General features: G+C 38.5%; 4 protein-coding genes across 12 annotated transcripts; 1 reads left to right on the forward strand and 3 right to left on the reverse strand.

The window, feature by feature from the left end:
- Positions 1 to 5219: 5219 nt before the first annotated feature.
- Positions 5220 to 30768, reverse strand: LOC149844048 (protein FAR1-RELATED SEQUENCE 5-like). Of its 5 annotated transcripts, XM_090002028.1 has the most exons (6): positions 30637 to 30768; positions 27842 to 29880; positions 27364 to 27709; positions 23533 to 23650; positions 7043 to 7085; positions 5226 to 5599 (listed from the first exon to the last, which is right to left on the reverse strand). In XM_090002028.1, coding segments are annotated over exons 2-4 (2376 nt in total). In that variant the 5' UTR covers positions 29871 to 29880; positions 30637 to 30768; the 3' UTR covers positions 5226 to 5599; positions 7043 to 7085; positions 23533 to 23649. The 5 variants fall into 5 exon arrangements, with proteins under 5 accessions (XP_089858152.1, XP_089858154.1, XP_089858153.1 ...); XM_090002027.1 differs by having other exon boundaries at positions 27364 to 29880; XM_090002024.1 differs by lacking the exon at positions 7043 to 7085 and having other exon boundaries at positions 23511 to 23650; positions 27364 to 29880.
- Positions 30769 to 37021: 6253 nt separating this feature from the next.
- On the forward strand, positions 37022 to 37755 carry LOC149844049 (uncharacterized). Its single transcript, XM_090001021.1, has 2 exons — positions 37022 to 37621; positions 37729 to 37755. Exons 1-2 carry the CDS (start codon positions 37022 to 37024, stop codon positions 37753 to 37755), a joined length of 627 nt encoding a protein of 208 aa, XP_089857147.1.
- A 1898-nt stretch (positions 37756 to 39653) lies between these two features.
- LOC149844050 (dormancy-associated protein homolog 3-like) lies at positions 39654 to 41914 on the reverse strand. Of its 4 annotated transcripts, none has more exons than XM_090000287.1 (4): positions 41763 to 41914; positions 41450 to 41647; positions 39984 to 40101; positions 39654 to 39872 (listed from the first exon to the last, which is right to left on the reverse strand). In XM_090000287.1, coding segments are annotated over exons 1-4 (423 nt in total). In that variant the 5' UTR covers positions 41869 to 41914; the 3' UTR covers positions 39654 to 39871. The 4 variants fall into 4 exon arrangements, with proteins under 4 accessions (XP_089856413.1, XP_089856411.1, XP_089856412.1 ...); XM_090000285.1 differs by having other exon boundaries at positions 39984 to 40104; XM_090000286.1 differs by having other exon boundaries at positions 41450 to 41650; positions 41763 to 41910.
- Positions 41915 to 51322: 9408 nt separating this feature from the next.
- LOC149844051 (uncharacterized) lies at positions 51323 to 58861 on the reverse strand. 2 transcript variants are annotated; one of them, XM_090000289.1, is made up of 2 exons: positions 58793 to 58861; positions 51323 to 51861 (listed from the first exon to the last, which is right to left on the reverse strand). In XM_090000289.1, the coding sequence occupies exon 2, from the start codon at positions 51850 to 51852 to the stop codon at positions 51508 to 51510; it is 345 nt and encodes a 114-aa protein (XP_089856415.1). In that variant the 5' UTR covers positions 51853 to 51861; positions 58793 to 58861; the 3' UTR covers positions 51323 to 51507. The 2 variants fall into 2 exon arrangements, with proteins under 2 accessions (XP_089856415.1, XP_089856416.1); XM_090000290.1 differs by lacking the exon at positions 58793 to 58861 and adding an exon at positions 55705 to 55817.
- Positions 58862 to 72089: the final 13228 nt, after the last annotated feature.

Here is a 72089-nt window from a genome sequence, read left to right on the forward strand (position 1 = left end):
GTATTTTGTTTTTTTTGTTTCATTTAATTCAGTTTTCATTCACTTATTAAATACTTATTACTTGTTAGTAATCATTACTATATGATTTTTTTAGAAGTTATTTGAAAAACTTATGATAAAGATAAATTGGTGAAAAATATAAAATTTAGTAAATATGTTTTGTGTTCCTCTTCATTTTAATTTGGCATGTACTTGTTACAATTATTTATAAAACATTTATGATGTCCTTTGTAGATTTTTTGTAGGATTAACTAATTAGTTGACTATTTATTTATAGGATGTTTGTGTTCCTTTGTCAAGTTTTGTTGAATGCATTTCAAGATCGAAGCTTGAGCTTAGTCATATTGCATTATTTATGGAAGATACTTTCTTCGATCTTTATATCAAACAAAATTAAATTTTACTGTGCAGTTATAAATAAAAAATTTTATTACTGAAAATAAATTATTTAGTTTCAACCAAGGTTCTTAATTATGAATATGACATTACCTGGTTCCTCAAATTTTTTTGTACTTGCTAGTATAGTTTATTGTCATAATTTTTTTTAACTATGCATTTGTGCCCACCCTAACTTGAATTTTTGGCTCGCCAACTGAGTGTGACATAGGGTGGAGTTTAGCTCAGAATCCTTATTTGACACTTTTTGTGAAAGATTAGTTCTGGATTAGGAATTAAAAAAGGTCGGTACTTGACTTGGAATATCAGGTAAAAGGTAGATCTGACTCAAAATTTCCTTGTAGTGTGTGTGTGTGTGTGTCACTTATAAGAATTTAGAAAACATTATCGTGAAAATGAGAGATGTGTGGTTTCTCGTAAAAATAAAAATCATTGTTAATCTTCTTTATCAGCTGGATAGCCTACGAATTCCAAGTTAATTCCATTTTTATAGTAAAGTTGCTGGACTTTCATGATGCATTAGTTTATTATAAATTTTCCACAACTAACTCCATTTTTTATGCAGCGGCGCTGCATGCTTAGCATGCAGTTCCACCGCTCATGACCATCCATCTCAACATTTCTCGAGATGGACACCACACCCGTCTTCACGAAATGCCAAGATTGGTGGCTGTCAAGCAGGGACGCTGCATAAAATGTGTTCACTACGTAAACTTATTTCACACAATGCAATGCAAAGAGGCCATTTTTTTATGCAGCAGCGGTGCCTGCTTAGCATGCAGCTCTACTACTGCTGACCATCTATCTCAACATTTCTGGGGATGGAAATGCACCCATCTTGAGAAATGCCAAGATGGATGGTTGTCAGGCACTGCATATAATGTGAAACACCTCATAAATTTTGTCCCCTCTGCTTTTATTCATCTAGAAATCTTTTGTCATTATTTTATAGTTTCAAACAAATGTAAAAATTATTTTTTACTTCTTTCTCCCGAGCTTTGCTTTACCATATAAAATCTGGATGGGTCCGGTTATGGATCCATAATCAGACCTAAATATATGTCCAATTTTACTCAAATTCAAGTCCATATGTAGGTCTTGGTTCAGCACTGAATTGCTAAGAATTGAAGCATGTATTTAGGTTTGGAAGATGGAGCAACATCCATGTCCATATTTTAGTTATATTTTGCTTCTTACTTTGGATCCAAGTTTAGGTCTAACCTTGAATCTTAGTTTTATTGCAACCCTGGCTTTATATTTGTGCTATTTTAAATCTAAATTGAATAGAGCAGAGAGAATGCATCTGTAGGTTGGTATATGTGAATCACTCAATAGATTGTTAGAAAATCAACTGAGGTTTATTAGACAGTACGATACTGCCATGAATACAGCACGCACACACACGTACCCACGGACACGGGGACATCATGATACTTAGAAGGTAAAGAAAAAAGAACACAACTAAAGAAAAAAACTTTGGTTGGACTCCTTTGTTGTCATTTTGATGGTAACTTGCTCTTTGTATTGTAACATGTATTGGCAATACGTTTAAAAAATGCAATATTCTACAATTATATGAAAAAAAATTGTTAAAAATCATGACATGTTAGTATATCTTGATTTTAGAATGACATTTCAAACTGCTGCTGAATCCATGGGCAGGCAAGAGACAACCTGGCGAACTGAAACATCTTAGTAGCTAGAGAAAAAAAAGCAATAGTGATTCCCGTAGTAGCGGCGAATAAATTGGGAGCAGCCTAAACCATGAAAACGGGGTTGTGGGAGAGCAATACATGCGTCGTGCTGCTAGGCGAAGTAGTGGAGTACTGCACCCTACATGGCGAGAGTCCAATAGCTGAAAGCATCACTGGATTACGCTCTGACCCGAGTAACATGGGGCACGTGGAATCCTATGTGAGTCAGCAAAGATAGGGATGGCAGTGGGGCGGGGCGGGGGACAAGGTCTCCACCCCTGCCCTGCCTCAAGATTTTATCCTCCACCCCGCCTCCATCCTCGGCGGGGATGGATTTTATCCTCCACCCCCGCCTTCATCCCCGTTTCATGTCCTCCATCCCCGGTTCAAACGGGGATGAGGCAGGGCGGGGCGGGGATATTGCGGGGAAAAGTGGTCGGGGCGGGCTTGGGGCAGGGATGAGGCGGGGATCGTGGTGGGGACGGGGTGGGCGGGGAAAAGTGGATGTCCATCCCCGCCTCCACCCCCGGACGGGGATGGATTTTAACCTTCGTCCCCGCCTCCATCCCCGTTTCATACCCTTCATCCCCGGTCCAAACGGGGCGAGGCGGGGCCCCGCTTTCCCCCGGTCCATTGCCATCCCTAAGCAAGGACCACCTTGCAAGGCTAAATACAATTGTGTGACTGATAGCGAAGTAGTACCGTGAGGTAAAGGTGAAAAGAACCTCCATTGAAGAGTGAAATAGAACATGAAACCGTGAGCTCCTAAGCAGTGGGAGGATAATTTGATCTCTGACTGTGCCTGTTGAAGAATGAACCAGCGACTCATAGGCAGTGGCTTGGTTAAGGAAACCCATCAGAGCCATAGCGAAAGCGAGTCTTCATAGGGCAATTGTCAATGCTTATGGACCCGAACCTGGGTGATCTATCTATGACCAGGATGAAGCTTGGGTGAAACTAAGTAGAGGTCTGAACCGACTGATGTTGAAGAATAAGCAGATGAGTTGTGGTTAGGGGTGAAATGCCACTCGAACCCAGAGCTAGCTGGTTCTCCCCGAAATGCGTTGAGGTGCAGTAGTTGACTGGACATCTAGGGGTAAAGCACTATTTCAGTGCAGGCTGTAAGAGCAGTACCAAATCGAGGCAAACTCTGAATACTAGATATGACCCCAAAACAAAATAACAGGGGTTAAGGTCAGCTAGTGAGACGATGGGGGATAAGCTTTATCGTTGAGAGGAAAACAACCCGGATCACCAGCTAAGGCCCCTAAATGACCGCTCAATGATAAATGAAATAGGGGTGCAGAGACAACCAAAAGGTTTGTCTCGAAGCAGCCACCCTTGAAAGAGTGTGTAATAGCTCACTGATCGCGCGCTCTTGCACCAAAGATGAACAAGGCTAAGCGATCTGTCGAAGCTGTGGGATATAAAAATGCATCGGTAGGAGAGTGTTCCGCCTTAGAGTGAAGCACCCACGCGAGCAGGTGTGGACAAAGCGAAAGCAAGAATGTCGACTTGAGTAACACAAACATTGGTGAGAATCCAATGCCCCAAAAAACCTAAGGGTTCCTCCGCAAAGTTCGTTCAGAGAGGGTGAGTCAGGGCCTAAGATCAGACCGAAAGGCGTCGATGGACAATAGGTGAATATTCCTGTACTACCCCTTGTTAGTCCCGAGGGATGGAGGAGGCTAGGTTAGCCGAAAGATGGTTATCAGATCAAGGACGCAAGGTGACCTTGCTTTTTTTAAGGTAAGAAGGGGTAGAGAAAATACCTCAGGCCAATGCTCGAGTACAAGGTGCTACGACGCTGAAGTAACCCATGCCATACTCTCAGGAAAAGCTTGAACGACCTTCAACAAAAGGATATCTGTACCCAAAACCGACAAAGATGGGTAGGTAGAGAATACCTAGGGGTGAAAGACAACTCTCTCTAAGGAACTCAACAAAATAGCCCCGTAACTTCAGGAGAAGGGGTGCCTCCTCACAAAGGGGGTTGCTGTGATCAGGCCCGAACGATTGTTTACCAAAAACACAGGTCTCCACAAAGTGATAAGACCATGTATGGGGGCTGACGCCTGCCCAATGCCGGAAGGTTAAGGAAGTTGGTGATCTGGTGACAGGAGAGCCGACGACCGAAACCCCGATGAACGGCGAGAGTAACTATAACGTCCTAAGGTAGCGAAATTCCTTATCTTCCTAATGTTTACATTAAAATTTCTTTATGCTTATATTTATTATTTAAACTTTTAAATCTTAAGTATGCTGACCATTTCATGTTTTTTCTGAAAAAAAAATTAACTTATTACCTCTCCATCGCCGAGAATATCTTCATACCAACATTTGTAACATTGTCATCTAGTAATCCTCTACATGTGATAAACAATACATATTACAAGTATTGTCTATCCTCTAAACATTGTCATATTACAAGTATTGTCTATCCAAAAAAATACAAATTACAAGTATTGTCTATCCAAAAGAATACATATTACAAGTCAACCTTCAGGTGACCCAACAAATCATTTTGGTAGCTTCCTTTTTTTTTGTCAATACTTCACCAATTCAATCATTGAACAGGTAGTTGTACGGTTCATGCAGCTTATTGACTTGGTTGGGAAACAAGTTCACAGTTGAAACGGTTGAACGCAATTTTCTATTTTCTAAACCATCGTTAAGATTGAAGATCATGCACAACGAAAATGATCTCTTACAGCAAAACTCTTGGCAGGTAAATCTATGCAACTTGATTACTAGGGAGGAGAACAATAAAAAGTCTAAAATTTCTTTTCTTTTGGATCTATACTTTTAAGTTGCAATTCTTCTTTAACTTGTTTTTTTTCAGCTGCCAAAAGAGTCTAGAGATAAGGAAGAGTAACCTATAATATTGAATGACTGGCTCTACATTCCTGCCAAGGAGCCATGGCATACTATATGCATGGAACAGATTACATTTTGAGAGTTTTTTCATATCAAGTGAGAAAAAAAGGAAACCTTTGATAGAAGATGGATAAACATTAATGTTATGTTTTGACCACAGTTTAAAAACATACACATATATACATGTGATTGAAGTTTGGTTTTGAAGCCAACAGAAGTGAATGCTTCCAGTGGCCAGTGTCCAAGAAAATCCCTCAAGGCAGAGAGAGAGAGAGAGAGCTGTTCAAGTGAACATATGGATTTGCTTGCTCGCAGTAGGACAATGATAGCTGCATCTAGAAGACGAGTATTAGAAACATGCAGGTGTAACTCAGTTCCATGAGTTGGAAGACTTTGCAAAACAGAATATGGTTGCAACTGCAGTAACTCAGTTCCATGAGTTGAAGGTTTAGAAAAACAGAATAAGGTGGCAACTGCAGTAAACCCAGGATGATTAGAGCACCTTATCATGCACAATACATTGCAGCATTGTAATACAGGTCCCACAAAACTGATCTAGACCTCCAAACATTCTGCTTTAATTTATAAAGACGATATTCTCCAAGTTGAACCCTTATTGGGCCTACGTCCATCTGCAAATTTGAGAGAACAAACAAATGCTGAAGATTAGCATGTGCAAATGCATTAGCAGATAATCAACATATAACTGAGCCTCAAGCCGAACATTTGGAACACAGCAGCATTACAGAAGTCAAGAATAGTGCTAAATTTTAACCTGTAAGTTGTAAGTTGCCATTTACATGAAAAACAGGGATAATTTTTAGTTAGCAGAAAGGTGAAAGAGTTTTTAAGAGAAGCAGACAAGAACTCCCGCATCTAGCAACAAAGCAAACGATGGGAACCAATAAAAACAAGAAACACAAGTTGGACCAGACTGAAAATAAAGGTTCAGAGATAGAATTCTGCTAAGCCAAAACACTGTAAGGAAAGCTGATTAGAAAACCTCCTTTATTTGTTTTTTCAAGCACTAGGAAGCACATAATTGGAAATTTAAGACCAAAGGCTGGATGCAGTTCTTGGAAGATTTTTTTTCAAGAAACAGCTAGCCAAAACTGTCCTTATAAATCGGTTGTAGATTAAAATCTTTAGTCTTTGAGGGGGCAAGCGATGGACATTATGAATTGTGTAAGGTTACTCTTGTGTTGAACTCCTTGAGGTTTGTCGAACTAGGATAGAAGCTTGGGTGACTAGCTCTGGCTTAAATTTTATGAGTTTAGGCCTAGGCTTCACATTACTTTTCCTCGTGACACAACAAACTTCATAAGAACCTACTCGAAAGTTACAGATATGGGGTTTGACGCCACTACTGCTTGTGTCCACAGCAAGATTTATTACATAAAAACCTATGAAAAAGTTATAGATAATGTACACATCAAAACTTGAGCTCGAGTCAATTGCCAATAGGGTCAAACTTAGGTCCAAATAGACACAAACTAAACATTTAGGCCAACACAGTCTTAGGTTGAATACGCAAACTAAATCAAGGATATTTTGGAACCAATGTTGGACCATGGTTAAATTTAAGGATTCCTTCCATATCGACCTTTTAGCTAAAACTTTAAAAACCTACCAACCTTTTTGAAAAGGATATGTTGCTTCCCAAGATTTTGCAAAAATTGACAAAACCAAGTTGTTATCATTGTCAACCATACTGAAATTACTTTTCAATCCTTTTATTTGATAAGATCTACAAATTTCTTTCAAATTGCATGATGCACATAATTCTTAAAGATAATTAACAATTGATGTGATGATAATCAAAATAGGCTGGTTTTTGTCAATTCCCAGAATCTTTGCAGTAAAGTGTCTTTTTCAACAAGATTGACAACTTTTTGGAATTTCAGTAAAAAGTACCTAAATGGAAATTCCCCTTAAAGTTACAAAGTGATGATTACCCATCAAACTTGTACAAATATGAAGCTAATGTCAAATTCAAGTAAAATTGCAAATTAAATATGTATGCAGATATGAATAATTGAAAATCTTAGAGAGATCTAAATCCAAAAACACCTTACATGTGCATTTTTTGCCAAAAGTGATGGCTGGATATGGACTGATCTGAAAAGAGAAAGGATTATACTGTCATACAGATGTTTATAGATAACCATATTCATCTCATCTTTGATGTAAACAAATGTGGATCAGTTCCAACCATATCCATGACGAACAATATCCAACCTGTTTCCAGCCTCACTCTTGTTTCACACACACAGTGATGCAAACATGCTAAATGGGTATTTCGGGCTTTTTTGTTTTATTTTTTAGATTCTGACTGTACAGATTTGATCTACGTACTTGACTTTATAGGGATCAGCTCTTGGAGCATTCAATTCTGACATGTGTGGGTTTTTATAAGGTTCGAAAAATCAATGGTCCAAAATCTTTGTAAATTTTCGAGTATCCAAATATCATTTTTTTCATTGGAAATACATGATTCGGGTGTTGATTTCCAATAAATCGACCATGCCAGACACATCAATGGGTCACAATTGCAAAAAAGCACCGGAAAAGCCGAAAAACACATTTAGCATGTTTGCATCACTCTATCTATATATATAGGGTGCTTCTATAGTGGTATTGTACCACTATAACTAACGGCGGTACACACTTGATTTACATAGATCTAAGCTCCAAACTTGAAATCTAACCTTTGAATGATGTTTAACATGTTCTATTTACTATTTTCAGGTGTTAAAGTTGACTCAAATAGGATGTTTTATACCATTTCTAAACCACCCTTATTTACATGAATTATGAGCTGTTGATTTTTCACAATCTAAAAAATGAATATGATGGTGTATTATGTTAGAAACCTAAATCTGCAAGAAGTTAGGGTTAGAGGAAGCTAAACACCAAACAAGAGGGAACACAAGTTCACGTGTATTGCTTATCGTGAATGAAGTTCATTTACAACTAAAAGGGTCGAGTCGACCCCCTTAAGACATCAAAAAGAAAAACAAATAAAAGACTAGTATACCCCCTCCTTTATAGGGTACGTACATAGTAGCCTAAAAGTTACTTTTCAATACTCCCCTTTAAACTTGGAAGGAGATAAAAGAATCATTCCAAGTTTGGAAAGGAAAGAACTGAAATGCAAAGGAGAAAGACTTTGTAAACACATCTGCAACCTGATTCTTTGAAGTGACATGTTCCAAAGCTATAATCCCATCCTTATAAGCCCTTCTTATATAATGGCAATCAATTTCAATGTGCTTAGTGTGCTCATGAAACTCTGGATTCTTTTCAATATGAAATTGTCACAATATAACTGAGTTTTCTTTTCACATGGAATTCCCAATTCCTTTAACAACCATCAAATCCAAATAATCTCAGCCACAACTTGAGTCATCGCTTTGTATTCTGCTTTTGTAGTAGACAATGCAACTCTTTGCTGCTTTTTGCTCTTCCATGAGATCAGGGAGCTTCGAAGAAAAACACAAAACCTCGTAGTGGAAAGTCGATCTTTAGTGGAGCCTCCAAAATTAGCATCACAGAAGGCTCTCAACTCTTTGTCAAACGAAGATGAGAAAAACATATCATAGTGCATAGAATCTCTGACATGATCCTAAGTACAACGGACAAGTGCACTGATCTAGGAGCACTCATAAATTGAATATAAAGCTCCCAACCAATTGTCTCTATACTACATGATCCTCTAGCTCAACACCACCAGTTGCCCTCATCTTCAAATTTGCCTCCATGAGAAAATTTACTTGTTTAGAGTCATCTGTCAATCTTGCTTTTATAACCAAATCTATAGCATACTTATGTTGAGACAAGTACACTCCTTTGGGAGAGTAGGCTATCCCAAGCCCAAGGAAATACTTCAAACACCCAAAGTTTTTCATCTCAAACATATTGGCCAGCTTCCTTTTGGTCTCTTTTGTTTTCTTTATGTCATCCCCAGTGATAACCATATCATCTACATAATATACATCTTCCAATTGCAGATGAAGACACGAACAAAGCAGGATCATAATAACTCGGCATAAAACCAAGTGACCTCACTGCTGAACTAAACTTCTCAAACCAAGCTTGAGGGCTTGTTTGAGACCATATAGAGCCCTGTGAAGCCTGCAAACTCTACCTTCTGGATCTGAGTATCTTAGAAGTAGTATCATATATACCTCCTCTTGTGAATCCTCATTAAAGAATGCATTCTTGACATCCAACTGCCAAAGATCTCACTACTGCACGACAGCTACTGCTAGCAGTGTATGAATTGTAGTAATATGAGCCATAGGAGAAAAAGTTTTTGCAAAATTAATTCCAAAACGCTGATTGCATCCCTTAGCTACCAATATGGCTTTATACCTCTCTACTGACCCATCTGCCTTTGTCTTTACATTATACACTCATTTGTTGCTAATGATATTTTTCTTTGGAGGAGATTTTACTAGCTCCCATGCCTCCTGTAGAAGATGAACCGAACCCTAGAGAGAGAGAGAGAGAGAGAGAGACGGCTGAACATGAAAACAGAAAACTTAATTGCATCATTAGGGTTTCTCTCTATATTAAATAGAGAGAGGCAAAACAGAGAAATTACATCTAAGTCCTTATGAAAATAATATTTCAGATAAAGAACAACTTAACCTAAAAACCACCTATTCTCAACACTCCCCCTCAAGCTGGAGCATAGATATCTATCATGCTCAGCTTGTCACAGCATCTGGAGAAATTTGGCCTAGCAAGAGGCTTTGTAAACATAGCTGCAACTTGGTCTTCAGACTTTAGGTATTTTGTAGTGATATAACCAGCTTGAATCATATCTCTTACATAGTGGCAATCAACCTCAATGTGCTTTGTTCTCTCATGAAAGACAGGATTGTTTGCTATATATGTTGCCGCTTTGTTATCACACATCATGGTCATTGGAGAGGAAACCTTCACCTGGAGATCATTAAGAACAGTGCGAACCCATATCAATTCAGCAGCTGTTTGGGCCATAGCCCGATATTCTGATTCTGCACTCGACCTGGAAACCACATTTTGTTTCTTACTTCTCCATGAAATCAAGTTGTCTCCCAGAAACACACAGAATCCTGTGGTAGACTTTCTATCTACTACAGATCCAGCATAGTCAGCATCAGAATAGGCTACTATCTCCAGAGTTCCACCTTTCTTGAACAGTAATCCCTTTCCAGGAGATGATTTTAGATATCTGAGAATCATTATGGCTGCATTCCAGTGTACCTCAGTTGGTTTGTCCATGAACTGGCTAACTTTGCTTACTGCTAAAGCAATATCTGGTCTGGTCACAGTTACATATAGTAACTTCCCTACTAGGGAGCGATAGCGTTTGCTATCAACAGGTTTTGACCCTTCTTCAACCAACTGAACTTTATGGTCCATGGGAATATTTGCTGGTTTAGCTTCCAACATGCCTGTTTCCTTTAATAAGTCAAGAACATACTTCCGTTGAGACAAAACCATCCCTTCACGGCTTCTAGCAACTTCTATACCCAGAAAATACCTGAGTGAACCAAGGTCTTTTGTAACAAAGTGTTTGTGAAGATGAGCCTTTGTGGCTTCAATAGCTTTCACATCATCTCCTGTAAGAATGATGTCATCCACATATACTACCATAACAACTATGCCAGAGCTAGTTTTCTTTATAAAAAGTGTATGATCTGTTGCTGATCTGTTAAAACCAAAGCTTGACATCACTTCAAACAACTTTTGAAACCATGCACGAAGACTTTGTTTCAAGCCATAAATCGCCTTTCTCAATTTGCACACCTTATGACACTCCCCCTCAACCTCAAAACCTGGAGGTTGTTGCATGTAAACGGTCTCAGAGAGATCCCCATAAAGAAATGCATTTTTCACATCTAATTGACACAAGTTCCAGCTATGCTGAACAGCTACTGAGAGAACAAGACGGATGGTACCCATCCGTGCAACAGGAGAAAAAGTTTCAAAGAAGTCAATTCCATATGTTTGGGTATACCCTTTCGCGACTAATCTGGCCTTGTACCTTTCAATAGAACCATCAGATTTGTACTTTATTGTATATACCCATTTACAACCAACAATGTCAGCATCTGCTGGGGAATCAACTAGATCCCAGGTATGCTGAGATACCAAAGCTGTCATTTCTTCTTGCATAGCCATCTTCCAGCGATTATCAAGTGCTGCCTGCTGATAGTTCAGAGGAATGGTTTCAGCAGACAAGGCTGAAATAAAAGACTTCATCTGATGTCCAATTCTGGCATGGGAGACAAAATGAGATATGGGATATAAGGTGCATTGTCTTGTCCCTTTTCGTAGAGCAATAGGCATGTTATCATCATCCTGAAGATCACTATTGTCAGTAGAACTTACCTCAGGAGAAGAAGAAGATGAAGGCTCTTGTGGAAGTGGAGCTCTACGCACATATACCAATGGAGGATTATTAAATCTGGAAGAGGATGAAGTTTGGTTCGGTAAGGAGGGCACATATTCCAAAGGAAAAGGAGGTATAGGTAATGGAAAAGACTCAGCTGGATCAACCTGCAGCGGAGAACCGGAACTAGAGTAATATGGAGAGGATTCCAGGAAAGATACGTCCGCACTGACATACTCTCGGCGAGAAATAGGATCATAACATCGATAGCCCTTTTGATTTTTTGGATAACCAATAAATATGCATTTTGTAGCTTGAGCGGCTAATTTATCACGGCCAGGGCCAAGTTTGTGGACAAAACAAACACATCCAAATATTTTTGGTGAGAAAGAAAAAAGTGGGGCATTAGGTTTTAGGATATGTAATGGAATTTGATCACCCACAGAAGACGAAGGCATGCGGTTGATCAGATAGCAAGCAGTGGTAATCGCATCACCCCAGTATAACGCAGGAACATTGGATTGAATCATAATGGTCCTAGCAACATCAAGGAGGTGCCGATGTTTTCGCTCAGCCACCCCATTTTGTTGAGATGAATAGGCACAGGAAGTTTGGGGTTGGATGCCATGATCTTGGTAAAATTGTAACAGACCTTTTGATTTAAACTCGAGAGCATTATCAGTGCGAACAATCTTGACAATAGATTTAAACTGAGTTTTTATTTCAAGAATTAGGGATTTGATAAGACTTAGAACTTCAGATCGTTCTTTTATTAAAAATACCCATGATAACTTAGAGAAATCATCAACAATAACAAGATAATACCGACACTGAGTCCTAGTAGGAATCTTACTAGGACCCCATACATCTGCATGAAGGAGTTCAAAAACTTTATTACTAGACTGACTCTGACTCAAAGGGAACGAACTTCGATGATGCTTGCCCAACTGACATGCTTCACACTGAAATGATGTGGTGGAAGGAATCTGAGAAAAGACCGACCGAAGCTTTGACAATGAAGGATGACCAAGACGACGATGCCACTGAACAAGACTGAATGAATGTTCCACTGCAGCATGAACAGAACCCATTGGATGATGTAGGTAGTAAATTCCATTTTCTTCATAGCCTCCACCAATCTTCTTCCCCGTCAGCAAATCCTGAAAATGACAACCCATTGGATCAAATATTACTCTACAATTTTGTTCTTTTATAAGGCAACTAACAGAAAGTAAACTTTGAGGAAAGTTTGGAGCATGAAGAGCATTTTTCAACTGTAATGAGGAGGATATAGAAATATTTCCTTGACCAACAACCGGGGAGGAGCTCCCATCGGCTAATGAGACTCCAAGTTGAGCCTTAATGACCTTTAGATCTGAAAAAACACGTGAATTTCCACACAAATGTCTGGATGCACCAGAGTCAATAACCCACTTACTATCATTCGGATGGAGATGATTCCCGGTTGAATAGGCAATACCAGCTACAGGAGAAGTGAAACTCAAAGGTCGAAGAGCAATCAACTCATCATATTCCGCACGACTAAGGGTGATACTACTTTCATTTGCAGTGATATTCTCTTGTGCATTTGTTGCCTCAATAGTAGTAACATGAGCTTTAGGGTTATATGACTTTGATGCAGAAGAGATTGGCCGACCATGCTTATCCCAACAACGATCTTCTAAATATCCAGATTTTCCACAGAATGTACATTGAAGCTTTCCTCTGCCTCCCATACCACGTCCACGTCCTCTGATATTCTGAATATTTCCACGGCCATAACTATATGGGACAACAAGAGCAGATGTCTGAGTCACAGGCTGAGATTGTGGCAGAGATATCGCAAGTCTACTCAGACGATTGTAAGCGTCAGCAAGAGTGGGAACATCTGAACCAGTCAACATTTGAACTTTTGCAACAGAAAAATCTGAAGAGAGACCTGTAAGAAAACGAGCAACCATGGTTTGTTCTTGATGATCATTTTGCTTCGAGTAACACAGAGGCCGGTGAGCATTAAGTCTTTCAAACACAGCTTTGATAGAGGCATAGTACTGGGCCAAGGTCTGATCTCCCTGTTGCAAGTTATATATTTCCTGTTCGACTTGTAGGATACGACTCACATTCGTTTCTTGTGAGTATGTATCACGAAGATTGTCCCACATTAGTTTGGCTGTATTATAGTAGATCAATCCATCTGCAATATGGGGTTCGACACTGTTCATGATCCATGACATAACTATGTCATTATCTTCATCCCAAGTAACATATTTTCCCAATTTCTCAATGGGTTCGCCTTCCAACAAAATATGTTTTCGACAATGTCCAGATACCGACATCATAAAAGTTCTGGACCACATGACATAGTTGGTTTCATTCAACCTAACAGAAGAGCCATACGAGAAGGGGTTGGCAAACGCCTTATACTCCCCAATATGTTCCATTTTGGAATCACCTTTCGACGTTTCAGCCATACCAAAAAAAACTCACTTGAACAGCAAGTGTTCAAGAAGAAATTTTTTTTTTCTTCAACTCAGCAGGAAACCACACCTGCTGTTCCACAAAATAAAGTTCAATTCAGCAGGAAATCACATCTGCTATTTTCCATGACAGAAGAGTAACTTCAGCTTCCGTGCTTCCTTAAAAACAACACTCGACACAACAGGGAGTCACTGAAAAACATATTCTGAAATAAACCATATTCTGAAATAAACCAACCCACACAAAAAAACTAAATTTCAGTTGCTGTAGATACCACAGAAATCCCGAACATTGCTACACCCAAACACATCACCACACATGATAGAATGCAGTCGCAAAACACAGTGTTCACTAAACCTGCTGTTCTCCAACATATAATGCATGACATCCAGTAAATATCACACACAATCAGCTTCTGCAAGAACTCAACACTTACGGCCACACAGAAAAAAAATTTCTGTTGCTCCCAAACAGCAGGAACACACCTCGACAAGAATTCAGCACTCACGACAACAAAAAAAAATTATGTTACTTCCAACCATGAGGAATACCCTTCGACAACTTATGAACCAAAAACAAAACTCGTCATAGCAGCAACAAGACTCGGCACCACCAGGTCGCAACAGGAAATCCAGATGAGGAGAACTGATTTAGATTTTCTCCTAAGATCTGAACCGCAATCCAACTCCCAACAGCGTAGGTAGTCACGAGGAGAGAAAACAAAAAGAAGGACGAGGAGATACGACACCCACAGCAGGCATCCACGACCAGCAGATGATACGACACCCACAACAGGCATCCACGACCAGCAGATGATACGACACCCATAGCAGGCATCCACGACCAGCACAATGCCCAGAAAAAATTTTAAATTGCTGACCTGATTAGAAACATTACTCAGCGTGATCGAAGTTTGATCACGATCATGAAAGCCTCCACGATCGACTATGTTCTGGTAAAACACGATCACGCTCCCACGTCACAGTCGATATCTCGATCACGCTCCCACGTCACAGTCGATCACGTTCCCACGATCGGCTGAGCTTTGATACCATGTAGAAGATGAACCGAACCCTAGAGAGAGAGAGAGAGAGAGAGAGAGAGAGAGAGAGACGGCTGAACATGAAAACAGAAAACTTAATTGCATCATTAGGGCTTCTCTCTATATTAAATAGAGAGAGGCAAAACAGAGAAATTACATCTAAGTCCTTATGAAAATAATATTTCAAAAAACCTCTAATAAAGAACAACTTAACCTAAAAACCACCTATTCTCAACACCTCCATTCTTTCAAGCACATTCATTTTATCAACCAAGGCTCTTTGTCACTCCTCCTTTCATGTTGCCTTTGCATAGGACTCAGGCTCAACATATGAATGAATTAAGGTTAAGGACAACTCAGTCTCATTCTCCAACTTTTTTTCATGACAAAAGTATACCACATTCTCCTAGAACACAACATGCCTTGATACCCACCTAAGTCACAGGGACTTGACAAAGTAGGTGCCGCACCCGCATCGACGCGACATGACGCGGGTGCGCGTGCTGCATCGGGTGCGGTCAACGCACCCAAGGTCATTTTTGTCCACGTTTTGAACTTAAAAAAAAACGATGCAAAGGAGGATTAGGGCAAAAAAAAAATTTGCCCTAATCTCTCCTCTTCTCTCCCGCGCAGCTCAGCTCGAGCTCTCTCCTCCCGACGCCCCGACGCCACCTCCTCCTCTCCCTCGTCGCAGGTACGTACCCTCTTCTTGTGTCGGCAATGGAGGGGCCGAGCCCCCCTGCTCCCTCTCGCTCTCTTGTTGGGTCGGCAGGGGAGGGGCTGAGCTCCCTCTGTTTTCGGTAGGGAAGGGGCCGAGCCCCCCACCCTACTCCCTTTGATTTCAGGGGAGGGGCCGAGCCCCTCTCTCGCTCTCTTGTTGGGTCGGCAGGAGAGGGGCCGAGCCCCTCCCCCCTCTCACTCTCTTGTTGGGTTGGCAGGGGAGGGGCTATGCCCCCCTCCCCCCCCCCCCTCTGTTTTCGGCAGGGGAGGGGGTCGAGCCCCCGTCTGTTAGAAAATGACTTGGAATACATTAGGTTCAACAATGAACCCGTACACATGCACATGAAGTGCGAATATACCTATTAAAGGGAACAACACAAGCACATAATGTGCTAACACATAAACCCACAAAAGGGGAAAATGACTTAAAGTCATAAGTTGAATATTATTGAAGAAAGAAAGAAAAGGAGTGAAAACCCCATTACAATGGAGCAAGAGCTCCCTCAAGAAGTAAAGAATACAAAGGGGGAGACCCCTATTTATAGCACAAGAGAGGAGACACATAGGGGGCTCCCAAAGGAGTCGTTGGGAGCCCCCAACGGTCACATTTGTGACCGTTGGGGGCTCCCCAACGACTCTTTGGGGAGCCTCCCTAGGTGGCGCAAACCACAAAAAATAAAAAAAAGAAACTAAAAAATAAAAGAAAAATTACATGCATATTCCAATTAGAATATGCGTAAAATGACAAATTACAAGAATACCCTTGAGGGTATTTTAGGAAGAGAAAATATATATATTTATATATATATAAATAGAGATACGTATATATATATATGTATACGTATCTTTATATAAATATATACATGTACATTTAAGGATTATATTTCAACATACATATATGTGTACGAGTACACATATTTTAACACTGTCCCTGCTCCCTCTTATTTCAGGGAAGGGGCTGAGTCCGTCCCTGTTTTTGGCAGGGGAGGGGCAGATCCCCTTCCTTGCTCCTGGTTTTATTATATATATATAATATATATTATATATATTTTTATATCAAGATAATGTCTGTATAATTGATTTGAAATTTTGAATGTATTTTTTTTTGTGTTTTCAGGATAAAAATGACAAATAAAGGGAAAGGACTTGCGTCATCCTCATCCCAACATGTGAGTTCTGCTGCTAGTTGTAGTGGGATTGATGAGTGGGGCCACTATGGGTACATGTAGATAAACTTGCAAAAACTGGAGAAGGAGGTGGTGGAAACAAGATATTTCGATGCAAGCTCTGCGAAAGAGATTTTGTTGGGTCTTACACAAGAGTGAAGGCTCATTTGTTGAAGATACCAGGACATGAGCCAATACGAAGACAATACAAGAAAATACAAGAAGAAAATGAGAAGAGAAAGACAATGACTGATTCTTGTGCAGTTAGTGTGCCATTTGCAAGCCACCAAGAAGATGCTGAAAAAAAAAAGAAAAGTCAATGTAGGAGGTAGAGGAACGATACAAGCAACATTCAATACATATGGAAGAAAAGAATTGGATAAAAAAGTTGAGAGGTATTTTTATTCTAGTTCACTCCCATTTAGTGTGGCTAGAAATCCTTATTGAAAGGATTTAGTAACATCCTTGTCAAATTGTAATTTGAGTGACTATGTGCCTCTAAGTTCAGAAAAAATACGAACCACACTTTTTACAGAAGAGAGGGCAAATGTGGAGAGGTTGCTGAAGATTAAAAAATATTCATGGAAGCAAAATGGAGTTTCTATTGTGTCTAATGGATGGACAGATATTCAAAGGCGTCCACTGATCAATTCTATTACTTGTTCGCTTAGTGGCCCAATATTCTTGAAAGCAGTTTATGCATATGGAGAATATAAAAATGCAGAGTATTTGAGAGAGTTGTTTATAGAAGTCATAAAAGAAGTGGGTGATCAGAAAATAGTACAAATCATTACAGACAACGCTTCAGTTTGTAAAAGTGCAGCGTTGAGTTTGGAGAGTGAGTACCCCCATATTTTTTGGACTCCCTGTGTAGCACACAGCTTAAATCTGGCCCTAAAGAGCATCTGCAACCCCAAAGAAGAAGAAAATTCACAAGCATATGCTTTATGTTCATGGATTGAAGATTTAAAAAGAAACGTCAAAAGCATTAGGAATTTTGTTATTAACCACCATCGTGCTAATGCTATATTTAATAGGCATTCTGACCTGAAATTGTTGAAGGATGTTGAAACACGTTTTGCGTCTATTATTGTGATGGTGAAGAGGATTAAAAAAGTGAAGAATGCTTTGATTAACATAGTGACTGATGAAAATTGGACATTCTATCGTGTTGATGATGATATCAAGGCTCAAGAAATTAAAAAATTCATTCTTGATGATGAGTTTTTGGACAGAGTGATATACTTCCTTCAATTTATGCAACCTATTTGGGAAATGTTAAGAGAAGTTGATAAGGATGAGCCCATTATTCACAGAGTTTATGAAATGTGGGATAATATAATTGAAAAAATACAAGCTATAGTTTTCAAGTATGAAGAAAAAAAATCCTGCAACGGATGATTCAGAATTTTTTAATCATATTCATTCAATTTTAGTCAAAAGATAAGATAAGAGCAACATTCCTTTGCATTGCATGACACATTCTCTTCATCCAAAATATTATGTAAATAAGTGGCGGGCTGGTGGTATTGGTCGTGTCCCTCCAAATTTAGACCCAGAGCTATCAAGACATAGAAATATGTGTATGACAAGACTTTTTACAGAAGCATATCTTCTACATCAAGTCACACAAGAGTTTGGAAAATTTTCATCTTCGAGATTATATGGATCGCATTATTCGCGCGAGAAGAGAATAATATAGATCCTATCACATGGTAGTCAACATTTGGATCAGAAACACATTTTCTCCAACGTCTTGCATTAAGATTGCTATCGCAGCCTGCTAGTTTATCTTGTTGTGAAAGAAATTTGAGCACATATTCTCAAATTTACAACATGAAGAGAAATAAACTCATCAGCAAGTGTGCATAGGATTTAGTATATGTTCATTCAAATCTTCGATTACTTTCGCGAACCAATGATGAATACAGATACTAATTTGCTCTCTTAGTTATTTGATTATTTCTTAGTTTTTCATTTAAATATACTTGTATTGTATTTAACATTTTCAAATTGGGTTTGTAACGCAGGCAAGGAACATCCAAATTTTGGGATGTAAACCTAGAAGAGTGTGACTTTGAGGGAGAACATGATTTCAACATAACAAACATGGATTTAGCTGAGCCCAGTATTCCTTCTAATGATGCATTTGATGATGAAGAAGAAAATTATTAAGATCCATTACTTCATCAGGATATACTTTGGTATGTAATTTAGTTCTTTTCTGCTTTACTTATTTGATTGATATTTAGGTTGATTTATGTAATTGCTTTACTTATTTAATTGTTATTTAGGTTGATAAATTGCATGTATGATGAATGATATTATGACAATGTTAAATGTTAAAACTTCAATATATATATATATATATATATATATATATATATATATATATATATATATATATATATATATATATATATACATTTTTTCCCTGCCGCACCCCCGCACCCAAGGTTTTTGAAAGTGCCGCACCCACATCCGCACCCATGTGACATAGATACCCACACTCTTTCCAACCAAATCATAGCACTTGTACCCTTTTTGATCCTCAGCAAAACCAAGAAAGCAACATTTGGCAGTTTTAGGAGATAAGTTATCCTTGTATTTGTCAGTTAGCAAAACAAAACATACACAACCAAACACCTTTAACATATCATAGTTTGAAACTTTTTCGTACAATTTTTGAAAAGGGGATATGCTGTTAAATACTCTAGAGGACAAACGATTTATTTGATAGATGCTCAGTTGGACTGCATCTGCCCAAAGCACTTTGGGTACCTCTCCCCCAAACAAAAGATCTCTTGTTGTTTCCAAGATATGTCTGTTTTTCTTCTCAGCTACATCATTTTGCTCAGGAGTGTAAGGACAAGACCTTTGATGAACGACCTCTCTCTTGTAGGATTTTTTCAAATACATAGCTAATGTATTCACTACCAAAGTCAATACGTAAAGTTTTGATCTTAGCTGCAAATTGATTCTCAACCATGGCACAAAAGCTTTTAAAATTTTCAAAAAGATCACTTCTATTTTTTACAAAATATATCTATGTAAACCTTGACAATCATCTATAAAAGTCACAAAATAGGATGATCCTCCTTTTGACACGATAAGAGGACCCCATACATCTAAGTGTACCAAATAAAAAAGAATTTCTAATTCTCTATCACTGGACTTGAATGGTAAAACATGACTCTTGGCCAATCTACAAGTCACATAACCTTTAACATGATTTGGCCAATCTACAAGTCACATAACCTTTAACATGATTTGACACAACCAGTGTTGTTAAAAACGCGCCTCAAGGCGAAAAAAGCACGCCTCACCTCAAGGCAAAAAAAGCGCGCCTCGCCTCAAGGCGAGAGCCTTTCTGCCTTGAGGCGCAGGTACAAGGCGTAAAGAGCCTAAGGCGTGCACCTCATACGCCTTGAGGCATACGCCTCGTGCGCCTCATACGCCTTGAGGCATACGCCTCAACTCAAGAAGAAGAAGTTTCTCATCTTGTTAATGCTAATGTTAATTTTTATTTAATGAATGCTCATGTTTTATTTCTCAAATACTTACATAATTTTAGAAGAAGAAGAAATTCCTCATCTTGTTAATGCTAATGTTAATTTTTTATTTAACGAATGCTCATGTTTTATTTCTTAGATACTTACATAGATCAAGTTGTTGCATTAATGTTATTTTTACATGTTAATCTCGTATTTTTTCAGTATTTGTTTGAGATTTTTTATTTCTTGTTAGTTGTTGCTTCATCAATAAAGAATTTTTTATTTATTTATAATTTTAGAAGAAGAAGAAGAAATTCTTCATCTTGTTAATGCTAATGTTAATTTTTTATTTAATGAATGCTCATGTTTTATTTCTTAGATACTTACATAGATCAAGTTGTTGCATTAATGTTATTTTTACATGTTATTCTCATATTTTTTCAGTATTTGTTTGAGATTTTTTATTTCTTGTTAGTTGTTGCTTCATCAATAAAGAATTTTTTATTTATTTATTCTTGTTAGTTGTTGCTTCATCAATAATTTTTTTTATTTATTTATAATTTTAGAAGAAGAAGAAGAAATTCCTCATCTTGTTAATGCTAATATTAATTTTTTATTTAATAAATGCTCATGTTTTATTTCTTAGATACTTACATAAATCAAGTTGTTAATGCTAATGTTAATTATGTTGACATGTCATCTCCGTTAACAGATAATGCCTTCACATAAGAAATTATACATTTGATATTGTTAATGCTAATATGCATTTCATTGTTAATGTTAATTTTTTATTTAACGAATGCTCATGTTTTAACATACTTACATAGATCCAGTTGTTGCATTAATGTTATTTTTTTTACATGTTAATCTCATGTTTTTTCAGTATTTATTTGAGATTTTCTATTTCTTGTTAGTTGTTGTTTCATCAATAAAGAATTTTTTATTTATTTATAATTTTAGATATTTTTTATAGTTTTTTTTAGGCTTACGCTTTACGCCTCGCCTCAGATTTTGGTCGAGCGCCTCGCTACGCCTCAACGCTTTTCACAACACTGGACACAACTATTTTGGATTTTCCAAAGCTTCCCGAGAACACTAAACTTTGCAACCTAGAGACAAAAACATGCCCAAGTCTCTAGTGTAGTGCCACAAAATAGACTCATCCAAAACTGAAGCGCCATATCCGGTTCGAGCTCCCTTTTGCTCCCTCATATTGATCCAATCCAGATAGTACACATCTTTTTTATGGCCAATCTCAATATCCTTCCCTAACAATTGATCATGCACAACAACCAACAGAAGAGATGACATTCCAGTCAAGTTTGGTAATTTGACCCACACAAATAAGGTTCATAGCAAGAGATGAAAACATGAGAAACTTGAGAGAGATTGAATTTACTACCACAATAAGTCACAAGTAATATAACCTACTTTGGAGACAAACATAGAAAAACCATCTTCAGTAAAAAAAAATGTCATTGCAAGGACAACAGTTGGCTAAGACAGACTCATGAGGTGTCATATGGCATGAAACTCCACACTCTATTAGCCAACCAGAAGATGAACCTAAGATACCTGAGAAAGTAGTCAGAGGAGGAGGCAAGAGTGGCAAAGGAAGAAGGGCCAACGACTGACTGAGCAAGAAGCTGCAATTGCTAAATCTGATGTTGAATTTTCTGTTAAACCTACTCTAATTTCTGAAGCTACTCACAACTCATCACTTCACCACCAACTGATGAAGAACCACCTAACTGCTCCTCCTTGGGCATGGCACCCTCACTCTCAATAGAGGCTGCATATGCACTACCCTTCTTTTTCCTGATAATAGGACAATAATTCTTCATACGATAAAAGCCCTTGCAATAGTGACACTGAACAGAACTAAGGTCACATCTTCCACCAAATTCCATCTCCCCTTATCCTCCAGTCCTACCACCACCTCTTCCACCCATTCTACCACCTATTTGCCTAGATACAGACATGACATTATCCCCAGACGACAATGATCCAAAGACTTTATCTTAGTCTCTTTTACAATTAACTGAGCAATGACTTGGGTTACATATGGTAAGTGAGAACGGTGCAAGATGGCACTCATTGTCCTATCAAATCTTGTTCTAAGAGATATGAGAAACTCAATAACTCTGTCTGTCTCCTTGTGTTGATCAAAAATCCCCAAACAAGTTTGACATGAAGTGCAAGACACACATATCGTAAACTTCTCACATTTCTTTTACACCTCCATTAGTGCAAGAACATCCCAGATTCTCTGCATATCAGAGTAGAATTCTTTAATTGACTTGCTTCCCTGATGCATACTTCTCAACTCCTGAGTGAGTTGATAATGTCTTGCCCAGTTCTCTTATTTATAGACTTGCCTGAGATATGTCCAAGCTTATTTTGCCTTGTAGAATTTTGAAATGTTCATAGCAATTCTTGGTTCCACGGACCCAAGAATCCAAGCCTTGATTCTCACATTGTTCATGACCCATTCCTCTATAGACTTATCAAATCCGTCATCAGAGGCTTTCTAGGTTTTGCCTTTGAACCATCCAAATAACCTCCCAATCCTTTTCCAACAACCACGACTTTCAAAAAATCAGCCCAATATGCATTGTTAGTCCAATTTAACTTGACCGGGATAATTTGAATCCCTTCCTTCTCCATAACTCACAATCCCCAACTATAATGCCAAAAAGCTGCACAAACACACAATGCACAACAAACAAACTATCTAGGTGCAATCTGTACTACTATTGCAATAATAAGGTACCCAAGATAAAGCAACATTACAAACAAGCCTCACGATACCCAAAAGCTTAACGAATGGTATAGAGGTTTACCAAAGAAACACGAAAACCAACCAAGGTAACACGATCCACAACCAGAACCCCAACTATCATGATATTCTGTTGTATCATATAACCATAGTCAGATAATATAAAGAAGAACTGAAGAAAACAGTTACTTACTGCCTGTTTTAGATGCCCAAAAAATCAAAAGAACTCAGCCAAATCAACCAAATAAGACCCAAGACCAGTATCAATAAGTTCTATACTAAAAAATGACCTGAGTACAACCTATTTGGGGCATTGAACCTACTGATAGCCTGATATCCAGGGATTTTTCAAGGTTTGGTTACTGTTCACCTTGATACACAAAAATCAAAGAAAAATTCTCCAAAATTTTAAGTCTTAAGCAAATAACATGATTTTAGGTTCATTCCTCTCCTAAAATCACGTTCTAATGAAACCCCACCTCAATTGATAGAAAAACTCACAGTCTCTGCTAACATCAACAATGAAGCATGCAAGTCAAGGTATGTCTGGTCCCAGAAGATGGACGCCTTCCAAGCTCCCTCTTCAATCATCAATCTTGTGTCTTCAATAAGCCCAAATCTACAAGAAGTTAGGATTAGAGGAAGCTAAACACCAAACAAGAGGGAACACAAGTTCACGTGTATTGCTTATCATGAATGAAGTTCATTTACAACTAAAGGATCGACCCCCTCAAGACATAAAAAAAAGAAAAACAGATAAAAAACTAGTATACCCCTCCTTTATAGGGTACGTACATAGTAGCCTAAAAGTTACTTTACACATCTCTATGATACATTATATTATACAGACTTTCAATATATTAGACATGATAGAACCTTCTAACAATCTAAGTAAGAGTCGTGATAATGAGAATTTGGAGAAGTATATGATAGCAAAGAAGGAAGCTAAAAAAGTTGTTCGAAACGCGAGGGCTAAGGTATATAAGGAGGTTTATGACAAGTTGGATACCAAAGAAGGCGAGAAGGATATTTATAGGCTTGCAAAGATGAGAGATAGGAAATCAAAGGATTTGGGTATGGTTAGATGTATCAAAGATGAAACGCAAAGGGTTTTAGTCAAAGATGAGGAGATTAAGGAGAGATGGAAAGATTATTTTGATAAGTTATTTAATGATAGTCATGCTCAAGATCTTGGAGACTTCTCCATTCCTTTTCATGAGATAAATCGTGACTTCATGCGCAAGATTCAAAAGAAAGAAATTGCAGAGGCTTTGAAGAAAATGAAATCAAGAAGGGCAGTTGGCCCAGATGGTATACCTATCGAGGCTTGGAAATGCTTGGGAGATAAAGGTTTAGAATGGTTGACAAATCTTTTTAACTTGATTTGGCGAACAAATAAGATGCCTAATGAGTGGAGGAAGAGTACTTTGGTGCCTTTATATAAGAATAAGGGTGATATACAAGATTGCACAAACTATCGTGGTATAAAACTCATGAGTCATACTATGAAACTTTGGGAGAGGGTGATTGAGTCTAGGTTGAGGAAGGTTGTCATGATATCGGAGAATCAATTTGGTTTTATGCCTGGAAGATCAACTATGGAAGCTATACATCTTCTTAGACAACTTATTGAAAGATATAGAGAGAGGAACAAAGATTTGCATATGGTTTTTATTGATTTAGAGAAGGCATACGATAGAGTACCTAGGGACGTTCTCTGGTGGACAATGATGAAGAAAGGTGTTTCTCTCAAGTACATTAGTATAATTAAAGATATGTATGAAGGAGTAGTAACCAATGTCCGCACTTGTGGAGGGGTGACAACCAATTTCCCGATAACGGTTGGGTTACATCAAGGATCTGCTTTAAGCCCTTTCCTATTTGCAATAGTGATGGATGAGCTTACGAGATCAATTCAAGAAAATGTACCGTGGTGTATGTTGTTTGCTGATGATATTGTTTTGATTGATGAGTCTAGAGCTGGGGTTAATGCTAAGTTAGAATTATGGAGACAGACATTGGAAGCTAGAGGTTTTAAGTTGAGTAAGAGTAAGACTGAATATATGGAATGTCGGTTTAGTAAGCAACGAAGTAGTGATGGGAGTGTAGTGAAGCTTGGTGAGCAAGATATACCGGTGAATGATTATTTCAAATATTTGGGATCCATCATTCAAAAGTATGGAGAAATTGATGGAGATGTAAAACATAGGATAAAGGTTGGGTGGATGAAATGGAAAAGTGCTACTGGAGTGCTGTGCGATCGTAGAATGCCATTGCGGTTGAAGGGAAATGTTTATAGGACGACTATTAGACCCGCTTTACTATATGGTACGGAATGTTGGGCTGCCAAGAGACATCATATTCAAAAAATGAGTGTAGCTGAGATGCGGATGCTTAGATGGATGTGTGGAAATACAATAAAAGATAAGATTCGGAACGAAGAGATACGTAAGAAGGTAGGTGTTGCACCCATTGAAAATAAGATGCGAGAGAATCGTTTACGGTGGTTTGGACATATTCGGCGAAGGCCTAATGATGCTCCAGTTAGAAGGTTGGAGAAATGGGAAAATATATTAGTTAAAAGAGGTCGGGGTAGGCCTAGGAAGACTTGGATGGAGATGATAGGAAAGGATATGAATGCTTTGAACCTCACCGAGGACATGGCGTTGGATAGAAATGATTGGAGGAAAAGGATTCATGTGGAAGACCCAAAATGAATTTCTTTTTTGGTTCATATCGCTGACCCCAATTGTTTTGGGATGAAGGCGTAGTTGTTGTTGTTGTTGTTGTTGAACCTTCTAACATATTAAATATACCATACTAAACACATTTGTACAGTTAGATTTACCATTTGGTGGCTAGATCCATACAAACAAGAGTATCTACCACCATAAGGTATCATGGTACAAAACCACCACATATATATCCATATTTGCTAGTCATTTGCAGGTACAAATGCCTTAACTTTTTTATTTTTTTAGTTGTTTTTCATGAAACTAACCTTAAGATGCAATCTACATATTTTTCTTAGTGGGAATCGACTCTTAGATCGTCCGATTATGACATGTAGGTAGGTTTTCATAAGGCTTAAAAAATCAACAGCCTACAATGTGTGATACTTTCCTTGATCATAAAATCATGTTTTTTTGTTAATCCATCTAAGGTCTTATTGGATAAAAAAATCTGCACCATGAAGGTCTAGAGTGTTTGCACCTACAAATGTTTGTAATAATACATTACCCATATATATATATGTGTGTGTGTGTGTGTGTGTGTGTGTGTGAGAAAGAGAGAGATAGAGAGAGAGATGCTTGTACTCACACTAAACGGTTGTGATTCAGCACTAAAAGTAAAAATAGAAAAAGGAAATTGACCAATCTTTTTGAGATATGAAAAAATAATATAAACTGGCATGAAAACACTGAAAGACAAAGGATCACAGAAATTAGTACAAATCATTTAAAAAATCTATAAGAAGCTTTGCCAATGTGTCCCTACATGTAACCGCACAAGGATGCATATGCCTAGCAGATCTCAGCCAATGTGCAAGGTTCAAAGAATCCTTAATTTAAATCAAGCACACCCGCATGCATATTCTACAACAAGAAACAGAAAGGCACTTGGTGACACACAAGATTCAGAAAGAACTTGAAGACCAAATAGCTTCATCATAAGAGAACTTGAAGACCAAATAGCTTCATCATGTATGTATCTTTGCAAGAGGTGCATAAGTATTAGAAAATCAGTGTTCTAATCCTAAATTACTGTAAAAGCAACATGATATAGAACTATAAGCATTTAAACCTTTGGATAGCAAACTTGAAAAAATTGGATCCATTGCAAGAAGCTAATCTTGTAATCTTGAATGTATTATACAGGTATGATGGTCACTTAATGAACAAATTTCTTCATAATTTTCTACTCTCTCTGTATATATATGTACACACACATACATTCATACATATATGTATGTTCTTTCTGTCTAAATATAAACTGGATATGGACCTAAATAAAAAAGTAAGATACTTAGACAATCTTGACCATATAGCAGCCAGTTAACTCATTTGCCATTGGTCTTATATGACTCACGTTCTTTACTGCAGCAGTTAAAGTGTGAATGAAATATGATAGTTTCTTACAAGCCTTTAAGGACTTGACAGGAGACAAATAATTACTCAATTCCACAAAAAATTAGATATTGGAAAAGAGTGGTGGGAGGTACCATAAGAAGTGATGACTAAAATTAACTCTTAAAATTAACAGATGGAGTAAAAACAATAGATAAAGGAAGCAACTAAGCTTTTGATAATGTTGAGCACAGGAGTCACTCACCATTTTATTGAACACGTACTGTCTTCTGTACTGTATGGTTGATTCCCTTCACATATACTAGCTTCTTGGATGCTTCCAACAGCTGGAGAAATACGGTGTGCAACTATTCCAACCATTTCTTTTGCGGCATGGATCTCTTCGAAAGCCTTCCATAGAGCAGTCCTTGCAGCCTTGTAAATATCCAAACTCCAAGCCCCTTCAGCTGCAAAGTTGATAGCCTCATGGCAAAGGTCATCATAACGTGAGGTCCGAGATTCCAGAGAACCAACTTGAATCGATCTGCCATGCTCATAAAATGTATCACCATCCATGGCATTTCTGGTCCACCGCTTAATTATGTAATGTGCTGGAAGTAGCATGACATTTTTAACAATGAAGACTCGTAATATATGTCTACAAAGTATCCCTGCATACTCAAACATCTGACAGCTACAAATTGCACATATTTCCAGAGCATTAAATGTTACAGTCTGTTCACCTTTTGTTGCCCCAAATTCTATGACCCTAAATGTGCTGATTGGCCCATCCTCTTTTGCCATTTCTGCTATATAACGAAGACTTTGAACAAGTTGCTCTTGAAATTCTAAGAAGATCGCCCTGGTATAAATTTCAGCCACTTGGACTTCCATTGGGAATCCCATCTTAAGAATTGGCTTCATGTAACTTGTTCTATGGTTCTCTTCGAGTTCCTTCTCATACCAACTATTTATCGCTTTCTCGCATTGATTAACAAATGCCATCAATGTTGTATGATCATCAACATCAAAGAACATGCTAATGCTCTCACTTATTTGGGTTTTAGGCATATTGTCCAATAGCACATCCTGAAAGTATACTTGAATCCATTTTTCACGGTTTCGGTGCAAGGATTGAAGCCACTGATTCTCTTGAAGCTCATACTCATCAATGAATGACCGCCAATGTGATTCAAACTCATCATTTGATGCGGTCATGTTTATACACTTAAAGAAATCCTCTTTCAAACCCATATTTGCATGTTCCACATCACATACTTTCTCAGAAAACTTTCTTAGGATATGCCTCTTACAGAGGCGGTGGCGAGTCCTTGGAAATACAAATGCCATGGCTGCCGCTATTGCTGGACATTCATCGGTTATTAACGAGTCTGGGTACCGTCCAGACATAGCTTTAAGCCATGAATTAAACAACCAAATAAATGAAGCTTCACTTTCATCAAGTAGAAGTCCACAGCCAAATAAAACAGCATGTTTATGATGGTCTACACCTGTAAATAGTGCAAATGGCATACCATACAAATTCATCTTGTATGTAGTATCAAAAGTTACCACATCACCAAAACAACTACTGGCCATCCTGGATCTTGTGTCAGCCCAAAAAACATTAGTGATATGGTCCCTGTCATCTGCCTGAATTGCATAAAAAAATGCAGGGTTCTCCACTTGCATATGTTTGAAATATTCTAGTACATTCTGAGCATCCCTTTCAAGGGTTCTCCTCTTACGAACACCTTGAATAAAGCTTGTTGAATCTACTGAATTGAATCCAGATTTAATTGATGCAGCAGATTTTTCTCCTAGTGCAGGTATACGTTGACCAGGTCCTGCATGATCAGAAGTATTGATGAAGTTCTCGGGAACAGCACACATATGCCTGTGTGATCGCAGAAGACAAACTTTACCAGATGGTACTAGCTCATGATTATGATCCTTCTCAAATCTTGTGACAGCCCATTTACCAGAATCTTCCTTTTTTAATCTGATCATAGCTTTGCAACCTTCCCTTGTAATAGGACGCTTATTTGCACAATTCCTTAAACGAAACCCCTCTCTGGAACATACAAATTGTCGACCAATAAGTTGTGCATCATGCTTTGAACGACGAGCGGTATCCACGCGGATGCTAAATCCCACACATTTAGCATATTTGTTGTAAAATACTCTTGCAACATCCTCACTTTCAAACTCCATACCAACATATGGTTCAAAAGGTGGACCAACTCTTGCTTCATCAAAGTTATTAATTAAGTTGTTCATAGGATTATGAATATATTCATATGTTTGAAGGAGATGAGAATTTCCTGATGACATCAGCTCATGGTTGTGATCTTTCTCAAACTTTGTGACAACCCATCTCCCAGAATCTGTCTTCTTAAACCTGATCATTGCTTTACAGCCCTCCTTTGCATTCAATTGATCAGTAGCAGATTCCTTAGAGGAATAGCCCTCTCTAGAACAAACCAAATTCCGCTCGATAACTGTTGCATCACACTTAGAACGACGAGTGGTAAGCACGTGTATGCTAAAACCTGTGATCTTAGCATATTCGATATAGAATATCTCTGCAGCCTCCTCGCTTTCAAACTCCATACCAACACATGGTTCCATGCAAGTAGCACCTTCATTCCCCAGTAAACCACTTCCAGCAGTAACACCCACCTTTGCTGCCATGTAACGATCCGCAGCATCATTTCTTGAATTCATACAAAACCCTTCTGATGCATTAACGTTGTCCCTGGTGCTACTCATGACACATGCACTGAAATCACCCCAAAGCCCTTGATGTTAGTTCTAGTTATTTTTTTTAGAAATGTTAGTTATAGTTATTAAAAGTTAAAAAAGCTTACAACACAATAAGTCAATCTTGGAAACATTAACAGTTCGATTTTTTGCTGGCCGCCCAGTGCCAAAAGGTCGAGGAAGTTAGTCACCTGATGTCAGGCGCCGGCGACCAAAGCATGGAAAGAATTGACCAACATAATCACTTTTGGTATGAAAGAACAGTCAGATATGGAAGAAGGGCCACAAAAATGAGATGAAATTTCAGTTGGCATTTACCATACACCATAAAAATCATCCAATCATGCTAAACTTTATCTTTATGATTTGTTGGGCATCTGCTAAACTAGATATGAGCTAAAAAGCAAATTATTGGTGCATACACCAAAAGGTAATTCAGGTAAAACAATGCGCAAAAGATGAGGCTGCCAACGTTCAAGGGCATGAACACACACCAAAGAAGATTTCATTACAACAACACCATGCAACAAAGCATCAAATCATTTATTAAAAAGAAAAAAAAAACTAGAAAACCAACCTGGTCTCATCCTCAACATATAAAAGAACAAACACCAACCATTCACTCAAAAAGCTACATATAAGAACACCACACTAAAATTTTTATGGCACTTAGACGGATTCCAATTTAAAAACATCAATGCACCACTAAACATGCATCGAAACCACTGATCGATTGCAGAAGAGAGACTGAAACTAACAAAAAGAAAAGGCATACTCTGGTCACGACTCGACATCACTTCCTGGCCATTTTAGCAGATGGGTGCGATTGATTCTCTACGGAACCGAAGCATTTTTTCTCCTCACCAAATACCCAATTGCTGAAAGCCCAAAACCAACGATTTTGATGGTCGGAAAAGCTGGGAAAAACATGCCGGAAACCGCAGTTCTGCCGGGAAAGTGAACAGAGTGAGAAAGGGAGTAACGGGTTGCCAGTTACCGGTAGAAAGAGTGACACAGGGGAGAGACTACAACCCACCAACAATGTCCCTAACTCAATGGACGGTGGATCTTCGGCGAACCACAGTGAATTGGAGGGCAAGGCCGTACAGAGATGAATGCGGCAGGGTTGCCACCGAGAGAGACCCTGATCTGAGTTAATTGAACCCACTCATCAAGAGTACTTCAAGGCACCTTGTGGTTGGTGTGTGACGCTAATCCCACCTTCTCAGATGGACGGTCCAGAACCCGTGATGGATTGATATGCTGAGCCCACGCTTATTGTCCTTTTGTAGAATTTAACTTTTTTGTGGGGCCCATTTGGTGATGTAAATGGATCGGGTTTGGTCTGGTACCGATCCGAAACCAGCACTTTTTTTGGAGGATACAGAATTACAGATGACTAAAGAAAGATCTGAAAGGACATTCCAATGATTCCAATCGGGTTTTAATTTACAGATTCAAGATTGAATCCGGAATTGAACATTTGGATGAGATTTGGATCAGTGTTCTACATCGGATCTATATTCAGTTTTGGATCTAATACGATCTGTTTGTACATTTCGGATAAGTGATTGATACATTGGACCTATATTCTGATCCGGATCTGATCTGATCTTTTTCTGCATTTTACATGTAAAACCCTTGTTTTTGGTTCCAGATTCAATCTTACATCATTGGATCTCATTTGCATTCGAACTCAGGTTCAAATCAACTGCACAAAATTTGGATTTGGATTAAGATCAAGAAGGATCCAATCCATTTTCAAACATGAGCTCTATGATGTTTGGAACGAACTCGGGAGCCCCTGATGAGCACCAAATTCAACCTTCAATTTCAATTAACATTTTTTATTTCTTTTGAACTCGGCAAAAAAAGGTGGGGCCTGCATTTAAGAGAATTCTCATGGTAGAGCCCACTCTAATGTGATCCCATCTCTCTGAATGGTCAGATACATTGCGAATCAGGGCTGGTAAACAAGCCGAGCTTGAGCAGTTCAGGCTTGACTCTTTAAGGGTATACCCCAGCTCAAGCTCAGCCCATGAGCTCCTTATGAGCCGAGCTAAGCCCAAGCTCATTATAAGCCGATCACGAGCTGGCTCGTTTAAAAAAAAAACTATATATTTTAAATATTTTTTAAAGCTTGACAATATACAAAAAATATAATATATATATATAATATGTGTATTATATATAATACGCACATAATATATAATATGTAAAAAGAGCTGATCTCTAGCTCGGCTCATTTACCTAAACAAGCTGGCTCATAGCTCGGCTCACCAAGCTCAATTTCTGAGCTGAGACGAGTCAAATGGCGAGCTGCGCTCACCTCGATTCTCAGCCCTAAGTGTGATACACGCTTAGATGCTTGAGAATAGTTTGTGGATCACGCCCCAGCCAAAAACATTAATCGACACCATGCATGAAGAATATTCTCCCACTGGCTGCCTTCACCTTTATCAGTATCTTTTAGACTTTAAAAGGTTATAATTGGCCTCTTAATTGTTTGAGCAGTTTAAGTGAAATGGAACGAGGAAAAAGGAGGAGAAAATGGCATCACTTGGCCTTGTACTAAAGTAACTTTAATGCTGCAGCTAGCTCTAATAAGGGGCTAAGTTGATGCCAACCAGTCACTATATTTTAAAACATGTGAAATTTTAAGAAATCTTTAATGAATAAAAACAAGCATTTATGTGTAATAATAGGATTTTTGTAATATTCTATGCGATATTGACGCTTAAGGGTTAATAGAACGAACCTGGTAACGGATACTGAAAAGGGGTACTTGGATTTGGACCTTAGAGAGATTCGATGATCCGACCCGATTCATGAGGCTAAATGAAAAAATCCGATGGTTCTAGGATGATAGCGTGAGATCCAAAGCACATTTAACGTGAGAGAGTGCAAGGTTGGAGCAAATGGAAGAAAAATCTAAGTGAAAACGAGAGAGATTCACTAACAAGGAAAACGTTTCAAAAAACATAAAAAAAATCTCTTTACAAAAATAAACAACAAATGGTGAAGTGGTGTAGTGGTAGGATGTATGGTTGAGTGGAGCTACAATCCAACTTCTTGTTGCCTTTTTATATAAAATTCGAAACTGATAAAAAATAATTAAATACAATTTAATCCATAATGAAATGCAATATAGCATAAGTGGTGGGGTTTTTTGCACTTTTAGTGGAGGTCCATGGTTTGAAACCCCTTGGGCATAGATTATTTTTTTTGCACAAGAAAGTGATGATTTCTACCTTGGTGAAAAAGGTAAAAATGTGAGATTAAACTAAGCCTATTGTTTTTTGGCTTTTTTATCTCACTCTACCAAGGATTGAGGAGAATCCCATGTGACATGGGAGAGAGGTACCAATAAAGCAGCAAGATTTGAAAGTTAGAAGGATTGTAGCCAAGAGAAGAGAAGGACGATTTTGGAAATGCCAAGCTCCCACTAAAAAGGTCGTGGGATATGGGTGAAGTGGGTTTTGAAGTTTTGAAAACTCCCCTAAGAAGGGGGAGTTAAATGAGGGATTTTGTGATGGGGAGTTACACTGGACATCCCACTCACTCACTGTCTCTCTCTCTCAACGTTTTCCCCCTCTTATTTTTCTCTCCCATCGTGGTGGTCGATCTCCCTTGTTGGACCGAGTGGACATTCATTCCCGTGGTGGTGTGTCGCTCCAACGAAGGAACGAAGGTGCAACTGTTGCCATCTTGAAATGCCAAAGAGGTAAGGGGTGTTGTTATTTGTATATAAGTGGTTGATGTCTCGTTGCACACCTACGCTGCAACATCATAGATTTTATGCTTCAAGCACCACCTATATGTGCGTGCGTTTAAGGCTTAGAGGTAGTGGTGGCATGGACTAGAATACCTACTCGCCAATAGGGCAGTATGCAGTGGTGCAGCCAATGGCTCTCACTCTTGGCCGACATTGGGGTGTGGGTTGTACGATCTCAATTGAAAAGGTCACCATCCACCACCACAATCGTGTGACTATTTTTTTTTTGAAAACTTCCCTTCAGTTGAAAGGCTAATGAAGAGCTTGATGTGGTGTAGGTTCAGATCTATTTTTGTTAAAAAAAAAAACAAGGTGTTTTGTTAATACATGTTGATTTTGGTACTTGTGGTGATTAATAGTTTCATATATACATAGTTGAATACACAAACAGAAAGCCATCTACACATACTTGTTCAACACTTTGATCACCGATAGTTAAGGTTGAATAACGTGATGTGTTTCTGATTCGGTGATCTGGGGCCTCAAAATAAAATAATATATATATTATGATTCTGGTGTAACGTGACCTGAATGGAAATCATGCAGACCCTCCCTGGTCCTATTGGGTTGTTTGAGGGTGGTTTGGTCTGGACGGTTCAGTGCTAGCCACGAACAACACGCCTCTCATCGACCTAAGATGCTAGGACTGTTGGTGGAGTTTGTGTGTTGACGGACGGCTAGAACTGAGCCACGCTGCTTCTAACAATAGGACACTGACTTAAGTGTGTTGCAAAGCTATAAGATGTTTGCCATAACCAGTTAAAAAAAAAGAAACTGTGAGATAGGTAGATATAAGTTCGTATTTTGTTCATCTTTTGAAATAAATCTCAACATGATATTACTGTTTATAATCATTGATGAGTTGGAATTATTGTTCAAGAATTTGGACTTCAAGTGATATAAGTGCTTTTGTTGTTTTCGTAGTTTACATAACTCACGTGTCATTCCAAGTATATCAGTATTGAGCCCACTAACTAGAAAGGCTAATGTTAGCCATATAAAAACAGACCACATGCTGCAACCTAATCCAATTTGATGCTTATTCAGATGATAAATACATAACAACAAGTATAGCCCAAGGTATCACTTTTCTACTTGTTGGATTTACAAAAAAATCTAAAGCTTCAACATAAAAAGGTATTTACCAAGTACGCGCAAATGGCTAGTGATCCGGGCTGCCATAAGCCTTGTGCTTTTGAAACCTTTGGGAGCTCGATATTCCCTAAGGCGCACTGAAACCTTCCAAGGGAACCATGATTTGTTGTGTAAAACTTTGCAAAAAAAAAAAGTAGGCAGGGGCCGACCGACCCCCACCCTTATCTCGGTTGCCCCCGGACAGTGGGCCTATCGGCCCATTCGGTCAACCTTCCCTTCTGTCCTGCATCGGTATGACTCGATGCAGGCCAGCCAGATCATTCGGTGTTGGCGTTACAGGGTAACCCAATGCTCAATTGGAGGCCTGAGTCGGTTTTAGTCGGGGGCTAAACTGCTGTTGATTGTCACAACCAGACTGGGTGAACCCGGCGTGAGCCACCGTGTTTGGCCAAGGTCGCGACCCTTTCTGATAGGGCAGCAAGCACTATTCTAATGTTGCGTCTGTACTGCTAGTACTCTGGGACATGCCTGTCTTGCGAGACTACAACACTGGAATGAGTTGTGTCGCGGTTCACTATGGCGTTGATTGGTCAATGGCAGGGGTTTACGACAACCTATCGAGTCGGATTGTGGTATTGTATCACTTTCGTTGATGCTGGGTCAGACCTCATTCTGGCACTAACTAGGCTTATGAAAACCGATGTGTTGGGTGAAGTCCATCTGACTTTACTATGGGCGTACCTAAGAAGATATATATGTTTTGTGCCATGTAGATGGCATGGTACGTGGGATGCAGGTGCATACACCCTCGCTCTAGAATTAGATGAAACTATGAGCTTTGAGTCAAGCCATGTTCTGAGAAATGCTATTTTGATGGTACTTATGACACTCTGGTGCTATAATGCATACAAGGCTTGGAACCCCGAGCCGAGTTTGGGATTTTGGAAATCCCCGTGGTGCGAGGGCTCGCCTAAGAATATAATTGTAAAATAAAAATGTATTCCTAATCATGAGGCTTGCTGGGTTTTGGGTATACTTGAGAGTCGGTATATGTTACCGGACTCCTAGTGGTGCGATAGTTCGCACATGATTATAAAGATGAGGTTAAATGATAACATAAACATAAAACCTTCGAGATTCTGGGTATACTTGAAAGATGGTATATGTTACATGATTCTCTAGGCTCTGGGTATTTCTGAAAGATGGTATATGTTACTGGACCCATGGTCTACCTTGGAGAGGGTAGATAGTACAAGCTTCGTGGACGTTCTTGTTTTTCGTGAGAGCTAGGCATCTCCCCGGGTTCCCAGTCCATTGAGTTAGGAGACCAAGACTACCTAGGCATCCTAGGTGGTAGATCCAAGTCTTCTGCAACTTTTGGAGAGTTATCTCTCGGTCACAGACCGTCCCCTTTGGATATTCGTATGGCTACTCATACGGATATTAATTAATAGACCCCTGTATGGTCTCTGTCCGCTACGAGGTCTATGCATGTGCGTACCCACATGGTAAGAGTAAGATAAACATTAAAATAATTAATTTGGTTGGAAAAATATTCCTGAGGTATTGTGAAATTATTGATATGAAATTATAGTACTTATAGAACAAAACTTCATGCTAATATAAACAGATTCACTTATAGTCCAGTTACCTCTTGTACTCTATCATGAAGTAGAAAGCATGTTCAATTTTATTAAAATAGTGCAAATTAAATGCTAGTTATAACATTAAAATGTTGCACATATTTGTGCACATGACACTGAGCACCACATATAAATATAATGCTTCTTACGCAGATATGAGAGTCTGACCCTTCTGATCTAAATTTTTTCAGGTAGCGAATAAATGGAGTATCATGGCGTCACATTTGGAAGTAGTCAAGAGATCTTAGTTTTCCAGTGTTTTCTGTTTAAACTCTAAATAGTTAGATTTATATTTTTATTTATGATATGTAGTTAATGCTTTAATTAATGAATGTAATGATTTTAGTACTTCTCTGTCTTACCCTGTAACTCGCTAACTTCCGTTATTTAAAAAAAAAATCCAAATTTTTTACCATAAGAAAGTTGGGGCGTTATAGCTTTGGTATCAGAGCAAGACTGAAAAATATGAGATCTTGGCTCTTCCAGCGACTGTGATGGCTCTGTAAGTATGTTATAATGTTGTTTTTATAACTAGAGGTAAAAATGTATAATTGTATACTGCACTTATACGAAATTATAAACAAGGGTTGTGACAACCTTTTTGTTTGTTCAAATCGATGACTTGGTCAAACCGCTGCAATGACATCATGGCGACATTGCATAACTTGGCTGAGGTGGTAGGCCAGCAGACATCAACCATGCAACAGATGGGCGCCAATTTGCACCAGGTGGCCCATGAGCAGAATGCTAATGGTGGGGCTATGTCCTACAAAAAATTCATGGACATGGACCCTCCTGCTTTCTCCAGGAAGACAAATCTGGAGGCGACTGAGAGTTGGATCCGAGAGATCAAGCGCATCATCCGTGTACTGGAGGTACCCGAGGAGCGTTGGGTGGACTTTGGGACTTATCGTCTCAAGGACCACGCCAAAAAGTGGTGGGAGACCACTAGGGCAGTCAAGTTCCAGGATGACCCTATATCTTGGGCAGAGTTCGTAGAAGTCTTCAACGTCGCCTATTTTTCAAAGCATGAAAGGATGAAGAAGATGCAGAAGTTTTTGGATCTGCAACAAGGTAAGATGTCCCTAGCAGACTATAGCACTAAGTTCCATAGCTTGGAATGTTACTGTCCAAACGTGTATACTTCGGACGAAGGTCGGGCGATGAAGTTTGCTCGAGGCTTGAAGATGAGTTTGGAAAACCATCTGTACACTCGAGGGCCCAAGACCCTTGACGAGGCTATTCAGGTAAAATCACTATATTCGTTATGATACAAGTTTTATTTAAGTTATCGAAGTTAATACTTAGTATATCAAGGAACATTGACTTATTATCGACTATCCTTGTTATTCAGGTTACGACTCTCCTCGACGATGACTGAAACATATCACGATGGATTTCATGATGGGGTTACCACGAACCCGAAAGAACCATGACACTATTTGGGTAGTAGTCGACCGACTCACTAAGTCAGCACACTTCCTACCAATGCGGAAGGGTCAGTCACTGGAGAGTCTGACCGACTTGTATATCCAGGAGATAGTACGACTACATGGAGTACCTGTCTCGATCATTTCCGACAGAGACCCTCGGTTCACCTCACGACTGTGGGGGCAGCTACAAAAGGCATTGAGAACTAAGTTAAAATTTGTACACAGGACACTGAACACCACATATAAATATAATGCTTCTTACGCAGATAAGGGAATCTGACCCTTCTTCTTTAAAAATTTTCAGATAGCGAATAAATGGAGCATTCTGGCATCACATTTGGAAATAGTCAAGAGATCTCAGTTTTTTAGTGTTTCCTGTTTAAACTTTGAATAATTAGATTTATATTTTCATTTATGAGATGTAGTTAATACTTTAATTAATGAATGTAATGATTTTAGTACTTCTCTTACCCTGTAACTCGCCCGACACTTGGACTCATAACTTCAGCTATTTCAAAAAAAAAAAATCCAAATTTTTTATGATACTAAAGTTAGGGCGTTACATTATCCAAAAAGGCATAACCGTGCCGTGTCATCTTGAGGTGCACCTTAACTTCAATAAAAAGGAGGCATATTAATGTGAAAAAATATGATCTTACGGATGTGTTCAGTATGTTCAAAATAGTAGGGATTGATCCTTGAATTATATTCTTTCTATATATTATTTAATTTTACATAACAATATGAATTTTTGAGGGTTGAAAATTCTGTATATCATAACAATTGATCTTTCAACCCTGAAAAATCCAACACACGTTTAAAAGAAATGGTCTAAGAGTTGGTTTCTACTAAACCAAACCAAACCTCTAAATTACTTCTGGATGGCCAGATGTGTAAAAAATAAATAAATAAAAAAATAAAAAAATATGGTTTTTTCAGTGTAACCCACATTTTCTACTAGAGACCAATCCTTGGATCATTGAATTAGCAAACAACGTTTCTGCATACATCTTTGATCACATCGACTGTGCACATTCATATCATTCATCCCATAGAAAGCTTTTTTTACAACCTAATTAGACAATGAGATTAGATCAAGTGCAATTGCACACTTTTAGAATGCTGCTGCACCTGATCACCCACCAACTTTGGGATACAACCTGTCAGCTGTGAGACCCAACAACAGATGGTGGGTGATCTGGTGCAGCATCACACTTTTTTTTGATATTTACATAGAGAAACCGCTCACAAGATCATAGACCTAGTCATACCAGCTCTGCCTGCTGTACTTACGACCGCTGTTCTGGCAGCGTAAAACTCCGTGGGCTTACCCCTTGCCCCTAGAAAGTAGCCAGTGCAGAACACTTGAGATCAGTGGGCAATCACACTGCACCTGATCTCAATTCTTGGACGATAGGGTATGGTATGACAATAGTGCCTGATTTTGGTATGTCGGTGTGGAGTGATTTTAAGGATGACTGGATCTTAGTTAGAAGCTTCCAGCGCGGCTTAGAAGTTCACTCCCCGGACAGATAAGCTCCTAAACATAATATATATTTCATGTTTCCCATCACGCTTTCTGCAAAAAAATATTTCAAAAGATTCCAATCACTCTTTCTTTTGTTTGAATAGCTCACAAGGCCTCTAAATGCCTCTCGAACGTTTTCTACTTATTTACTGCTTCTTAAATGCTTTCTACTGGTTAAGATGATACAGAATGAAATGGTTTTGATGTTTGGTATCTTGCAAACATATTCCCATAACTGTTATTTATCGTTACATCGTAGCCTGAAGTTATACTCTCTCTCTCTCTCTCTCTCTCTCGTTTAAAAGAACAAACAAGAGAAAAGGAAGAACAGTACAACTATTGAAGGAACAAGCAAGAAAGAAAATACAACCAGAGAGGGTTCGTATGATACACCAACTTTATGTACATGAAAAACGAGCACAGACTGGGTTGCTCTACACGCACATTACTTCTAAAACGCTTGAAAAAGAAGACCACAAACAAGAGAAGGAAAAGAAAAAACCATATTACAGCACCCTCCATTGTAAAGCTTAATTTCTGCATGCATGAGAAAATAAAGAAAAGAGTCAAAAGCCAATTCCATATTAAGAAACAGACTTAGAACACAATACAAGGAAGAAAGTGAGGAAGAGGAAAAAAGGAATTTACCATTCGAAGGAAGCAGAGCTCCTCCTACCCTCAACTCCTCCAGCCCTCCCTCTTTGGCTCTGATACACATCGGACATGGACTTCCTCCTCACCTTGCTCATCTCTGCCCCTCGGACCCCTTCTACATTTACACCCCCAAAAAAATAAACTAAAAAAATGACGACAATAACCTTTTGATTAATGCTCAACAAGGGTTTAGAAACACATTGTTGGGTGTGTCATCTCAAGGTATTCAAGTTCAATCAAAGACGTCATGAGTTCGATACTCAGGGTGTACATCCCTTGCTGTGAGGTTGGCGCAACCAGAAACTATGCCGAGTTGGTAAGGAGAGTTTTTTACATTTGCAGACACCAAAACAGAGACCGCAAGGGGGGTTAGCGTAGTGGGGGTGGGCATTGGCCGTTCAATTCTCATGAGTGTCGCCTCTCGATAAATTGGATCGGATTTTTGCAAGCCAACGAATAGAGCAGGGGTCCTAGTCTCCGAGTTTTATGCAACCGGCATGACAATCGTAGGTATGACAGGTTGAGCCAGCGCTACCGAGTCCTGTGTCAAGCTGAAGGCCCAAGGTCGAATCTCACTGGCGCATGGTTGAGAGTGGATGACCGTGTACTCAACCCGAGATTTACTTGGCAGGAAGGTGGGCTCATTAAGTGACCCGGTTATCAGTGACGGTTTTCTTTTGTCACACAAAATTTTTTTTATCACACCGATGCCCCTTGCGATCCATGTTTGGACTCAAAATTCCCCTTCACAAGGTTTTAAATTCTGAGCCAAACACAAGAGTTCGGAAATCACCTTACTTAGTAGCTAAAGGCAGCCAGGATCAGGTGCCGTGCCACACTTTGAGTGTGCCTCTACACCTAGCAGCCCTCCATCTGATTTTGGGTATCACAACTGACAGACTGTCAGAGAAAGATGGAGGGTATCAGGTGCAGCGGCACACTTCAAAGTGTGCCATGTGATGGCACCTGACCCTGGCTCAGCGGAAGCTCTAGAAGTTCCAACTTATTCGGAACTCCCAGCAAAGCATTCCCAATCACGCTCAGCATTAAAGGTGAAAAAACATGAAGACATGTTCCCCATTTCCGCAAAAGCAAAGAAGAAAAGAGGAAAAAAAATTTCAAAAAAAGGACTTAAAGCTTGTGCATTAATAAAAAACCACCCAAAATTTTAGAAAATTTTAAAAGAGCACTTCCACTGGTAATAAAAACAAACTTCCAGGTTACCACTAACCGAAGATGAGTTACTAGTTAACCCTTCAAAGACTCCTTCCCTCTTCCTTAGGTGCATTGTTTTAAAATATGATGTTAAGGGTAAAATGTTAACGCAGCAAACTCCTGTGCCTTTTTTTAGTTAACCGCGATATTTTTAGGTGTGTTTTTAAAATTTTTCAAAACATAGGTGTTTTTTTATTAATTAAAAACTTTAGATGCCTTGTTCAAAAAGTAAAAAAAAAGCTTACCGAAGAAGGAAGAGAGCGGGCTCAGCGGAGACGACGCTGACCCCGCCGGCGAAGCCGGCGGTGTGCCATCGTTTCCGGTCGACGAGTGGGCCCCAGGACGGATGATCATGATGCTCCGGCTGACCCTTCCGACCTCCTCCGCGCAATCCCCGCCGTCCATCTGCCTCGCCGAACACCTCTCCGCCACGACCACCGCCTCTGCTACGTACACAGAAAAAACAAAATCTTAAGAAGGGAGAAGAAGAGAAAAAGGAGAGGAGAGTCTCGTAATTTCGAAGGAAAAAGAGGGCGTTTTTTTCGAAGCGAGCGGGACCTTTGCCGGAAGTCTGCCGTGAGGAGAACTTCCGGAGCTTGCTCAGGCCGCTTTCCGGCCGAGGTCCGGCGAGGGTTTCGTCCCACAACTGATCCAGCAGACCCATCTCTCTCTCTCTCTCTATACTGCCGAGGAAATGGGAAGCGAGTGGATCGGCTTCTTATATACAGCGAAAAATTTGGGATTTTTGTGAAATTAGGAAAAAGAAAAGGATTAAAGTTCCAGATAAGGTCGAGAGAGCATTACGTGAGTGACACCGTGTCCAGTCAATTGGTACACACGTGTATCTCTCACGTGATCGTCACGTGATAAGGCTTGACGGGGACTACACGAGGACTCTTTTATCAGCTGGACCCACGCAGACAATGTTATTTGCACAGAGGTGCCTCTCGTTTTGCCTGCTCGCAGTAATCCCGAGTCGGTCTAGGCTCGTGCTTTAGCTCGCTAAAGTTCAGCCCCAGCTGAGCTCGAGCTGTCTTGAGTTCAATTCTAGCCCAACACGAACTTGGTTGGTGTGGAACCGAGCCAAGCTCGAACTGAGCTCGGTTCGAGTAAGTACAAAAGCCAGTGAAAATCGAATCAAATTATTCTGAATCCGTCTCTTTAAGAAAACTGACTAAGACGTAGATTGGCACTAGCTTTTGGGGGACAATATCGAGCTTGGCCTTGAATTAGAAATTGTGACAAATTTGGCCAATTGATTATTCTCTTGACAGTTTTGGACTATGTCACATGAAAAATTATGTCAAAATCACTTGTCTAAGTTGTCCTAAAAAAATCAAGACACTAAGTAAATTAGCTACATTTGTAATATTTTTTAAGTTTATAAGGCACGTTTGAAAGTGGAAAAGATGTAGGAAAAGTCATACAAAATAAAAAAAAAATATTATTTTTCGATCCTTTTGAACGAGAAAAATTTTCTTTCAAAAAGAGTTTTTCTAAAAAGTACATTTTTGATATCAAACATTGTTCCTTAAGAGGTAGACACATGTTTCAAGTATTTTGTGGTCTCTCTCTCTCTATCTCTTCAACCAAATCCATTTCCTCTCTTTTTCTTTTTGAGAACCTTCCATCACCACCACCACCTATCTCATATCCTTCTTTTCGCCATCTTACCATCGCCACCGCCGTCCATCACCACCAGTCTCCTGCCGCTTAAATCAAACCCTGCTTTGAATTGATTATTAGGCAATTCTAAAATTCAGGGTGATTTGATTGGATTTTAACAACATTGAGCAAGGGTCTTAAGTACTAATCTAATAGTTTAGCATTGGCTATCTTCTTTCCAAATTCCCAATAATCTAGTTGGCCTAGTAAAAGGAACATGCCCTTAGTAGGACTATGAGCAAGAAAGTGATATCATGCACATGCACTATGAAGAAGGCAGAGATAATTAATCATAAAAATATAACAAGTTGATGCAGATTATTATTAGTGATAGTTGGGGTTGTACCGGTTTGAAGTGATAGATCTCATTATTTTATGCTCTGATTGTCATTAAGCTAACGTGCCCACTGTCCCTCTCTCATACTTATAGGGTTTTACATTTATTTGGAGTCGGTCCCACCTTTCAGTGTACAATGGTCCTTCCGTGCTTTCCCACCGTGGTAACCTTATCCACAATTAATTTTATCCCTTTCCGGGTGAGAAGTCATACCCTTTTATGGTGACTATCATCATGCGTCTACCAAAAACAAAAAAAACAAAAAACAAAGCCTTTCTCTTTATAGTTTATATATATATATATATACATATATATAATCACTAGAATATAAGAACTTATATATGAACTGTATTTTTCATATATTTTTTGTTCTTTTTTCTTTAATCTAATTATACCAGATGTGATCTACATGATTGGTTTTATAAAAATAAGCAACAAATTTGTATTTTTTCATAGAAAAAACATAACCCAAATTCCAATTTCCACTATTTTGAACATACTGAATCCATCCATGAAGTCTGATGTGTATATATATATATATATATATATATATATATATATATATATAGTCACTAGAACATGAAAACTAGAAATATATGCATTTTCAATACTTTTTTTGCAAATCGAACCATCTGGATGTGCTTGGCATGATGAATTTGTTAAGAATCAACCATTGAATCATGTATTTTTGATAAAAAAATATAATTTTTGAATGCTTGAAAATTTATGCATATTATGAGCCATTGATTTTAAAGCCTTAAAAACTAGTTTATGCATCAAAATAGGATGATTCAAGACTCGGTTCTTATAAAACCAACCTTGTAGATCACATCCATACAGTTGAGAAAAGAAACAAAAATCCATAAAATTCGTAGTTCACATTAGTTCTAATATTTTCAGTTCTCATATTCTAGTGACTATCTATATATATATAAATATATATATATATAGGGAGAGAGAGAGAGAGAGAGAGAGAGAGAGAGTCATGTGGGTGGCATGGAGGCCTTCAATCCAGCTTCCCTGACATAATTTACACTACATAAATGGAAAAGTGGTAGCATCAAAGGGGGGCCCACATATACAAGGATTGCTACTTCATCGGCTACCATTTCATCATGTCACATCAAGATGCAAAAAAGTATCCTTTCTGTTTTGGAGATTGTGAAATTCTGAATAGGGTATCCAATTTAAAGATTTATCTTAAGGTTACCCATAATTCGGGTGGGACCGGCGGCACTACCTAACCCTAACCCGATCTGCGGGTGGTTGAATTGGTGGGTCTAGATTCCCACATTGTATGGCTTCTATATATATAACCTTAGGTTAGATGAGGTCATACAATCTCCATCGCACATCTCACTTGATGGAGATGTTGACTCGCGGCACAGTTCTCAGGTGAGACGCATGGTTCTCCAGTGAGATGTGCGGTGGGGATTGAATATAAGATAGCCGATGATGATCAGCCTTCCCATACTCAAGCAGCTGGTCTTTAGGGTTAAGTTGACCTAGACTAAAACCGTAACCTCAAATCCCATGATGCAAGAGTGCCACTTGCACAATATCAGGGGTAGCAAGATATAACAATTCACAAGCGAGGTTAAAAGGAGATTTTTGGGAGAGAAAATGTTCATACCCTTACTTTTAAAAATAAAAATATAAAACATAAATATGCTATAATATCACTCTTTTTTTTTTTATGTTGACACTCTCAATAAAAACTTTAAGTCTACACTTAGTTATCTTTTATTAAGTCACAATGTCTTATTAGCTTGTCCGATATGTGTGATAATTTGTCTACATGTTTACAAAATATCCTAGAGATGTGTGATAATTTGTCCATATGTTTTACAAAATGTCATGTCAAGTTCTATACGGATCGGCTTCTTTTGCGCAGTGGCTTTTCATGAACTATCGGTCCATTTCATTGACCCCAATCTCGCACTTTTTATTTATATATATATATATATATATATATATATATATAAGCAATTTTTTTTTTAAAGGCAAGCTGTTGTTAGGCAGACCCACCAGCCACCAGTAGGGATTAGGGGTGGCAATCGTGTCGGGTTGGCGGGTCAGCATACCTCAACCCGAACCTGACCCGTTTATTAAACGGGTCGGCTGTGGAAAACATGAACCCGGCCCGTTTAATAAACGGGTAACCCAACACGACCCACCAACCCATTTAATAAATGGGTTGGGTCGGGTAAACGGGTTCTCAGGTTCGTGGGTCGGGTTGGCGAGTCAGGTTGGCGGGTTGACCCGCCCGCCTAACCCGTTTATTAAACGGGTCAGCCGGGTTGGCGGGTTGGCATACCCCCAACCCGAACCCGACCCGTTTAATAAACGGGTTAGGCGGGTCGACCCATTTATTAAACGGGTTGGCTTAAGCCCAACCCGAACCCGCCTAAGAGGCGAGTTGGGTTGGCGGGTCGTGTCAGGTTTTGCCACCCCTAGTAGGGATGGCAGTCGACTTGGGGGAAAACGGGCCCTTCCCTTCCCAGGAGGTTAAAATCAAAACCAGTGCAGGGATGGAAATGGCGATGGAGGTTAAAATGAAAACAGGTGCAGGGATGGAGGTCAATATAGACTTATGCTTTACTCTACCCCCTCCCCGTTCCGATCCCCGCCCTGTTCTCAATCCTTTTTTAGAGATGACAATGGACCAAGGAAAAACAGTGGGCATGGAGGACATGAAAGGAGGATGGAGGCGGAGATAGAGGTTAAAATCAAAACTCGTGCGGGGATGGAGGGCAAAATTTTGAGATGGAACCAGGGTGAAGACCTTATCCCCCGCCCCCATCCCAGTCCACTGCCATCCCTACCCACCAGTTATTATTCAAGGTGGGGTTTTGAACTTGCAACACCCCACCACAATGAGACCTGCACTCACAGCTCCTACCAAACACGTGGAGCCCCAATCGATATATATATATATATATAACATGATAAATGGGGTTTTCATTTTTGATGTTTTTTTTCATAATTTTGGTATGTGGCATGGACAAGTTACTAGGAAACAACAGTAAGGTTGTGTTTTTTTTTATTAAAACAAATATTAAATCCACTAAGATTTCAGGTCATCGATTTTTCAAACTTTATAAAAACCTACTAATGTGTTAGAATCGAATGCTTCAAGTTAGAAAATCATTCACCTAGATCACATTTGTATGATCAAAATTGAACAAAAAAAAAAACTAAAAAAAAAACCATTTAGCATACTTTGATTACTATATATGTGTGTTTAAATAAGTTTTTTTTTTTATAAGCAAGCCAGGAGATAACCTCCAATGAATGTCAAACTTGAAACTCTTGGCTTATGACAGTGCGACCTGACCATCCAACTATCTCATTTGACCAAGTTTGAAATGCTTTAGACTGATATTTTTGGGTGATAAAAATTTCAAAAACCAATGAGGTTATTTCCATCTTAGTATTTAGCTTATGATAAGATGTTTTTTTTTTTAAAAAGATGCAATTTTTTTTAAAGAAGATGGGGTTAGGTAGACCCATACCAGATATCTCTTTAGCTCTATGTAGAAGAGGGATTCGAACATGGGCCTTCAGTTTGGCACAGGACCCCGCTTACCACATGGGATACCACCTCGGTATCTTTTGACGAGCACTTGGGCTAATTTTGAACCCTTCCGACGGCATCATTACGGTTTTCGACTTGTTGGGAGCCAGCAAGGTGGCATCTTACCACCTTATCGGTTTCTGACCAATCTCTTAATTGATATGAGAAAGACTAAAATATATCACATTTCAACATACAGCACAAGCGGGCGCGCGCACACACACATATATATATATATATAGCTTCCTAACCATTTATCTTCCAGACCATCTCAAATCTCTTTAAAAACATAGTTGTATACCTTTTTGGCTTAATTCAAATTAGGGTTGGGCAATGGGCTGGGCAGCCAGATGGGCTGGGTTTGGGCCAAGATTTTGGGCTCATTAGGTATTAGGCCAAGACCCGGCCCATTATATATGTGGGCCGGGTTCGGGCCGACCCAGGCTGATTCGATGGGCTTGAGTTATTTATTAATTTTTTAATAATATAAAATTTTAAAAATTTATCTATTACATAGTAACTTGGTAATTATTACTATTTACTTAATTAATTGCATTGACTTTATGAAGACAATAAAAATAATTAGTTGGGAACATGGGAAGTTGAAAACTTGTTAAATATTATTATTTACAAATGAATTTGGGTCTGGCTAGGTCAGACCCGACCCTTTGGCCAATAGGCCACTCTTCAAACCCAAGCCCGTTAAGAACCGGGCCATCTTCAGGTCGAGTTGCACTTAAAGCCTGGTGGGCCAAGCTCTAAATGGGCTTGGGTGGGAACGGGCCGGCCCGATGCCCACCCATAATTCAAACCTTTAGATGTATTCATCATTACTTATTCACTAAAATTAATGTTTTGGATCAAATCAATTTAATAAGAATTCTTGATTTTTAGTTAATCAAGTTTTTGATGTAACATGAACCGTTGATTTTTTTTGTTGAGTTAAATACACATCTAAAGATGAAAAATGCTTAAACTAGCATATGTTTTTTATTAAATAAAGCTTAGAAGTCACACCTATGAGTTTAAATTAAACAAAAACCACATGCAAATATGTTTTTTAAAAGGGTTTAAAAAGTAGATGGTCTCGAAACTACACATTACACACACACTCTCTCTCTATATATATATATCTCTCTCTCTACTATATATAGAGAGAGAAATTAATTCCTATTAAAGATAGGATGATACAGTAAGTGCTAATCTTCAATGGTCCAAGGTATAATTCGGAAACCAAACCTCATATATGTGATTAGCATGGTCTACTTGCCATTTGCTAGGAACCAGCTATTGGATTATGTTTTCAAGATAAGAAAATATGATTTTTTGAGCCTTGAAAATCTAGAAATTTGTGGGTGGTGCCTCAAAACCCTGCTTATGTGTCGCAAACAGACGATCCAAAAGATAATTCTTACTATATATATATATATATATTCTCTCAAAAACATTGCACAATAATATTTGCAAAAAGGCATTTTATGTGGTTGGCGGAGAATTCTGCCATTGTTTCATGGGCTGGGAGTGGATAAGGCAAAAGGTTCTGGCAGTCCAGGCATGAATTTTCTGGACCCATGGTGAATAGGACTGATCTGGACTGGGATGGGATCTGACTTAGATCCCATTGGATCCTGATAAAGCAAATATTGATTAGCCTTTGTCCATACTCCATTCTTGTTCCAATCAAGAAATTTTGCACGGATTCAATGGATTCACATATCGTGTTATCAGGATTTTCTCAGCAAAGGAAAAATCTCACGATTGATTAAAAATTTATCTTTTGAGAAAATCTCAAGAAAACTCTGAATATATCAAACCATAGTTAGTAGGAAGGGATATGAATACAGGAAGCGATGCGTGAAGCGAAAGTTGGAAAGAGAGTGTTAAAAAGTAGTATGAAGCGGGAAATGAGATTCGTTTTGGAAGTGATTGTGGAAGCGTGTGAGAAACAAAAAATAAAACAAGAAGTGATGAGGAAGCGAAAAAAAAACAAATATTGACATGAAAAACACAAAAAACAAGGGGGAAGTGAGGGAGAAATGAGGGAGAAGTGAGTGAAAAACGAAAGAGAAGTGAGAGGGAAGCAAATTGAGAAGCGAGTGGGAAGTGCACTTCACATAAATGGAACACCAAAATTAAGAAACTACAAAGACATACAAATACAAAAATATAAAAAAATGCCAACAGCATAATTGAAATAATATCATGGCAAAATTGTAACATTCAAAAATTTAATTTCAAAATATCAGTTATTTTTTTTTGTTGAAACCATCTTGATTGTTGAATATAGTGCCATAAAATTGTTATATTTTCAAATTATCAACCATGAGTATAGGTTCCACATATTGGGGTAGAATACGATAGCTGGATGGTAAAGTCACACTATTATAATCAAGATCTCAGGTTCAAATTCGAATTCAGTGATCCCCTAACATGCCCACCAAAAAACAAAAAAGAAAAAAATGATACATCTATGGAGTCTAGAGCTGCATCATGATCTGAGTACTAATTAGAGGCCACCAGGACTACACTGAACCAACATTTTCAGGATCCAGATCTGCAACCAATCCTTTCAGTTATGAACGTAGCTTCGGAACCCAACCGCATCCATGGGTCAAGAATAGATGGATGTATCACAGTATCAGTGCTCTAGCAGTGCAAGAAAATAGAAGGCCTATGTGATGCTGCAAAGATTTGCAGTCGAGAATCAGAGATCCAGTACTCATGCATAAGAAACACAGGCAGCAAGGGCATGCTTTCAGTACAGCCATGGGAGATACATGATTTCCCACAAGGGGTGGCTGCGTAGTGAGGGGGTGGGTGCAAGAGGTGGAGACATCCCTGCATCTCATGTTCGAAACCCACCATGGTCGTCTCCGTGCATACGCCAAAGTGGTAGTCCCTAAGGGTTTGGGGGGGGGGGGGGTGGAGTGACCATGGGGTTTTACGCCATGAGACCAGACAACCATAGCTCGGCAGGGAATCCAGCAGAGGGAGGATCAGGTGCAATGTGATTGCACACTTTTTGTATGCTGCTGCACCTAATCACCCACCATCTTTGGCATACAGCCTGTCAACTGTGGGGCCCAACTTTAAATGGTGGGTGATCAGGTGCAGAAGTACACTTAAAGTGTGCAATCACATTGAACCTGATCTCAATGGCAAGTCTTCCCACCTGGTATCGCTTTCCCCATATCATACATACAAGAAAAAGGAAAAAAAGAAATTAATGTTTACAGGCGCGCATAAGCACCCTTACCCCACACACACACAAAATGCTATCTTTTTTGTGTTAGTTCAGTTCATGGAACAGCAGGCTATCACATCTCAAACACGAGATAACAGATTTAAAACATTCCAAAACTAAGGGGGGCGTTTGAATGACAGGCAGAAAAACTTGATTTTCTAAAACCTGAGTTCTGAAAAACCCTGAAAGCCTGGTAAAAGGAAAGTCATCCATCCATCCATCCATCTCAGGCCAGGAAATCTCCCTCTTTGGCAATTCCCAAGCAACAGCAATTGGAAATGGGATCAAGTGATCGGGGCAGATCACACGATCACCTTTCCAACCAATTGCCATACCCATATGTTGACTGCGGGACCCATGTCCTGTTGTGACCATTGCCAAGAGTCTTAGGATTGGTCAGAAAGGTTATCCATGAGATCGACACCGATCACCCAATCCGACTTCAAGTTGAATGGTGTTGGCCTCTACCATAAACCAAGCTCTGACCCAGCTGCCTGGATTCCAGTATTACTCTGCTGCACCTGAAATTAATGGCATGAAGCTTGCGTACCAAGAACCCAAATGTTCATGCAAGCAAAGAATGCTAGCCATTTATTCAGCACTAAAACTTGCCATGATGGTACCAGTGGGGGCTCCACTTGTCTGGTAGGAGCAGCTAGTGCACGTCACCTTGTGTTAGACGTTGCAGGTACAAAACCCAATGGTATAGTTGTATAACTGGTAGGGGTCAGACTCACCCCAACTTGCCTTTAAAAAAAAAAAAAACTTGCCATGATGGTACGACAAAAAGTACATGGATTCCACATCCAGCACTTTTCAATTCATTTGTCAATAGTGGTTTTCTGTGACCACCAGACCCAACAATGGAATCCAATGCAATTGAATTGTTTGGCCTTGCAAGCAAACAGAAGGAACTTAGAGCTCTAGACAACCACTTAAGAAAAGAAACTAATGGCCCAGGACTAGTCCCCATCACCATGATGAGAGCTTCACCCCGCATCACCAGCAAGAGACACGGAGTGAAGCGAGGAAGCAGTCTAGCAAGGGACAATATACCATCTCCATCCCCCGACACAACCAACATGACATGCCAAGAGTCCATCTTTTATGCAGCAGCGCTGCTCCGCTGCTGATGACCATCCAGCTCGACATTTCTTGAGATGGACACCGCACCCATCTCGAGCAGTCAAACAGGTTGCTGCATACCCACCATGCAGCAACACCGCATATAATGTGAATACATACCAAAAACAAGTATGAGAACACCATTGAGGCCTCTGTAAGAGCACAAATCATACAGTGAATTTTCAAGAAAATGCATAACCGATTAAGCTCAAAATGCTGATGACTTGCACTGCGAGCCTACAAAAGAGATCACTTTTGAGGCGCTGATGTTTTAGTCATTTTTAACACCATTTCATATCGTCAATGTCCACCCTTTTGTCATTGCAAATTTCTAATCCCCATTTGTGGAAACAGTTCAGATCAGTTTCACACCCCCTTCTCTCAGCGCATCAATTATAGCTTTTACCCTACCATGGTACTTCTGTTCTTTTTTCAAGAAAACAGAAACAGCAGGAATGTCTTTAAGCAAAACGCGTTCAGCAAGGATCTTGCCTATTTTGCCAGCAGCATCCACATCATGAGTGTTTCCCATGGTTGACCTCAGCACCGTCTCCTGCGAACTGGCAGAGGAGGCAACTGTGGCTGTTGGCTCATGAAAAACTTGCGCAGTTATATACTTGTTTGAAAAGTTCATCTTCAACACATAAGGCTTGAGATGCTTGATGATTGTCGGAGGTCTGGCTGGAGGAGGAATAACCATTGGCGATTCCTGCATGATTTTGTGAGGGGAACCAGATGTTAAATTAATGATATATGGGAAGGCCAGCAAAATAAGAATTCTCTGCAAATGCTCATCTGCATGATAAACTTAATAATACGACCATAAAAAGAATTAAATATTAAAATTATACAAGGTAAAGAAACTTTTACATCAGTCACTGACCAAAGCATGAGTAGAAGCAGTGAAAAACCGAAGGCATAAAATTCCATATTTCCTCTTAAAAAATAAAAAAGATCTCATACTGATGCAGCTTCAACAAGTTTGCCATACCATTGCTTGTATAAGCTCAATGGCACGACTTCCATGCATTTATGATAGGACATGGGAAATTAAGGCCCCCTCCTGAGACCACAGTGAGATACTATGGTTAGATCTAACATTCCAATCTGGGGGTTTGTCCTTCAACTGGACTCTATCCCCGTCTTTAGATACACAATTCAACATTTGATCCATTAAAAGATCTGGCCTTCTGATATGAAATTTACACCGCAGTAAGGTCGGAAACAGGTGCCTAGCTCTCTCTGGCAGACTAGCCATACCCTCTGCAGTTGCTATCAACCGCAAAACCCAGAGTTGGTTGTTGGATATTGTTTCAAGCCCACATGTTGAGAATTCTTCTGATGATATGATGTCCTCAAGAATGAATGTCTCAGGGATGTTAAACACATAATTGATCACTTATAAATGATGAATAATTCACAAATAAAATTTTTAAATATCCAAAAATTACAATCACTTTAGAAAGTTCTTTTTCTAATCACATATTTAGACACACACACAACTCTCTCTCTCTCATTAGGAAACAGACACTTCCATCAGCCAAAGAATTTGGGTTCACATTTCAACAAGGACTTTATTCCAAGTAATGCTCGAAGACTGAGGGAAAACAGAAAAAAGAGAGAAAAAAGGACAAACTACATGCATACATATAACATATAGCAGAACTAAAATCAAACACATGCAACCATCAAACCAATAACAAGTGATAAATATAGAAACAAGCTCTCTCCTCCAACAGGCCTTACCAGTGTCAGCTAAACCTGAGAAGGCTACTAAATTAGAGAATCCCAAACAGAAGACAGAATTCTTCCATCTTGTGTGCAGCAAGGCAGATTGTCAGAGACCAAAACGTTTCTTGCATGGTTGGCATGGTTGAGTTTACAGGTAAAGGCAACATGAATGGCATTAGGATCAGGTTAAGGAGAACTTCAACAGGCCACTCATCTCAGAAACTATATGGGTAACTTTCTTCCAAGACATTAATGGTGCTCTCTGGTAAATTGTATCATCTAGAAGAATAGCTTAAATTTGCTTCTGCCATGAATGCCAAAGCAGAAAGTAGTTTTGCCACTTTTAAGTTTTCTGCAATTTATGTGAAGGTGGTCTCATGCAGGCTTTTGGCAAGCTTCACTTCCATTCCATGAAATCTGATTCATTCCCCTGAGTGTATGGTTTGTTGTTTTTCGTAAATGATGCTTGTTGGTTGATTTCCTTTTAATTTTTGTTTTGTGGTTCTTCTAGTTATTTACTTGGTGTGCAGAGTTCCTTGGCTCCTGCAAGGTCGAGGAATTGAGCTTGATATGAATCCTTAAGTTGTGGGTTGGTAATAACTTGTTTACTTGTGAAGCTTACTCTTCACTGCTTTTAGTATGCCATGTATCATGGGTGTTTAAGTGCCTCAATGCTTTTCACAACATTGGTGGCCATTGCTAGTGAGCTCCCTAGCTTTGATCAATATCCTAACCTAGCAATCCAAATTGTAGTCTTAACTCTTCAGAGTCATGGGTCTTGCTCAAACCAATTTTCATGAGGATCCCCTAAGCCATGACACTTTTATGATGTCCATTCATGAGAAACAAGTTAAACAAGTTGTGGTATGAGCCAAATAGCTTATTTGGCTCCACTAACTTGGTGACCTGGATTACCATAGATTAAAACATCTCTAAAGGACTGTTAAAATTTCAAAATTCTTTTTCAGATGCACCCACAATTTACCTTGGTTTCCTCAATGGTGGAAAAAGAATTTCTATATGGCTTAGATTGCTAATATGTAGCTAACTTTCTACATTGGAAAACATACCAAAGTCCAAACTCTGGATTTGTCCTAGTTCTATGCTAAAGTTTGGTCAGTTCAAATATTGGTTAAAAGCGAACTAATTTTGAACATGATGACTAAAGAAGGTGATATTTTTGAAACAACATTCTATTAATGTAATATTTTTCACTACTTTTAAGATTCTAATTGAAAATGGCAATAGTCAGAGAATTCATTGATTGCAGGTCATGGGTTGTGAAGGCCCAAAGACCTGGTTTCCTAGGGTAGAAGCACATCACTAATCAATTAGAAATGATTAAAATAAAACTTTTGTGTCTACTTTTTAATTTATACTAGATATTCCAATGTATGTAAAGTTATGATATTATATTGATTTATCCTAAATATTCCAATGCATGTAAAGTTATGGTATCATATTAGCCATCATTTTAGTTTTTGAGAATTAAAAGTTGGATTTTATTCCATTACTTCACTGTTGCATAACCATTAACTCGGTCATTGTGATTTTGAGTCAACTTGACTACCTGGCATAAGTCATAGTTGATTTGACTCTTATGCAACCAATGGTAGTCAGTGCCAGTCCCTTAATCCCCTTGAATTACAGTGAAAAATTCATCATTTTCCCTTCCTACATGTGAAACCAATTCTATCAACATATGTTGTTGGCATTAGCTAATGAGGTCATTTTAAAGACCTTAAATTTTATTCATGGGCATATAAGTTGCATTACTTCTAACATTAAGAATCACGGAGAAGGTGAAGTTTTTGTGAAAGAAGTCTTAGATCGAAAACTATACAGTGAATGAACTTGCGCATCAATGCAATTGAAAATAGACAACCCAATATGTGTGCACTATTAAAAGAGAAAGGTGGGATGTGTTCATGTGATGGTTTCAGGAGTTTCTGCAAGATTTGTGAAGTAGAAGGATGAGGAAGCAGATGCATTAGTTCTATGAAAATTATGGTGAGAGAAAGAAAGGAGCATCACAGTAATGACTGAAGGAGGTAAATGCAGCTTGTTTGTCTGAAATAATCTGAAAATAGTATAATCAAAGAGGAGTGACATGGATCACATTGAGTTATGCCTGTAATTAACTAAAAATTGGTGCCTGGTTGTCTGTCAATGATGACTTGGTTCATGGTAGGAGTACTGCTTGAATATCCCATGAAGATATTGATTTTAAAATATCACACTAAAAAATATAGCAAATCTAGTCTCTCCTAAAATGTGAAAATTTGAGAGTTACTGCCTCTTAAACCTTTAGAATTTACTGCCCTACAACGATATATTTCAAAAGGTTATGGTCTCCAGTTAGTTATTCTATTTGTAAGCACATTAAATAAATGTTTTTTTTTGGATTAAGTATCTGGGAAATTAAGTCCCCCAAACCCTGAGACCACAATGAGCTACTGTGGTTAGATCTTACATTCCAGTCTGGCGTTTTGTCCAACTAGACTCTATCCCCGTCTTTAGATAGACAATTCAACATTTGATATATTAGAAGATCTGGCCTTATATGAAATTTACACCGCAATAAGGGTGTAAACATGTGCCGCGCTCTCTCTGGCAGACTAGCTATACCCTCTGAGATTCACATTTCAACAATAACCAACTAATGCTCGAAGACCGAGGGAAAGTAGAAAAATAGAGAAAAGAGGACAGACTACATGCATGTATATAACATACAGCAGAACTAAAATCAAGCACATGCAACCATTAAACCAATAGCAAGTGATAAATATAGAAACAAGCTCTCTCCTCCAGCAGGTCTTACCAGTGTCAGCTGGCCCTGAGAAGGCAACTAAATTAGAGAAACCAAAACAGAAGACAGAATTCTTCCATCTTGTATGCAGCATGGCAGATTGTCAGGGATCATCAAAAGTTTCCTGCAATGGTTGGCAGAGTTGAGTTTACAGGTAAAGGCAACATGAATTGCATTAGGACCAGGTTGTGGAGAATATTAAACAGACCACTCATCTCAGAAACTATGTGGGTAACTTTCTTTCAAGACATTAATGGTGCTCTCTGGTAAATTGTATCATCTAAAAGAATAGCTTAAATCTGGCTTCTGCTATGAATGCCAGTAAGGCCAAAACAAAAAGTAGTTTTGCCACTTTAAAGTTTTCTATAATTTATATGAAGGTGGTCTCATGCAGGATTTTGGCAAGCTCGCTTGGATAAGCAACTCCCTTTTGTTAGGAATGGAATTAGCTGAGGGTCTATCTGTACATCATATCATATTATGGGCATTTGTCCTATGTTGTCAATGCAAGGACACTTTATAGAGGCACTTCTGTCACCCAACGTGAGAGAATCGTCCATCAAATTTGGATGTATCTCATCATAACTGTTGATACTAGTCTTTTGTCTCTTCTACTTAAACACTTGTCTCAACAATTTTGCATTAACTCCCAAGGAGACTTGGAAGTTGTGTTAATTCAGGATCATCTATTTGACCTGCCATTTAAGATTTTCACCTAAATGTTAGCACATTAAAAGAATATCATCAAGCTTATCACTTCGAAAACTTATAAGTTTGTTTTGACATCATAGATACAATTTGGATGTAGCATCATAACACAAGGCAGTACGTTCCTTAGAACAACATGGTAAGCTTCAAACTTGTCATTCATTCCCTCTGCTTCACGCCATCATCATTAATAGACAACTCAGTTAACTACAAGCATAACTCAACATGATCCATGTTGTCACTCCTCTTTGATTATACTATTTTCAGATTGTCTCAGACAAACAAGTTAACCCCTTCAGTCATTAATGTAATGCTCCTTTCTTTCTCTCACCATAACTAATACATTTGTTTTCTCATCCTTCACAAATCTTGGAGAAACTCCTGAAACCATAAAATGATCACATCCCACCTTTCTCTTTTGATAGTGCACACTTATTGGGTTCTCTATTTTCAATTGCAGTGATGCACAAGTTCTTCACTAGTCCTAATGGATGTCAAGATCCAGAATACTCTTAAACCCAAATGTGCTTATATAGTTCTCAATCTAAGGCTTTCTTCACAAAAACTTCACCTTCTCCATGATTCTTAATGTTAGAAGTTTAGTAATATGGTACCGCAACATTAGCAAATGCAACTTATATGACCATGAATAAAATTTAAATTCTTTAAAATGACCTCATCAGCTAATACCAGCAACATATGTTGATAGAATTGGTTTTACGTCTCAGAGAGAGAGAGAGAGTACTTTCCAACATAGGAAGGAAAAATGATGAATTTTTCACTGTAACTAACTCAAGGGGATTAAGAGACCGGTGCTAACTGCCATTGGCTAGTCAAATCAACTATGACTTGGGTCAGGCAGTCAAGTTGACTCAAAATCACAATGGCCAAGTTAATAGCTATGCAACAGTGAAGCAACAAAATAAAGTCCAACTTTTGGTTGTTACGCACTAAAATGATGGCTGATATAATACCATAACTTTACATAGATTGAAATATCTAGGATAAATCAATATAATACCATAACTTTACATACATTAGAATATCTAGTATAAATTAAAAGGTAGACACAAAAGTTTTGTTTAAATCATTTATAATTGATTATTGATGTGGTTATACCCTAGGAAACCAGGTCTTTGGGCCTTCACAACACCTGATCTTCAATCAATGAATCCTTTAACTATTGCTATTCCCAATTATATTCTTAAAAGTAGTGAAAAATATGACATTATAGAATGTTGTTTTAAAAATAGCATGTTTTTTAGACATCATGTTCAAAATTAGTTTGCTTTTAACCAATATTTGAACTGACCAAAGTTTAGAATAGAACTATGACAAATCCAGAGTTTGGACTTTGGTATGTGTGTCAATGTAGGAAGTTAGCTGCATATCAACAACCTAAGATATATAAAAATTCTTTTTCCGCTATTGAAGAAACCAAGGTAAATGGTGGGTGCATCTGATTTTTTTTTTTTTTAAATTTTAACAGTCCTTTTGAGATGCTTTAACCTATGGCAATCCAGGTCACCAAGTTACTGAAGCCAAATAAGCTATTTGGCTCACATCACAACTTGTTTAATTTGTTTCTCATTAATGGACATCATAGAAATGTCATGGTTTGGACGACCATCATGAAAATTGGTTTGAGCAAGACTCATGACTCTCAAGAGTTAAGACAACGATTTGGATTGCTAGGTTAGGATATTGATCAAACCTATAGAGCTCACTAGCAATGTCCACCAATGTTGCGAAAAGCATTGAAGCACTTTTACACCCATGACACAAGGCATACTAAAAGTGGTGAAGAGCAAGCGTCACAAGTAAACAAGTTATTACTAAACCACAACTTATAGATTAATATCAAGCTCAACCCCATGACCTTGCAGGAGCCTAGGATCTCTACACACGAAGTAAATAACTAAAAGATCCACAAAAGAAAAAGAAAAAGCAAAACAAGAAACAAGTATCATTTATGCATAATAACAAACAACAAACCACACACTCAAGAGAATGGATCAGATTTCGTTAAATAATTATAAATTAAAATGCAACTCAGAAATAAAAAAATAAATCAATAGAAAAGAATAAGCAGCCAACAAATGCCTCTTGTGCCTAGACAACTATTTAACCCATTGGAGATCAACCACATTCCTACTTCCCACTAAACGAATTTTTAATGCAAATTTTCGCAGGAAAAGGCAAAATCTAAACAAAGGGGTAGAAAAGGATGAAAGGTGAGTGGGATTTCTTATGAGATCTATTTTTCAAACAAAATGCACTCTTCCATGAATTAAACTGGAATTCTTTTCTTCAATATTTTAGCATTATTCAGAAGGGAAATTCAAGCCATTTTCACAATGGAAGACAAAAAAATGGAAAATGAAAAACTCACCGAGAAAAGGTTGGAGATGAGAGAGAGAGAGAGAGAGAGAGAGAGAGAGGGGGGGCTGAACGACGAGAGGGGAAGGGGTTCCGTGAGTGGGGATCGAGAATGAGTCGGGTTTGGTAGAACCTTCGATCTGAATCCGGCGTTTTATTCCGGATACGGATCATCAAAGATCTGAAATAGGGTGTCAACAGGTCGGGTATGACCCGGATCCTAACACGTACTGGGACGGGTAGGGTCACGGTTTGGTAACAAAGGAACGGGTCCAATTAACTATCCGGGTCGTACCCATAAAGTCCAGTTAGCGTATGGAGCCAGGTATGGTTTATGCAATTTCATATCAAACCCGAATCAAACTCGAGTTCCGATTAAGATCAGAAAAGTTTCAATGTAAAAACATAAAAAAATTATTATTTTACTGGGTATGGATCGGGCTTAATTTATAATCTCTATTGAATCTGGCGGGTATGGAAAGATTCATTCGGACCTAAACGTAAACCCGGTATCAACACCTCTTAGACAGATCTGGGTCAGAACCTACCCATTTCTGGTAGAGGTCTGACCCGTTACACGGCACTAAAAGACTGAAAGGATACTCTGATCAGCTTCGGTTTTGCACAATCAGATCAGATTCAAAACACTGTTTTGTATCGGATTTAGATCTAGCCTGATCTGTTGGCACATTTTACACTTCAGTCGACTCTTGCCAGACCCATCATCACCTATATATTTCAGATCCTGAATCAGTCTTATATCATCAGATCTTATAAGGATTTGGATTTGAATTAATTGCACAAAATTTGGATTCAAATTTGGATCAGGCATGATCCAGCCTGTATCGGATCTGTTTGCAGCCCTACTGGGGTGGACACATGATTAGTTTCCTGGTTCACCAAGTTTCCATTTTCACCTCATATCCAGTGTCCACTTTTGCATGACCAACTCCAAATCCAAACAGATGGATGGCGTTTCCTAGTTTTCCTATTAACAGACCAAAACTTTCTTTTTTCCCTTTACCCGAGCAAACTCTATATGGTGCCCATTCTCATTAGTAGGGATGGCAGTGGACCGGGGGAAAGCGGGGGCCCGCCCCGCCTCGCCCCGTTTGGACCGGGGATGAAGGGTATGAAACGGGGATGGAGGCGGAGACGAAGGTTAAAATCCATCCCTGTCCGGGGGTGGAGGCGGGGATGGACGTGCACTTTTCCCCGCCCCGCCCCGACCACTTTTCCCTGCAATATCCCCACCCCGCCCCGCCTCATCCCCGTTTGAACCGGGGATGGAGGACATGAAACGGGGATGGAGGATAAAATCCATTCCCCGCCGGGGATGGAGGCGGGGGTGGAGGATAAAATCTTGAGGCGGGGCAGGGGTGGAGACTTTGTCCCCCGCCCCGCCCCACCCCACTGCCATCCCTACTCATTAGGGCTGTCACCGGGCCGGGTACCCGACCCATCAGGGTGTACCTGAACCTGCCTAAATAACAAAGTGTCTTGTTCGGGTTTTTCGGGTCACAAAAATGAATTTCCAAACTCGGATTCGTATAATTTCAGAAAATAACTTTTACTTAAAATACATATAAGAAACTTGGGTCAGGTTCAGGTTGACCCGAATATTATTCAGGTTAGTGCTTTTTATTAGGGGTGGACACCGGGCTGGGTAGCCCGACAGGCTGTTGGGTACCTGGCCCGTATCTGGTGGGGCGCGGGTTGCATTTTTCAGGTCGAGCCGATTGAACTCGGGCCAGGCCCTGCCTGATTATGTAATCAGGCCTGGTTCAGACTAAGCCCATGAGAAAAATGCATAGCTAGGGCCCGACAGGCCCAGCCCATTAAGTGGGTCAGACCTAAAGGGCTTGGCCCCATCTGAGCCTGAGTCTGACCTGAGCCCGATTATAACTGGGTCAGGCTGGGCTTGGGCCTGAATGTGGGTGGGGCTTGTCAAGCCCTTATCAGGTCCTAATAGAGCCGGGCTGGGCTGGCTCAATGTCCACCCATACTTTTTATGCTCATACCTAAGAATTCATGTTTGGATTGGATTGAGTACCTTGTACAAGATTGACCCATTCACAGACCTAATTCTTATTAAGATGGTGATAAGATAAATGTTTCCCTTTCCATAAGAATTCCATTTACAAATTTGTAGTGTATTTGCCTTCTGCCAACCATAGTGACAAATATCACGAGATTTATGAAAATCTCGTGATAATATCGCGAGAAATTGCCTAAAAGTTTAAAACGATAATTTCTCGCAAGATTTATGAAAAAAACATAAATACCACAATTTAAACGCGATATTTACGTTTTAAACAGCTATTTATTACGATTTAAACATGACATTAATAAATTTTATTAATATTTTATTATAAAAAATCAATTTTATATTTTTATATTTTCAATTTATTTTTTATTGTCGAGATTTTGCCGAAAAAAATGCTAGATTTATGGACTTTTTTCAAGTTCTCACGAGTTTTTTTTAAAAACCAGAAATTGCCGATAAAAACTTTTGTCACTGTGCTGCCAACCTCTCAAATGAGTATACCAGTCATTCAATAGATGATAACCTTTAGCTTGATAAGCTTTTCCTTTATGCAATTCATAAGTGATCATTCCTCCAACCGTAATTTGAAGCATGTTTTTTAAGCTTAAGGGTTCACACATTGAGAACAAAGGCCTATTTAGTATTCCCACTAGTGCTTTTCAGTCAGCAATATGGGATAGAATGAGTCCATGATATGGATATGGATATGGATATGGATATGGATATGGATATGAAGTATTCATGTTCCAAAGAATGAACACAATCTGAGTTTTTTTTTTTGTATTTTGGATAACAAGCGAACCAAGAGGTGCCACGTTGGTTATGGCCCTATTTAAGTGTTTACGGTATAAAACACCATAATTAGTATTTTTTAATGTATGAATTTTCTTCCAAGGATGCCAATGAGAGACATCTGTTTTGTTTTGTGATAGAATATATTTTATTTTTTGATTTTTACTCGGAGAAACCGCCCCAGGCACAGAGACCTAGCGCTCCGGTTGCTGTCCTGTCAGCGTAAAACTCTGAGAGTTTACCCCTCGACCCCAAGGAGTCGCCAAGCTTCGGCTTACGCAGGGTGTGACGCCCATGGGATTTGAACCTAGACCACCCCTCAAACTATCTAGGCCCCATCTAGCTAGGCCAAACACCTTGGGTCCGTGATAGAATATTTTTGTGTAGAACAGACGAGGGAAGGGACAAAAGGATGTCTCTCAAGCATAGTGACAAATATCGTGAGATTTATGAAAATCTCGTGATAATATCTCGGCAATTTCTTGCGAGATTTTCAAAATATCATGAGATTTATGGAAAAAACATAAATACCGTGATTTAAACACGATATTTACGTTTTAAACGGCTATTTATAGCAAAAAATCATGTATTTTTATTTGTAAATAATTTTTATTAATATTTTTTTATAAAAAATAAATTTTATATTTTTTAATTGCCAAGATTTTGCCCAAAAAAATGCAAAATTTCTGATTTTTTTTTTATTTCTTGCGAGTTTTTTAAAAACTAGAAATTTGCCAATAAAAATTTTTGTCACTATGCTCTCAATTATCAATTCAACATCTTCTTTCTTTCTGAAATAACTCCTTCAATAATATTGGCCAAGGCCCAATGGATCGATCCTTCACCCTAGCTAAATCAATAATGGATATTAAATCATCTTCATCATGCCTTATCCCAACTACTTGGTCGGCTTTTGAGTCAAGTTTCTCACTACTAAGCTGTCAGACTCAATGGGTTTGGCGTAGTGGGATTGGGGCCTAGGCAGTTTGGCTAGGTTCAAATTCAATGGGCGTCACACCCACTGAGTAAGCCAAAGCTTGACAACTCTGAGGGTAAAGGGGTAAGCCCTCAGAGTTTTATGCTGACAGGACAGTGACTGTAAGTATGGCAGGCTGAGCCAGCAGGGCTAGGTCTCAGCGCCCAAGTAAAAAACAAAAAACAGGTGTTGGCTGATGTTGCAAATGATGGTGAAACTCTAGTCACAGGAAGCAGATCAGGTCATGCTGATCATGAACGTTTTTGCTCATGCCGACATCGCGGCCGTCTGTTTGCATTTTGGATGAATGCCACGCGGTTTTGTTGACTTTTGCGCTTTTTAAAATGAAAATCGGATGGCCACGATGTGGGCATAACAAAAAATGCTCATGTTCAGCATGACCTGATCTGCTTCACTAGTCACATCCTCTCTCTATATATATAGTAATGGGTTGGTGCTAAACCCATTTGGTACTAAAAAAACGTGCTAAATGGGTTTTTAGAGCTTATTTATTTTATTTTTAAATTCTAACAGTACAAATATGATTTATGTACTTGATTTTATAGAGATCATCTCTTGAAGCATTTGATTCCAACACATGGGTGGGTTTTCATAAAGTTTGAAAAATCAATTGTCCAAAATCTTTGTAAATTTTCGAAACTCCAAACATCATTTTTTTCATCAAAAACATATGATCCAGTTGTGAATTCTTAGTAAATCAACCATGCCCAACACATTTATAGGGCCGAAACCGACACAAAAGTACCGGAGGAGCTGAAACCCATGGGTTTAGCACCAAATGGGTTTAGCATAGACTCATTTTAGTGTATATATATATATATGAGATGTGACTAAAGTTTCACTATGATTTGCAACTGATGCCAAACCTTTTCATATATATGAACATGAATCCTAAGAGAATTAATCAATATCAATAAATCATACAACAAAGCATAGGAAGTAGCACCTATCAACTACTACTGGAGTAGATGTTGACCCTAATAATCCAGCTACTCTACCCATGGTTGGCATTCTGACGACTCTCGGCCATGCTTGACTCGGTCACTCGAACTTGTCAATATTTTTTTTTAATTTATAAAAAATAACTAATAAATATATATTTCATACATATAAAAATCTTTTTCAAAAATTATTTTCACTTATATATATATATATATATATATAACTTTTAGTTTTAAAGTATCACTTTGATAGAAAAAAAGAAATAAAAAAAGCAACTTGAATTTAACTAGGCCATTAAAGAGTGACCCACCTCACTATACTGTACCAATTTCAATCAATATCCTGTAAAAACGCTTAGCAATCTCACCCAGAGTTTTATAGGATCCACTTTCCCCTGATTGGAGGTAACGGTCATAATAGATTGTGTAAAATTATTAAAAAATAGTAACGATATGGAGTAGGGATGACAGTGGACCGGGGGAAAGCGGGCCCCGCTCCGCCTCGCCCCATTTGGACCGGGGATGAAGGGTATGGAGGCGGGGACGAAGGTTAAAATCCATCCCCGTCTGGGGTGGAGGTGGGGATGGATGTGCACTTTTCCCCGCCTCAACCCCGCCCCAACCACTTTTCCCCGCAATATCCCCGCCCCGCCTCATCCCTGTTTGAACCGGGGATGGAGGACATGAAACGGGGATGAAGGCGGGGGTGGAGGATAAAATCCATCCCTGCCGGGGATGGAGGCGGGGGTGGAGGATAAAATCTTGAGGTGGGGTGGGGGGGGGGGGGTGGAGACCTTGTCCCCCGCCCCACCCCACCCCACTGCCATCCCTAATATGGAGTACCTACTCCCTTATCTAATCTGTTGAATTATTTTGAAAGGTGTTTGAAAATCTCATTCTTTTAACATTATTATGGAACTTAAAATGAGAGCTTTCCATTATTAATGATTTCCAAATAAATAAACAAGGGAGGAGGAGTGGCGGTTTTCAAAGAGAAATCAATGAGTTGCTATCTCTTTCCCATATTTCATGCACGTGGATAAATGACATGAATGCATAACATGCATGGATGATGGGCATGGGTGCATGCAGACATGCATCCATGTACTTTCCCTCTTTCATGTATGTAAATGGATACATGTAGGAATGAATGCACGAACCGATGATACACTTTGATGGATGCATGGCATGAGTGCATGGATGGATAATGGAATGGATGCATGTTTTCTCTCTCTCTCCCTCTAGATGATGGACATTGTTGCATGATAATAAGAAAATTAATAATTTTTTATCTTTGGAATCTACCCCCCACCACCACTCATGACTTCCTCATTTAGTTCTCATATGTTACTAATAATTGAAAATTATTAAAATTAATGCTGCCTTTTCTTCCTTCATTTACTTTTTGGGATGCATTAAAGATGACAAGCCATGCAAATTTTAAGCTCTTCTAAACCGTTGGATTGAAAATAATCCAAGAGTACAGATGAAGGAGTAGGTGCTCCTGGAGCACCCTATCATTACTAATTAAAAAAAAAACTGTCTAATTAAATTTAATAAAAAACTAAAACAATTTGAAATGCGTGCAATAAAAAAGGTAAAGTCATTAAAGAAGTGGTGCTCTATTAGGTGTGAGTTTTTAAAAGGAATGGATTGATTAAACTTAATTAATTAAGAAAGTAACTCTTCTTAAAAAAAAAGAAAATTACCTCATGCAATTAATGAAAAAAAAAGTCATTAAAACTGAGGGATTAATTGGGTGTAAGGGACGGTGCCTAATTAAACCTCTTAAATGCATTTAATAGTCGTTATTAAAAAAAAAGAAAGTAGACGAGACTCGACTGACTCAGGCGAGTCCCAACAAAACCCGGCTGACTTCGGTCGATTATCTGATGACTCGGTTGAGTCAAAGCATTGTCTCAACCGAGTTTAGCTCAGGCCGACTTTTACTGAATTCTTGACTCGGTTAAAGGGCAATACGAAACAACTCAGGCGAGTCATGAGTAGACTCGCCGAGTTTGCCAACCATGCTGCCACCTAAATGGAAGCAGCTGCCCCTCCAACCATGGTTGGCATTCTCAGAACTCGGTATCGGATCCACCAAACCTGACTGGTGACTCGGGCGGTTTTTAATTAATTTTATTAAAAATTAATAACAAACATATGTTTCATAAATACAAAAATGTTTTATAAAGATTATATTCATTTGAAATATGAATTTCACACACACATGAACATATATATTTAACACACCTATAGTATATATATATATATATATATATAAAGTTTTTTTAAATATTTTAGTATCTTATATAATTTTTAGATTTTTTTCTTAAATATAAACAAAACATTTGATCATCTCAATCCCATAATATCTTTTGAGTGATGGTTCTATATTTTTTCCTAATTAATAGAACTTTTAATTGTTACATTATATTTTATATTAGTTTTTAATATTTTCCTAGTTAAAAGAAGCATGGTGCCCTAGTGCACAGTGCCTTTGTGATAATACATTAATACTCTTGTCATGTGTATATGCAAAAAAAACAAAGTTTAATATCGATGAAAGGGGCGTGAAAGGCCCATCCAATATGTATTGTAAATAGGCTTTTCTTCCACCTATCTATGCACATTGGGCCTTAAATGTAGCATTTAAGGCTATCCCATTTATCATTTTGCCCATTCAAAAGTAGATGCTCTATTTTATACTTATAAGGTTTTTTGTAATTTATGGCTACGAACTCGTTTGAGTCAATGCTAAAACTCTTTGACTCGTCTGAGTTTTGGCAGACTCGGCCGAGTTAATGTAAGACTCAGCTGAATTTGGTTTAAACCGAGTTCATCTAATTTGTTGACTTGGTTTGTTGCAGATACGAGTCAACTCAACCGAGTCATGAGTTGACTCGCCAAGTTTTCTAACTATGCTTCCAACCCCTAGACACTGTATTGTTCTCAAGTTGAAAATATAGCTTCAACTATATATATATATATATATATATATATATATATATATATATATATATATATATATATATATATATATATATATATATAAAATCTTCAAATTCTCAGCTGAATATAAAAACCTCAACAATTACAAGAATTACAAGGCTACCGAAGTAGCCAATCCCCTTGGAATCATTTCTTAGTAGGCTTACCGAAAGTGCATGTAACAATTTGTTTTTGTTGGAACAACCAATGCTCATGTCAAGAGAGATGAACATAGTGGACCTTTCTCTGTTTTTCAAGGGCGCAGGCCATAGTTATGTATGCTTTCTTGGCTTCATGATGATAGATGTGGGTACGGACACACCCTTGTAAATGTAACGCTCTAAAATTTTATTGAAAATTTTCAAGTTTTTTTCTTAAATTCAACTTACTTATTTGCAAACACAGCGAAATAATTGATTTGAAACCGATTCAAACTTTGAGCAAGTTACAATAACCTCAAACATGCACCCAACCAACTGGATTTAAAGAACTTAACTCATAAAAATAATTCAAACTAGTAATCAAATAAATTTAGAGTTTATAAGTCTCAAACAAAAATCTAACTTAATATAAAAATATCCAAAATAAGCTGAATTTCTCAAAAAGAGAATGATGATATCCATTTGACACCACCGAGCAACTCGCCATCACACCAGCTCATGAATTATCTGAAAATTTTTAAAGTAGGGAGCATTAAACTACAACCTCAGTAGGGTACACCAAACAATATAAACATGAATATAATCCAAACACAAGTGATAAGCATAGGTCTGTATTCAGATAAAATAATTGAATCATGCAACATAATTGTAAGACCCACAAATTTTTAATAAAAATTCTGAATAAATCTAAGAGGTATTTTATGTAAAAATATCATATAAACCCGAAATATGAAACAAATAGATTTCATCAAACCAATCATGCTTATGACGTATACATCATCACAGATATATACTCAAATAGTCAGGGAGCTATAACTCTCTCCCTAAATAAAATTAGTTGATTTTAATGAGCCAACTCGCTTAGTTTCGTCAATATAAAGAAAATAGTGTACTCATATTTTTTTTGCAAAAAATATCAGTGAAACCCCAAAAACACGTGAGACCCACAAAAACATCTCACCAAAAATATCCTATGGGTCTCACAAAAATATCTCATGGAATCATGAGGTGAGCCCCACAAAAATATAGAAGTCTTTTTATTACTTCACCACTAAGTTTGGATTTTAGATCAGTGGGCCATCTGGATCAGACCCAGACCTCATGTGGATCCAAAATCCATATTTTTGCCTATAAATAAAAGAAGACCCCTCATTTTAGAAAAAAATTCAGCCCTCTCTCTCTCCTCTTTCTCTCTTCGCTCTCTTGGTTCTAACCTAGATCAAGCCCACTTGTAGTGAACTTGGACCCGCATAGCCTAGGTGGAGCCTAGTTGGTCAAGATCTACTTGACCTGCCAGGTTAGCTTTTCTCTCTCTTCTCTTGTCTTAGTCTTAACCTATGTCAAATCTACTTGACCTAGACTTAAACTACTTGAAGTGAGCGTATACCCACTTGACCTAGACTGAACCCAGTTGGGACAAAACCTCTTAGCCCTGACGGCTTGACCTCCTCTATCATTCACTTGCCTAGGCCGAACCCATCCGACCTAGCCTAGCCTAGTTGGGGTAGGTTTGAACCCAATTGGACCTAAGCTAGGTCTAAACCGGTTCTTGGTCTAGACTTCATCGAATCACCATTTTATTGAAAGCTTCAAGAGACATTCTTGGTTGTAACCATACCGAACATAAAGGACGTGCCGACCACAACCTAGGAGTGCCTCAACTACCTTGTTGGAGCACCGTTGTATAGCGTGGGTAGATTTGCGCACCAAACATTGCCAAAGTTTTATTATTCTCAATATATATGTATTTGCTTATGCTTTTAAGATTGTCATCGCGTCGGACAATGCCAAGGTTCTTGCTTTTCGCAATATATATGTATTTGCTTATGCTTTTAAGATTGTCGTAGCATCGAACGATGCCAAGGCTCCTGCTTTTCACATATATGTATTTGCTTATGCTTTTAAGATTACCGTCACGTTGAACGATGCCAAGGCTCCTGCTTTTTGCATATATGTATATATGTATTTGCTTATGCTTCTAAAATTATCGTCGTGTCGAACGATGCCAAGGCTCCTGCTTTCTGCATATACGTATATATATATATATATATATATATATATATATATATTCTTATGCATTTAAGATTTTCATAGCGTCGAATAATGTTAAGACTCCTATTTTCTGCAAATATATATGTATTTGCTTTCTGTAAGTTATTTTGTTTGATTTTTTCTGCTAAACATTAAATATGCTTTCATTTACGCCACCGAGCTATATCGCAGAGGCCCCTACTTATACTACATATAACTACGTATAAATAAGTGTTCAAATGAAGATCAACTCTTATCGCCAAAAGTGATTCCATATGTTGCTCCTCGATCAAGATTCTGATTGACGAAAGAAGTCCATATTAAAACAATTTTTTTATAAAAACCTAAGTCACTTGCACATGGCCTAACTAAGGCCTAAGGTTCTAAATGAACCATGATAGATGCAAAGTATGCACAACGGTGCACATCTATCTCTGAGTTAAGCGTAGTGTTTTCTCCGTCAAAGAGAGAAAGTGATGCCAAATTTTCTAAAAAGATGCTCACGAAGCTTAAAAGAACACAATACTTTCTTCGTCAAAGAGAGAAAGTGCTGCCATATTTTTTGAAAGAAGCTCATCGAGGTTAGAAAGAGCAGAGTGCGTACTCTGTCATATAGAGGAGGTGCTACTAAAATTCTGACAAGTTACTTTCTATAAGTAGAGATGATCATCATGCTTCCTCCGCCAAGCAGTGGAAGTGTTGCAGAAATGTTTGGCAAAGTGCTTGCCTGAAATAGTTTGAATGGCAAAATGATGCCCCATGAGTTGTTTAAATCCTTCCTTGCTTTATTTGTTCTCTAACAACATGACAATCTAGACCAATGTGTTTTGTATGCTCATGATCAACTGGGTTAGTTGCAATGTGCAATGCAACTTGATTGTCATAAAACAAGTATGTTGGCATAGAATGAGAAACTTGTAAATCTGTTAACAAAAATCTGAGCCATGTAAGTTCATAGACTGCATTGGCCATGGCTCTATACTCTACCTCAGTTGATGAACGTGACACTGTAGATTGCTTTTTAGTTTTCCAAGAAATAATATTGGTTCATAGGAAAACACAATAACCTGATACAGATCGTCTTGTGTCTAGGCAAGTTTCCCAGTCAACATCACAATAAGCCCGTAGACACAAAGGAGATGAGGTTGACCCAAAAATTTCTTGCTCAAAATTTTTCCTTTAAGTACCTTACAACTCTTAGGGCTGCATCCATATGAGTACATGGAGGAGCATGCATAAATTTGCTGAGAACATAAGCACAAAAAGTAATATGGGGTCTTGTTATAGTTAGGTAGATTAACCTTCCAACTAGACGCCGATATTTGGATGGATCATCAAGAGTTTTGTCACCATAGCACTTAAGTGAAGTCATTCCATGGGGAAATCACTAGGCTTGGCTGCAAACATCCTTATTTTATCAATAATTTCAAGTGTATACTTCCTTTGAGACAAGCATATTCCTTCTTTAGATCTAGCAACTTCAATTCTAAGAAAGAACTTTAATTTTTCCATGTCCTTTATATGAAACAGTTGGTGAAGATATGACTTTATATGATCAATTTCTTGATTATCGTCGCCGACTAATATTAAATCATCAACATACACCAAGAGAGCAACAAAGTGTTCTTTCTTTTGATATGTAAATAGGAAGTAGTCTGACCTTGACTGAACAAAACCAAATTTAAGTAGGGCTGTTGAGAATTTTTCAAACCAATTTCTCAGAGCTTGCTTAAGCCCATAGAGTGACTTATTTAATTTGCATACAAGATTCTCTCCCTTTTTGTGATATCCTTGAAGCAAAGTGATATATATATATATGTATATATATATATATCTTCTTGCAATTCTTTATGTAAAAACACATTATGGACATCCATTTGATGGAGCGTTCAATTTCTAACTGCAACAATGGATAATAGTAAGTTTTTCTACAAGAGCAAATGCCTCATGGTAATCCAACCCTTCCTATTGAGCATAGCCTTTTGCCACCAATCTTGCTTTGTACCTTTCTATTGATCCATCAGATTTATATTTAATTATGTACACCCACTTGTTTCTAATGAGTTTACGTCATTTGGTATTTTCATGATAGTCCAAGTGTTATTCGCTTCTAATGCTTGGAGTTCAGATTGCATGGCTTTTTGCCAAAAAGGATTTTGGACAGCTTGAGAAAAAGAAGTTGGTTCAAACTCACTTGAATAGAAATAAGAAAGGCTTTTTGTGAAGAAGAGAATTGATCAAAGGATACATACTTTGATAAAGGAAATCTAGTACCTTGCCTTAACTTCAATATTGGTTCAGATGAAGAATTAATAGCCAAACATTAGTAGTTTTTAAGTAAAACAGATGGTTGTCTTAGACATGTAGATCTTTGAACTGGTTCTACTATTTGAACTGATGAATCAGTGATATTTTGGATTGGTTCAAGATTTGGTTCTAAAGTAGGTTCAATTTGAGAATTTTGATATTCATTGGTCTCAACTAAATCTGACTGTTTATGAAATTCATGTTCAACAATTGGTAGGATAGGTTCAGGATGTTTTTCTGATGTGTTATGAAATAGAAATTGACCATAAGCGTAACCTAAGAAAACACACTTTTTGGCTCAAGAATCAAATTTAGTTTTGCTTTGATTATGATTTGTAGCAAAACAAAAACATCCAAAGATACACAAATGAGCATAAGATGGACGTTTGTTAAAAAGGCATTCAAAAGGTGTTTTCCTTCAAGCTTTGATAGAGGAGTTCTATTTATAAGGTAAGCCACGGTCAAAACACATTCACCCCAAAACTTAAGAGGAAAATTTTCCTGAAAACGCAAGGTTCTAGCAACTTCAAGGAGATGCCTATGTTTTCGTTCAACAACTTCATTTTGTTGATGAGTTGCAACACAACTATGTTGATGTATGACTCCACATTCATCCAAAAAAAATCATTTCAATTGAAAAAAATTCTGAACCATTATCAATTCGAATAATTTTTATTTTTGATTGATGTTGAGTGTCAACGAAACTAAAAAAAAATTCTAATCAAATTTTGAGCTTCAAATTTATACCTCATAAAAAACACTTAGGTATATCGACTGAAGTCATCCACTAAATTTAAAAAATAGTGTGCCCCTGTGATAGAGGCTTGAGTATAAGGAGCCCAAATATCTCCATGAATCAAATCAAAAGGCATAGAAGTTGATATCTCACTTAAAGGAAAAGGAACACGTGTTTGTTTAGCACGCGGACAAATATCACAAAAGCAATGTTTGTTCATAAAATACCCAAATCATAATCACACAAAAATTTTATCCTTTTTGGGGATGGATGTCCGAGACGACAATGTCAAAAGTCAAAAGTAGAG

This window comes from Nuphar pumila, chromosome 3, assembly GCF_984573655.1.
Source record: "Nuphar pumila chromosome 3, dmNupPumi1.hap1.1, whole genome shotgun sequence".
Classification (NCBI taxonomy): domain Eukaryota; kingdom Viridiplantae; phylum Streptophyta; class Magnoliopsida; order Nymphaeales; family Nymphaeaceae; genus Nuphar; species Nuphar pumila.

Coding starts and splice junctions, on each gene's coding strand:
- LOC149844048 (XM_090002026.1), bottom strand. CDS start 29,870: ATGAGTAGCACCAGGGACAACGTTAATGCATCAGAAGGGTTTTGTATG.
- LOC149844049 (XM_090001021.1), top strand. CDS start 37,022: ATGGCGACATTGCATAACTTGGCTGAGGTGGTAGGCCAGCAGACATCA. Junction 37,622..37,728: donor CCCTTGACGAGGCTATTCAG/GTAAAATCACTA, acceptor CTTGTTATTCAG/GTTACGACTCTCCTCGACGA.
- LOC149844050 (XM_090000284.1), bottom strand. CDS start 41,868: ATGGGTCTGCTGGATCAGTTGTGGGACGAAACCCTCGCCGGACCTCGG. Junction 41,651..41,762: donor ACGGCAGACTTCCGGCAAAG/GTCCCGCTCGCT, acceptor CTGTGTACGTAG/CAGAGGCGGTGGTCGTGGCG. Junction 40,105..41,449: donor CCCGCTCTCTTCCTTCTTCG/GTAAGCTTTTTT, acceptor GTGTAAATGTAG/AAGGGGTCCGAGGGGCAGAG.
- LOC149844051 (XM_090000289.1), bottom strand. CDS start 51,852: ATGGTTATTCCTCCTCCAGCCAGACCTCCGACAATCATCAAGCATCTC.